Source organism: Patiria miniata, unplaced genomic scaffold, assembly GCF_015706575.1.
Source record: "Patiria miniata isolate m_02_andy unplaced genomic scaffold, ASM1570657v1 HiC_scaffold_7, whole genome shotgun sequence".
Lineage (NCBI taxonomy): Eukaryota > Metazoa > Echinodermata > Asteroidea > Valvatida > Asterinidae > Patiria > Patiria miniata.
In genome coordinates, this window is record NW_024037074.1 from 31,932,586 (window position 1) to 31,991,181 (window position 58,596).

At 39.8% G+C, this 58,596-nt stretch overlaps 1 protein-coding gene across 1 annotated transcript; it reads left to right on the forward strand.

Annotated features, from left to right (window-relative positions):
* Positions 1-2,828: 2,828 nt before the first annotated feature.
* Positions 2,829-30,212, forward strand: LOC119745770 (peroxisomal multifunctional enzyme type 2-like). Its single transcript, XM_038222370.1, has 22 exons — positions 2,829-3,008; positions 7,136-7,189; positions 8,780-8,887; positions 9,350-9,409; positions 9,564-9,632; positions 11,779-11,928; positions 12,479-12,601; positions 13,565-13,681; positions 14,666-14,731; positions 15,312-15,374; positions 16,539-16,642; positions 18,008-18,086; positions 19,692-19,852; positions 21,016-21,139; positions 21,873-21,979; positions 23,014-23,149; positions 24,692-24,798; positions 25,294-25,380; positions 26,325-26,405; positions 26,896-27,040; positions 28,528-28,658; positions 29,766-30,212. Exons 1-22 carry the CDS (start codon positions 2,954-2,956, stop codon positions 29,853-29,855), a joined length of 2,217 nt encoding a protein of 738 aa, XP_038078298.1. The 5' UTR covers positions 2,829-2,953; the 3' UTR covers positions 29,856-30,212.
* The last annotated feature ends 28,384 nt before the right edge of the window (positions 30,213-58,596 follow it).

Consider the following 58,596-nt stretch of genomic DNA (forward strand, 5'->3'; position numbering starts at 1 on the left):
TAACTCATTCGTTTAGAATGCTCATAGTCAATCAAAGAATATTTCACACATAGGGGCCTAAATTATATTTTTTTTTTATTTAATAGAGACGCATTGATCGTGCTATCATATACCATTTTATTATTATTGCGAATTACTGTATTGTTTGGAATGCTCACAATTAAAGACACGTTATTTGAAAGATGTATAAATAATATTAATAAACAATGTACATCTTTATTCTTTCCCGGTATAATTTATGGCGTTTCTTACGTCAATTGGCAATCGCGTCATTATATAATGATAGTCAAATTGATCAAACGAAACTCCGTTTTGATTACAGTCAATTATAAAATATTCATTGATTTATGACATACACCTTTGTTTAAATTTTGATACTACCCGTAGACCTGCCGAGCAGCTGTAGATATCAAACTAAACCAAAGTATAAAAGATAGAGGGTAAAAAAAAAATCAAAAAGTTATGTGCTAGTCAAGCTTTCAGGGATCGGTCTGAGCCATAACAATGCCCCAGCCGATCCCTTAGTTCTCTTCCGGGGTCTCGGCGTCCCCGACCAATACACACTTCCTTCCCTATCCATCCATATAACCCCGGAGGGCCAGGCACCATGTAAAAGCAAAGAGCTAAGGGAGGAACAGGGCGGCCCCTAAGCCCTGATCCTCCGAGTGGACCACATGCCCTGAACCTGTACGAAGGCGCCAACCTGGAACTCGCGGACAGTACCAGCAGCAGTGCTTACCGATTAAGCTAAGGTACTGTTGGTACTTTACGACGGGAAATTAAATCTCTTATAGTGAATAATTGAACTCATACTTTAAAAACCAAATAGACACCAGCGGGATTCGAACCCGGGACCCCGTTAACCGTGGACGACGAATCGTAACCACTCGGCCATTTCGTTACCTTAGAATTTTCCTTAAACTGAGAAAAGTTGTCTTTATAGGTGAGCAAACGCGCCAGGAAGATTACTGGGTCCATTTGCTTTACCTTAATGGGTAAAAACAAGTCGATATAATGAGCCCAGTGTGTTTGGTTTGTTAGGAAGCTGCATAACACAGCCTAATGTGCAAAACAGTCGTGTGCTAGGCGGATCATTACGCAACAATGAACACCGCAATTGTGTATTTTCAAAAGGCAGACGCGTAGATTTCTACTCTTTGTATCTGGGCACATATAGATTCTCACCTTCCTCTTCAGCTATTTTGACTTTCTTAAAAAGAAAAATAGAGACTGTCAGCGAATCTCCGGGAGTTAAAATAAGGATCGTCCCCTCGATAGACCTCAGACTCAGTAAAGTTTAACATTGGGCTCTTTTTCAACAGCTGTTTTTGCGGAAACTTTACATCTGGATTTTTTAGAAGCATCTGATTTTGCCCAATTTTAGTAAAATATGCTCCAAATTTTTCTAAAAAAGCAAGATTAACCCCTTACCATTTTAGATTTTCATACAAATCTGATTTTGTAAAATTTTACTAAATATACAAGGTACACCTCTTACAATTAAAAAATTTTCATAAACATTTCTTTTTGCCCAATTTTGCTAGAAATACAAGGTTAAGCCCTAACAATCTGCAATTTTCCAGAATCATCTGATTGTGTCCTAATTTGCTAAAAAAAAATGCAAGGTTAACCCCTTACAATTTGATTTTTCATAAACATCTAATTTTGCCCAATTTTACATCAGCTTATGCTAATAAATTATCAGGTAACTGGATCATTAAACGGGACAGGTGCACATCGGCCTTGGAGCTCAGACCATCTGTCATTCACTCCTTAATGCATAGATGATGCATATTAACACTATGGGTATAGTACAGGCACAGCTGGGGGTACTGCCCAAACAATGATGAATGCATTGCGTATGCTTAAAGAATTACCCACAACTCCGGTTTTTACCGTTTAGGTCTGGCTCTAATCACTTTACGCGATCCCCTGACGTCTCATACACTGACTTTAGGCAAAATAGTCAGACTTTCGCGGTCTAGTAACCAGACTTTGACTCTTAACGAAACATCGAATGAAAAGGGAAACATCAAATGCATATTGCAAAAGATCGAATGCAAACATACCGATGAAACATCGAATACAAATAGCTCGAAATGTCAAACATATGTGTAAAACATTGCTAACATATTTGAGAATATCGCAAATATATTGTAAAACAACACACACAATTGTATCGAAAAACATCGCACATTTAATGCAAAAAATCGAACATAATATTGAAAACATCGCACATATATATCGTCAAAAACATCGCACATATAAATTGAAAATCGCATATAAATGTAAAACATCGCACACATATATTGAACATCGCACATATATTGTAAAACATCGCACAAATATATTAAACATCGCGCAAATAATGAAAAACATCGCATACTTGTTGTCAAAACGTTCGATCATCCACTTTTCTGTTTTTCTGAAAGGAGAAAAGCAGATGGCCACTTTTCGTCCACCTGAGTAAAATTTTCTTTTCAGGTGGCAGAAAAGCAGAAAAATGCATTGTCACAAAACGTTAATCTGTTTTCTGCTTTTAGTGATAGCGAAAAAAAGCAGATGGCCACTTTTCTTCCGCCGGCCGGAAAAGCTAGGAGGAAAAGTAAAATCTGCTTTTCTGGTAGCAGAAGAGCACAAAAGTAGAAAAATGCAAATCTACAAAAAAGTTCAATTAGTTTTTCAAGTAGCAGAAAAGTCGAAAAGTCGAAAAATGAATTGTTTAAAAACGTAGGCCTATCTGCTGTTCTGCTTTTCTGATAGCGGAAAAGCAGATGGCAACTTTTTGTCCTAGGTTCAGCCCACTGCACTATTAAAGATCGCTACGACTCAACAGAGGGCGCTGTGTTTTCATGCCAGGTCATCTCGCTGCCCTTGAAGTTGAACTGAGCAAACTTTTTAGCTGGAACTGCCGGCCGTTCGCGTCAAGAGCTGAAGAAAGTGACTCCGTGAAATGGCTAAGCTCAGATTTGATGGGCGTGTTGCACTCATCACCGGTGCAGGTGGAGGTAAATTAATATTAAAGGTGGTTTTTTTTACTCGACAGGGCCAGTGTAGTTGGAACATGTGGATGTGGTAAATTACGTTACGTTTTCAATTCACCAGTTGCGGTATGGAATGTCGGTCAACCAACTTGCTCCTCCCCCTAGCCCCACAAATGTGGCCAATTTACTGGACTACCTCTGTCAATAAAGGCCACACTTGGCCATGTACCTGAACATGTAGGACTTTGTCAAGCCTTTATTTTCACACTTAGACTTTATTTGTAAAAATTAGACCGATTTTACACTGTAGAAGAAGCACACTCACCCTTGAGCGATAAAACTTTTGGTAATCCTTACTTTTAGGACCCCGTTCCTATATAGTAAGGGAAAGACTCACCAAAACAGTTGACTAAATGACACTCAAAATTGACATTCTGATACTTCTTGGCACATCTGAACAATTGGCAATGACACCTTCTTGACTTCTAAAGACTGCTTTAGCCTGCAAAAGTCACTTTGGTACTGGACAGACATCTGCAAAAGTCAGTTTTGAACAGAACTCGTAAAAAATAGAGGTGTCCTAAAAGTAAAAACTTACGAAAAAAAATTGCAACCTGACACTATTGTCAAAACAGAAAAAAATAATTTTTTTGTGCTTGTAGGCCTACCTCAGAGAGTTTACTTTCATGTGAGAACTGTAAGGAATATGTTGACAAAGTCTTTAAGAGAGATTTGTAGGCGAATGTTGCCAGCTCAGTGAATTTTTACCTGTCGGGCCAATAAAAATAATAGTTCTGCTTCCAGTTTCCCTACCTACCCTATTCTGACAGCCCCTACCCTCATTTTTTTATTGGAAAAATGAGGAAAAACACCCAAAACCATAAATTTCTACCTTTTACCCTTACATGATGTAACTACCCGCAGACGCCTCCATATGATTGTACACACACAAAAATGGGCAAAAAAATTTATTTCCCTACCTAGGGCCTACCTACCCTATTTTCAAATGCCATGTAATCGGAAGCAGAACTATTTTTTTTTGGCCTCACTGCATGTTTCCACTGCATCGGTTGAGGGCCTCCTCTACATCAACATGCAGTGACATGTAAAAATTCACTAAGTTGGCCACACATTCGCCAACAAATCTCTCTTAAAGACTTCCTCAACATATTCCTTACAGTTCTCACATGAAAGTATACCCTCTGAGATACAAGATAAACAAAAAAAGGCTTTTTTTCCGATAGAAAATTAGTCCCCCCTTTTTCAGACGTCTGTATTTCGTGTAATTTCTAGGTTCATTATGCACACTTTATAGCATATCTAAATTCTAACACGAAATTACATGTTGTACGCGAAAAATACACTTCTGAAAAAGGAGGGACTAATTTTCTACCGCTTTAAAGAGGGTGAGTGTGCTTCTAAAGCATAAATAAACTACAAACAAAGTCTAAATGTGAAAATAAAAACTTGACAAAGTTCTACATTTTCGGGTACATGTTCCAAGCATGGCCTTTATTTACGGAGGTAGTCCAGTAAACATGGTAAACTGGCCACATTTATGGGGCTAGTTTTGTAGAAAAAAACTGAGTGGAAGAAACATTGGGAAAAATGTTGCAACCTGACAACACTTTTTCTTCATGTATCATCACAATGAAGATCAGTCATTGCAAAAATGATGATCAGACATGAATCTGGGACTGAGAAACATTTCTGGTTTTATTAGGAAATACTTTCTTGACTCTTCATTGTCTTTGTACACAACCACTGAAGTGGCGTCAGATTGCAAATTTTTTTCCGAAACATTTTAGGTTAATACAAGTTTGGATTTTGTCGGATACTGCAAACCAAACAAAACTGGATTCAAATCATTTAAATTTTTTGAGACACTGAAATGTATAAGTTTAGGCCTAATGCAGAGCAAAGTGTGATTATTTTGCATACAAAAAGGAGTGCAGAATTACAGCAGAAATATGATTGAAATGCTCAAAACCCAAATTTTCTCAAAATGTTTTTTTTTTATTCATGCTTATTTCAATAAAGATATATGGCAGACAGCAATCATAATTTCAAAAAATATGATAGTTAAATAAATTTGGGACTCTCAATACTGTGTATGACCGAGGGAGTCCCAAAACTTATGGTATTGAAAACATGTAAAAAATACAAGAAAATAGACTGACACATGAAACAACCAGTCCAACACGGCTTCAGTACCTCATCAATCAACTGTGCCAAAAGAAACATGTGGCACGAACCAGGAACTAGTCTCTATTTACTACACATTTCTCCATAGCCAGCCACCAAACTTAAGACAGTGAATAATGAAGGGGTCAGTCTTTTCAAATAGTTAGACCATGGTTGGACATGTACCAGTCTAGTCTTTAGCCTCATTTTGAAATCACTTAACTTTTCTCTCATGTGCAACATATTGAAGAAATGTCTCCGTTAAAAATTGAATTGAGTCTGAAAACGTGGTCTGGTGGCTGACTATGGAGAAATGTGTAGTAATAGAGACTAGTTCCCAGTTCGTCATGTTCATGCCACATGTTTCCTTTGGCACAGTTGATTGATGTAGTACTGAAGCAGTGTTGGACTGGTTGCTACAAGTGTCAGTCTATTTTCTTGTATTGCATGTTTTCAATACCTTAACTTTTGGGACTCTCATACACAGTATTGAGAGTCCCAAATTTTCGGACTAGGACAGGCCTTTGATTATGTAGGTGTAAGTGCATGGAACGCACCATTTTTATCATGTTTATCAGGAGAAGTGCCCGGTTATCAGAGATGAATGGTCAAGTACAAAGGTTGCTCTTTATATCGCAGTGGGTCTGGCCTTGTATGGTAGTTGACTTTTATAATGCTATGTACATGTTACTTACATCAAAAAAGTAAATGTGCCAGCCATGCACTAAGGCCAACTTGGCCTGAAATGTTTCATTGGGGCATCAATTAATCAACCCTTCCCCTTCCAAAAAAGTTAGTCATTTTGTGGACTGAAATGTTCTGAACAATTAGGGGGAGGGTGATAAACACTATCATGTTGTAGCTTGTGCACTCAGCTTTTGATGTGATGTTATAGTAGTCCCAAACAGTGTGTAAGAGAGCTAGGATATAGATAATCCTTTGTGTTATAGATCCCTTTTTCCACATTTTCTTATTTCCACTTTTTTTACCACCATGTGGAGAGGGAGAATCTTTCCACTTTTTTGTCATTTATCGAACTATATTTTTGGTGCTTTATTTCTCCTTTTTATGCATTTTTTTTTCTTCACAAACTACATGTACAGTAGATTCAGTCTTAAAAAAATCAAATGCCTTAAGTAAAAAGAGTTCTCTTCTGAAAGATTCCCTAATTTCTTTTGTTCTTGCCTTAAACCTGAAATGGTTGTACAGACAATTTCTTTCTTGAATGCACTGTTTATTACTTCTACCAATGACAAGTTTGTATTCTTTTCCCATTTTCCATTATGTATCTTATTGTAATAATATAATGTTTATACAAAGTGTGCAAAAAAAGTGCAATGTTGACAACTATACAGTATTTGTTTTCTGAATGTTGCACTTTTGTTGGTACACTCTGCAGTGTTTCCCCTGCCCATTCAAACGTGAGGTGGCCCACCTCGCTACTTTCAGTGACCACCTCGCTCAATTTTTGCCAATATCACCACCTCGCTGTGAAGATTGGCAAAAAAGGAAATATCAATTGAAAAATTTTCATTTGTGTAATATATGAGCGTTTTCCTTTACCTCCATGTATCAAGAACTCACAATTTTGATGTGTTTTTGGAATCATCGCGCATTTTTGTGAGCGCTGCATTCTTTTCAGTTTGCAGACTGCATAAATTTTGTTTCAATCATCAACTTGAATTGTTACCACCTCGCTCAGTTCATTAGCCAGGGGAAACACTGACACTCTGTATCACCTATTGTTGGTGGGACCAAGTTTACCCTGCAAATAATTAGAAATTTGTAAAGTAATGCTTCCATTTGTAAACATGGGCCAATTTTACTTACTTTGGTATTATCACCAAAAAGAAAGCAATTTAAAAACAAACTCTGTTTTCCGGTTTAGACTCAAAAATAGGATCTGAGACGGTCTTGATTATAAAATGTGAAGGTGTAATACTTGTACTCCAAACTTTTCATTGCAGGCCTTGGAAGGGAATATGCCTTGATGTTTGCTGCTCGAGGTGCTTCAGTAGTTGGTAAGAAGTTAAAAGATTCATTTGCTGTGGTTCTACATAAATCCAGTTATTTGATGTATAGTTAAATTACATGTAGAAGGGGATTGTCAATGAACCCATTTTTTTCCAGAAAATGTGCACTGTTCTTTCTCAAATTATGCAGTGCATACATGTAGCTGCAGATAGTGGTGTGCATAAATTATGAGTAGCACAGGAACTACAGGTACCTTATTGAAGTAAAACATGGATATCTGGGTACCCATAAAACCCCACCAAAAATTCAAATCCCAGGAGTTGTCTGAAGGGCTCTTTAGCTTTGCGGTTTCAACTACAGCTTTCATGAGCGTCATCTGTCGTGCCTTAAAAAGCACATGAACATGTAACCTGTATTGGTTTTCCATGTAGCCTGGTTTTCATATTGAAAATTCCCCACAAATGGCATTCAAAATCTCTCTTTTGCTTTGTCTTAGAAGTTGCTAAGTAATTTGTCAAGTTGGTTACGGGTACTCGATTCCATAATCTGGAACCGGTTCCTGACATCAGCGGTCGGGTACTCGGGTACCGGGTTCCAGTGCACACCCCTAGTTGTAGAGCATTGTATTTTACTCTCTTTTTTTGGTGTCGACATATTCTCCCAAAAAGTTCAAATAACAGATAACAGATTGATTCGCTGTGCAGTGTATTCTTTGTCATGTCTGTGTGTCTTCTTTTCGTAGCAACAACTAGATAATTTTTAATCTTTAGCACTACAAAAAATAAACAGAAAGACACACAACAAAGGAATGCATCTTTAGATTTGCACTGTGGTTTCCAGTGACAATTTCTTTTTTCACAGAATACCGAAACTAGTCATCACAGAACCCTTGATTGCTATTTCCCAGGTTTGCAGCATTGCTAAATGTTGCTAGTCATATGAGTTTGGGTCTGAACCCTGGCTACATGGAATGGTTTATACGTTCTGACTAGCACCCCTTGTTCGCAGACATTGACATAACGGGGAACTGCCAACATAGGGCTGGATAGCTCAGTTGGTCGGTAATCCTGAGGTTGCAGGTTCAAACCCCACTCCAGTCCATTTCTTTGTTCAATGTTTAAAAGTGCTACAGTTTTGAATGATGTATTTCCACTCTTATTGTGCTTTAAGACTTAAAAACCCTTCAAATAGTTTCATTTTAACAGACTTAGAAAGAGCATTTACTTTGTTCCAAACTTCATGATGTTGTCTTGTCACATCAGCATATTTTTTGTTTTCCCAGAAAGTCATTTTATATAAATAGTTTGATTGTCAAGCGTCAGGGAGCATTTTTAAATGGATTCGGCACTATAGAAATTTCCATTATTATTATTATTATTATTATTATTTTTGAATTTCTCACTCTGGCAAAAATGCTATTGACAATGTACATGTACTTCTTTCAAACTGGTTTTATGATTGTACTTCAAGCAGTGTTAATTTCCCCCTCTAACCCTGGTCACATTTGGTCAATAAGTCATTATCATTTTCTCTCTAGCAATTAATGCACACTGCACACAACTAGTACATGTAAGTTTACATAACATTTGGAGAAGGCATGTGTAATTCATTTGCCTTTGTTTACTCTTGTTGCCTAGTGAATGACCTCGGAGTGGACAGGCAAGGTAAAGGGACGGGCACCAAGATGGCCGACAAGGTCGTGGAGGAGATCCGGGCTAAAGGAGGCAAAGCAGTGGCCAACTACGGTCAGTCATCTCAGTTTTTGTAAACTTTCCCCTCAATTCCCACCTTAGGGCTGTGCCTAATATACCAAATATTTGAATAGTCGAGCAGTTTTCCGATTCGAATATTCGAAGAAAACGTTAGCATCATTTTAATCATATACATTGAGTGGTTTTATTGTTTGACAAATGTTCCATTTTGATCGACAGCTGAATTGGCTTAGAGCCTCTGTGTGGACTGTTAGCTCTAATTGCATCGCTTCTTGACAACTTCTCCATAACCACCTGATGGGCAACCAATTTCGCGAGGACTGATTATAGTTTACATTTTGTACATGTGGTCTGGTGCTCCTTGAAAGTTAAAATACAAAGAATACATAACAACAGTTTCCTCCACATTGGAGAATTTTGGGAGATTGGAAGATTGGATCTGACAAGTAAATTCTTCTTTAAAGTAATTATCACACTGTTTCTCCCTTTCTTTAGATTCTGTTGAAGATGGAGAAAAACTTGTTCAGACTGCACTGGACAACTTTGGCCGAATTGGTAATTTGACTCACCCTGTAATTAAAGCATGATCCATCGTTAGAGATCATTAGTATATAATACAAGTTAATGGATGTAGTGGGAAAAACTTACAATTTATGCAGCGCTTCTTTAGTCTTGTTACTGTAATATTGTCTCCGTTTCTTGCTATCAGATATTGTCGTCAACAATGCTGGCATCATTAGGGATCGCTCCTTTGCCAGAATCAGCGATACGGACTGGGGTAAGTGCACAGCTTACGACGCCTTTAATCTTCAAAACAAGATGAAATTCTCTTAAACAGACCTACCAAGTCTCACGCATCCGGCGTATGTCACTTGCCTCAGAGTCAATTCATACACTCACACGCCGGACAATCGTAATCACACGCCTCACTTTAAGTTGTTCTAAAAATACATTTTGGAGGTTGTTTTTGTGCGAGGGCTTACTGTCACATTATATGCGCTCCCATAGGAGACCTTACGGTGACCAATTTTTTTTTCATAGATTTAACAATCGCAGCGAGGACGCAAGAAAATGACAATTTTCTGTCTCAAAGAAGCTCAAGCTACGCTCATACTGTGCTCTTCGCGCGCTTACGATGCGTTCAACTCGCTCTCTATGCGCCCCTGTCAAGCCCAATTGCTCGATCTAGTCGCTGCCGCTGCGCTGTCACTGCGCCCACACTACGCTCTGCTCGCTGTTGAAGCGTCCTAGTAGCTCTCATCGCGCTCTCTATTCGACTAAAATACGCTCATGTGGCGTCACTTGGGCTGTATAAATACCACGACAAAACGGTCAATACACAGTCCAGTTTCAAAAAATTTTCTACAAGTTCATCGCAGTCGAGTTACTTTCTCATGGAGCCTACGTCGACTGCCTTGCGCCTAAGCTGCCTCAATGCAACTTCAATGTCGCACGATTCACGCTCGCACAGCGCCCGAGTTGCGTCATTACGGCACCCTGGCCAGAGCGCAGAGGTGTTGCGATTGTTTTGAGCATGTTCAAAGACCTTTGCACTCATCGGAGACCATTAAGACCCTCTGGCGCCCATCAGGCGACCTATGTAGTTGTCGCTGCGATCTAGTAGTTGTTGTTGCGCCCCAGCTATTTTTCAAGGACGCAGTGAGAGCGCATATAAGATCGCAGACAGTGTGACAGGGCCTTTAGCGTTTTGGTGACTTTGGTTCTGATCAAAGATCGTACAGCGCCGTACAGTGTGGTTCTACGTGAATGACAGTTGTGGTTCAATCAATGTGTTTCTGTTTATGGTCGCAAAAACAACCCCAACGTCATTGACCCAAAGAGACACCCTCATCCCCGGGGCCAGCCATGATGGCCTTTGCCGCTCGCACTGTCCTCCTTCCAGCTTTTGGGTGAGCTTGGCATAACCGAACCCCGCCCCCACACTATACAGGGATGCCAGTTTTCGGCTATGGGCTCCGTGCGCCAACGAAAGAGGGCGCTTTTTACCTAGCAACGACGTCCCACGGGCGGGACATTTTGCTGGTTGACGCGCACCATTCCTTGTGTGTGACGCACGTACACCAGGGGATTCAATTGTACCATGTACATGCAGTGCTAGTGGTGGCCGCGCATCGTGGCAAAATTGCAGTCGGGCAAGATGGCATCGGTCGGTCACCCCCAACTGTATTTTCTTTGTCGGTGAGGGGGTACTTGTGAACGGAGTGGATAGCTGGAACTCCAGCTTTTTCATGTTTTGGAAAAAACTCTGACATTCAATCTCTTCCTAGGCCAGAAACAAAATCCTTGTGCTACAGGCACGGAGAAAGCAAAATGTATTAATAAAACCAACTCAGCTACATGTCATCTCTTTCACGTTGTTTGATCATCGCTCGTGAGTGTTACACACTACGTGTCACCAGCATGCTAGACTCGAACTGAGTGCGCTTGAATATACAAAACTTGTTCTCTTTTGAGTTGGCTCATGTTTAGTAATTGTATTTGTATAAGATTTGAGGCTTTGCATGGTGGAGTATCGATATCGCTTTGGTTTGCGGTAACACCATGTGGTTGTGTCTACTTTCGCTCATTAGATTTAGTTACGATAAGTGCTGTCCTGCTAGTTCAAAAAAGGAACTTCCCCTGCTTATTATCTTCTTTCGCTAAGTACAAACTTATCTCAATCAGCCTCAGTGAAGAAAATTGTAAGAAGTCCCACTTCCTTCCAATGAACTTAACGAGAGTAGATAATAAGCAGGACAAGCTCCTTTTTTGAACTACATCTACTGAGCGAAAGTAGACACAACCACATGGTGTTACCGCCAACCGAAGTTATATTGCATAATTACTGTACACTTTTGAATATTGGTTGCCAGACAATAATTCCCCAAATTTTCCTGTTTCATCCCCTGTCCCCCTAATTCTAGATCTGATTCACAAGGTGCACCTTCGAGGGTCCTTCCTGGTGACTCGTGCCGCCTGGCCCCACATGAAGAAGCAGAAATACGGCCGCATCATCATGACATCATCAGCATCTGGATTGTACGGCAACTTTGGCCAGGCCAACTACAGTGCTGGTGACTACTTAAGTTTTTTTGCCCATCAACACTAAGGCCGAAAATCCAAGTGTCCGTCACACATTCAGTGCGTAGTGCATAATAATCAGCTGTTTGAAAAGCACCGTGCTTACGTCCATGTATCCATATTGCGTATTGCGTCCTGCGTATTGCATTATCCATGGAAATTTTATACACTTAAGGTAGTGATCAAAAAGGATAATTCACTATGAGATTTTTGTGTGTTCAACTTTAAGAAACAATGTATTGGTAGGTCGAAATGACGACAAATTATAATTGACCCAAAAAGGAAGAAGTTAAAAAAGTAAGACGTCAGAAGGCAGGAGGTCGTGGGTTCGAGTCCCACCCGAGTGATTATTTTCCACCTTTCACTCGGGAGGTAAAACACCGAGTATACAGTGCTTATACGGTATGTCAGTAAAGGGCAAAAACCTAATATTAATTCATAATCAATAGAATTCCATTCGCAAGCTTGTTGATATTATTTTTGCAATTCTGCATTTTGAAATTTCAAACTTTTTTTTCCTTTTTTTTTTTTCTCTCATTACAGCCAAAATGGGTCTTGTCGGGTTGTCCAGCACTGTGTCAATAGAGGGCGCCAAATACAACATCACCTGCAACACCATTGCACCCATAGCCGCCTCCAGGCTCACTGAAGACATCATGCCTGAAGGTGAGGTCAAAGGTTAAACGGTTATTAAAATCTTAGGATGGAATGCTAGGCCGTGTACAAATTACTTGGCTACGGCTTGAAATTAATCGCGTCAACGCAGCTTGTGGAGTATTGTCCAAGTACATGAAATACAAATGGACGCGGAACGCGCAAAATCTTAGACAAACAAAACTTAGTGTACAAAAACTCCATAGGGTTGTCTAAGGGGCGTGGCTAATTCGCAAACGGCGATAGGTCAATTACACATGAGTCTATGGGAAGTGGCTGCAGCCACTACCATAGGCACGTGTGTGGGGGGGGGGGGGTGGCATGACCCCCACATATTCCCAGTGCCCTTCCAGGTGCGCCCCACCAAAAACCCAAATTTGACAATTCACTTCCGTTAACCCTACGGCTTTATAACGTGAACAATTGGTTAAAATAAAGCTTGCCTGGCCAGTCGTTCCCCTAGAAATTTTGGGAATATTTTGTTATTATAAGATGGAATTTTGCGTCGGGGTGATATAAATCAAATAAGGTTTTGCCCTTCACCGACGTTTTTAAACACTGTATACTCAGTGTGTTAACTCCCGAGTGAAAGTGTCGGTGAAGGGCAAAACCTAATTTGATTCATATCACCCCGACGCAAAATTCCATCTTATAATAGTTTATGCGGTACCCGCTGCTATGTACATCAGATTCGAACCGGCCAACCGATCCCGTTAGCTCGGTGGTCGAGTGGTAAGACATCTGCACTAGAAAGCAGGAGGTCGTGGGTTCGAGTCCCACCCGAGTGATTTTTTCCAACTTTCACTCAGGAGGTAACACACTGAGTATACAGTGTTTAAAACGTCGGTGAAGGCAAAACCTAATTTGATGAATATTTTGTTGTTGGTTGCTAGTGCCCCCCTCGCTATGCCACTGCTTAGTGCTGCACTTGATGATATGAGTGTTCTTTTTTGTACTTTCCATTGTGTTTTGCAGAGATTTTCAACCTGATGAAGCCAGAGTACATTGCTCCCGTCGTGCTTTACCTGTGCCATGAGGACTGCACGGAGACCCACGGCATATTTGAAGCTGGGGCAGGCTGGGTTGGACAAGGTATCTAATCATGTGAAGTCATTCTTAATGGTACTCAAACTGGTAAATTACAAAGCACCAAAGTAACAGTGACAGGAAAATGTCACACTTAAGACTCAGCAGTTTATAGAACAGACCAGAATTCAATAGCAGTGTAACTGAATCCGATTTCAAAAGGCCTCATGACTTCATAACGCATCGTTTATTGTGTTGTCTCAGTACGCCTCACAGCTTCGCCATTTGTTCTGATGGCATTGTCAAGTAATCCGAGCATCATTCATTGTTTAATGGAGCCCACAAGCTCCGCAACAACAACTGATATATCTAAGCATGCATATTTTATGCTACCCTGTGCCCCATCCAATCGGAGTCGACTTTAGAAACTGTGACATCATTTTTAGCGAAAAATTTGGCCTAAGCTGTTGATTGGGCAATTCGGGCGATTCACAATGCAGTGCGCCACCAAGAGTTTGCCATGGAGAGTTCATTTTTCAAGTTTGAGGTCGACAAAACATGTCCCATTTGAACGAGTGTCAGTAGAAAACTTGAGCTAATTTGTTATAGATTGGGGCATAGCGTTCTGCCGCCTTACAAAAAACTCCATATTGATCAAAAGAAAAAAAAGGCAAACATTATATTCAAATCATACTTTTACAAACTTTCTGGCCGGAAAAACTAACAATTTCAAATGTCCCGCGCTGTGAATTTGTTGACCATTGCACTGGGAAAAATGAACTCTCCGTGGCAAACTCTTGGTGGCGCACTGCATTGTGAATCGCCCGAATTGGCTGACATGTTTTTGTAACATAACAACAGGTTAAGAAAGATTTGATATAGAAGGTGCCCACAGAATGGTCAGAATCTGGAGCTGAAGACACTGTCTTGCTTTGCATAATTAATCAAATCATGCATTGCTTAGACACAGCTATTCCAAGCGACTTTTCATAGACTATTGTCCAGAGGCCATGTCAAATTTTGTTTCCTTATTTCATTGTTTTATTCCAGTCAAGATCCAGAGAGGGAAGGGTGTAGTTTGCTCGACTGAAGCGGAAATGCTCACGCCAGAAGCAGGTATGCTCTCAAATTTCGTCATGTCATTGAAAAAACGTTGTCACTGCCAAATTTGTCTAAATTCAGGTTTGCGTATTTTTATCAGTTAATGTTATGTTATGTTTTATTCCACAAATAGGAACAAACCCCATGACCCTGGGGAAGGGTTACAAAAGTGAAATTAAACATTGAATTATTTGGCAGGTGGGTTAACAAAGAATATGCTTTGAAATTACGTCATGCTTTGCCTCTCTTTAAGATTTGTACATTGAAAAATAAATTTAGCCACACATATAATAGTGTGTTAATATACTGAAAGGACTTGTGAAATGACTTGTCAAAAGACTTGTGATGATGGACTCGACTCCAGAATATATGCCATGCAGCCAGGGATCACGCACAAATTCACGATGCTAGCAACATTAGCAATGCTGCAGACCTGGGAAATGGCAGACAGGGATCACTCAGAGAGGATACGGCAATAGCTATCCAAAATGACATTTTAATTGTAATCAGATTAAAGTACTTTTCCAAAAGTCATAATGGAATAAAAAATCACATGATTTCTTTTTCGTCTTTTTGTTTTCTTTTCTGTCCTTAGTTCGAGACAACTGGGCTTCTGTCTGTGATGTGAGTGAGTGTGACTACCCAAACGCAGCCGGAGGTAACTACATTGTATATTGTCATCAGTGCTTTTCTTTCTACACAGTTATTCCATAAATATGCCAACAATGCAGGTGCCATCAGTGATATAAGATTTTAAAGGTTTGCATGGTGAATGTAACAATAAGATAAAGATTTAGTGACAAATCTCTTCCGTGAGTTTGTGAGGTTTTGAAAAGAACCAGAGGAAACTCAACATTTCGAACAGCATGCTCTGCCCGTCATCAGGAGACTGAAGGGATTCCAACGGTGAAGGGAGGTTTTATGGTGTGACTGGAAGCAGTGAAGCAAGGACAACTTAGTTCCCCCACCCTAGTCAGCCTGTGGGTCCCCTTTTGGCTCCGGGTGCCAACAATAGAGGGAGCTTTTTACCACTTTTGAGAGCTCGGGGATGTGACTCAGGGTGTGCATGCTGAACTGGTTCTCGCGCGAAGTATGCACGACTTCCTGAATGGGCCAAAGCTATTAGCCACGGCGTCTTCGCGCGAGTGTCAGGCGTCATCGGCGTGCGAATACCTTCAATTTTAACTTGCAATGGTCTCCTAGGCTAATGCCCGCCCCAATAACTTTGAATCATTCCAAATATGCAGTGGATGGACCGGGAACCAGTCTAGTTCTCCCCCAACATTGTCCTTTTCTGGCCGTTGAAGGAGTACTTGTGCACAGAGCCCATACCCTTGGCATCCTTCCCCTCCACTCCCTTCCTCCGCACTGATACATCTCGCATGTATCGATCTTCTTGCATCCCCCGGCTTCTGCATGGACTCCATACCGACATGCCTCACTGATCAGCCAACATCCCCTGCTCAACTTGCTTGCTTACAGTCACACTATAACTTCCTCCACCATCAGCGGTAACCTCCCTTCAGTCTCCTGATGATGGGCTGAGCATACTGTCCGAAATGTTGAGTTTGCCCCTCGCAGAACCTCACAAACTCACAAAAGAGATTTGTCACATGGTGCTACCATAAATCTTTATCTTACAGGCATGCAACTTTTCCTCGGATCAGCTGATTTCCTCTTTTTTGACCTCCCATGTGTGTCATTGAAAATAGAAAAACACTGTACAAAGTCTGGGAAAGATTTGAATTTCCTCTTTTTTGGGGGTGACTTTCCAGTTGCATGCCTAATCTTATCAGTGATACATATATTGTTTTACTTTCAGAGAGTACTTTTTTGGTTGTACAATCCCATGAGGAGACCAAGAATCAGCCTGCAAAACGCCGCATTGTCAGGTCCAGCACAGCAGCCGATGGTGGATTCAATCCGGTATGTGATTCAAACAAAGACTAGACAGGCCTAGTAAAGCTGGTCCAAGACCTTTTTGGTCTCACAGGTCTAGGTAGTCATCTAAATCAAATGTTTTGGGCAAGGTGAGGATTATGCGAGTCTAAGTCACAAGTGACGGTTAGTCAGCCAGTGAGATGGGTACAAAGTAGGACTGTAGCCCGGCTCTCTGGGACCAGCAGCAAGACAAGGCAAGCCCAGTTAAGCCCAAGTTCCCTCCTCCAACTATCCTCCTCCCCGCTCGAGTCCTTTGCCCCTCCCTAGTCTTGGGGAAAGACGATTTAGTAGTTGTCCATAACCCGCCGCCGCGATAACCCTCCGCTGCAAGAGGGTGTTATCACAACAAACCGCTATCACCCGCGAACCGCCAGCAAAAACATCTTGGGAATCTTGTAATATCTTCCCCCTGAAAAATGGGGGATAAGCGTGCGCATGCTGCGCTACTTCTGCAGGCAAATGCAGTCCATTTTTAGTCCCACGCGTACTACATATGGTAAAAGAGCTGCTATAAAGTTGTACAAAAGTCCTGCTGCATCTTGTATGAAACTTGAAGACATTTGAGAGTTTGGTTCGGAACTAATACGAAAGGTTTTGAATGCGCTCTGCTTTTACTGTATTAGGCATTCAAGTGCTACCCTCCCAGAAAATGTGCCTCCTATGTGCCCCCTGCAAAATGGACCCCGGTTACGCCGCTTAGCAAGGAGTCTATAGACCATTTTGAGCACGCTGTCACAGTACATTCACAGAGCCCCCCTTCAATGGTGACACAATTGTGCTAGCTATTATACAAAGCAACTTCCCCATGGCGCGTTATCTGAACAACAGCTAGCACAATGGTTGAGGCCTGAAAGGGGCCTCCGAGATTGTACAGTAGTAGAGTGCTTGGATTGTTCTATTAACCCTTACCCTACTAGACCCTCCAACGCATGCCAATATGTGCCTCAAGAAAATCTCCTATGTTTTTTGCATGGCCCTCCAATATCTGCCATGTCATTTCAAGGGTAACTGGACAGGCACTCCAATACATGCCACAGAGAACAATGAGAGTCCTCTGATAACAAAGTGAGTGCCCCCAGCTGGTCAGTATCAGGCACCCTCCAGGGCCTCCAACTCCTGCCAATTGGAGCCTTCACTGTTAAGACAAACTATCTGCCAATAAACTGCAGCTGGAGGGCATTGGCATAACCAACTGACATGTAGTAAACTACCCTCAGAGAGTAAGGGTTAAGTAGAACATTGCCATTTCCTTAAACTTCAGCCCGTAAGTTGTCGCAAAGTGTCATGTGAAATGTGCTTTCTTTTTGTTCGCACAAGTTGATAAAATTTGCAGTTTCTTTTTGTTCATAGGACCTTGCCATAGGTCAGAAGTTTCCGTCTAGCCACGTCACTGTCTCTCCAAATGATGTCATCCTGTATGCTTTAGGAGGTAAACATATCTAACGCTTACCTCTCCCAACCCTTCCAAATCCAATTCTTTGATTCCGTTGGAGTGAGTACTGCACTAGTAAACTGAGCTTGCTCTACATGGGGTCAGGCATATCACCATAACCAGAGTCCAACACCTTGGGTGTATGCATTATCGTATGGTTTTCAAATTTGCAATAGTGAGGAAGGTTCCTTGTAAATCACTCATGGGTGTTAGGTTAAAGGGAATATACATCATTTGCTTTTGCTGTAATTTTCAGAAATGGATGGAATTGGGGGGTTGGAAATATATAGCAAATATAGTTACACTGACTTTTTTGAGGTTTTGGGTTCGAAAATGCTATAAAAACCAAGAAAAACAATCATTTTCCTGTAGTCTGGTTCCCTGACTCCATTTAAGAAGAAACAGAGCAGTTTACATATATTGGGGAATTGTAAGGTCAGGGAACCAGTCTAGCTGGCTTGTACCCGTTCATAGGTGTGTAATCGATTGCAAACAAGTGCGATGGTCAACTGGGGCCAGTATTTGAAAAAAAGCCAGTTTTCGTTGGAAATTGATACAAAAATACCACTTTTCTTGAAAATGACAGTATACCAGGTGCCATGATTTTACAGGATGCTTTACACTGTCATTCACTAACAGTCCAGCAAGGTATTTCAAAATGATTTGGTAGTTTTATTTTTTGATGTTTGCAAATGTTGTATTTTCCCTTTAAAGACTTCAAAGGTTTTTTTTAGGGGGGGGATTTACTATATCACAGTGCAACACCAGTAGCTCCAAAGTTCTACTGGGCTTAATGTCAGTTTAATTGACCAGTGCCAAAATAAATTTTAAAAATACATATACAATCTGCAATGAATTGTAGGATGAAGAATTTCTACGACAGAATTGTAAAAAACAAGTAAAATCTAACACCAGCCTATTAGCCCACCAGGCCGGCATTTATGTCCAGTTTCCTTGTCATAAAACAAACGAGAATATTTCTATTTCTCCTGGATGGAATGCCAGTCCATCATAGGTTATATACTTCCCAGCTAACGCTGATACCATTTATACTCCTTTGCGGAGAGAGTCCAGTGGGGTGAAGTGGCTTGCCCAAGGACACAATATACAGCCTGTCTCAAAAAAAATGGTACAATCAGAAAAAAAATTGGTTAACTATGAAATTTCAAAATAAGTCATTCTTACTTGGCATAATATTAAAGAACAAAGACTGGGCTTTCCAATAGTGTTTGTTTGATTTTATTTGCTTTTGTCAATTCAGAGATATAATCAATTTAGTGCGATACACCAAAATCGATTTTTGTGCCACTTTTATGCATGGGCAGAGTTGTTTCGAGTACGGTGGCACAAACTCGATGTGTTCCGCAGTAAACTGGAGTTATCTCTGGATTGACAAAAGCAAATGAGATGAAACAAAAAGTATTGGAAAGCCTGGTCTTTTTTCTTTAATGTGATGCTCAAAACGACTTACTTACATGTATGTTGAGATTTAATATTGAAAAAAAAAAATCAATTTCGATTGTACCATTTTTTTGGAGACAGGCTGTATGACAGAATTGACCAGTAGTTCATGATATTGTTCTCTTTTCTTGGTGCAACTAGTGGGTGCATCCACAGTTCAGCCCGATCACCTCAAGTTCCTTTTTGAGCTGAGTGAGGATTTCAGCACCCTGCCTTCCTACGGCGTGATCCTGGGACAGAAGGGAATGGCTAATCTCTTCATGGGGAGCGTCCCCGGTCTGCAAGATATAGACATCACTAAGGTTAGCTCAAATAAACCAGAGACAAAACAGGTTTACTTTGAATTTGCAGCTTACCTTGGAAACGTACATGCATCCCACAAATTGCACAGAAACTCCGTAACAGTTTGAAAAGCCTAGTTCATAAAACTAGCGATGCGATTGTCATTTTATAAAGAGGTCTGAAAATTGGATAAAAAATCTGAAAGATGCTATTAGTTTATACAGAGAATATCTATCTCTCAGAATCCGAAAGCTGATTTGATACAAAAAAGTCTGAAAAATCTTATGTAAGGCCAAAAAAAAAAAAATTCGGTCTCTGGTCAGACCAAAGTTCCGGAATTGACGCGGCGACGCGGCTTTTTTTTTTTTTTTTTTTTTCTTCAAGCTTGGATTGTACAGACAAGGTGGGGTACTATTTTGCTATTTTGGTGTCCTCATGTACATTGGTGTCCTTCATAATTTGCCTTGGTGCTCTCGATCATTTGCCGTGGTGCAATTTCCCATTCTTTGTTTAAAAAAAAAATGAGGAGGTGCGGCAATAGAGGGCGCTGTTGGAGCTACCGCGGAACATTTTGGAGAAAAAAAGATTGACGCGCATGATTAAAATCGACGCGCGCGCTGACCAGAGACTGACTTATTTTTTTTTTGGCCTAAAAGCTAAATTTACTGGCTTGTAACACAGTAACAAGTAAAACTGTTTGACAGCTTTTCCCTGTCTTATTTTGAAGTGCACAGTGAGCATAGTGAGTGTATTAAAAAGCCGTATCCTCTCTGAGTGATCCCCATTTGCCATTTCCGAAGTTTGCAACATTGCTAATTTTGCCAACAGCGTGTCTGTTGAGCGTGATCCCTGGCTACATGGCATATATGGGTTTACGGCTTCTGAACAAGGATATTGATAAATTGGGGAATCACCAACATAGGGCTCAGGGCTGGATAGCTCAGTTGGTAGAGCGCCAGAACAGCAGTCCGGAGGTTGCAGGTTCAAACCCCCTTCAGTCAATACCTTTGTTCAACTTTGAACAAATTTTGAGCGAATTTCGTTTAGGAAAAAAAAAAGTTTAGTGTGCCATGTAAGATAACTCCTAAGATACTCCTAAATGATTGTGTCGTGATGTTTTGTTATCACCATTTGTTATGAATTGGTGTTATTACAGTAACTTTTTAATTATTACTTCCCTCAGATTCTTCACGGGGAGCAGTTCCTAGAAGTCTATAAGCCTATCCCTACGTCTGGTACCTTGTCTAGTCAATGTGAAGTCGCTGATATCCTGGATAAGGGATCTGGTGCTCTCATCCTGATAGATGGTAAAGCCACTTCCCAATTACATGGCTATGGCTGGAAAATTACACATAGGCCTATAGAAGCGGCTGCAGCCATTTCCCATAGACTTGTGTGTTTTAATACTGACAGCCGTAGCCAAGTTATTTGGATGTGGCCTATGGCTGTGTCTATTTCAAGTACTTTGTGGCTACTGCTGTGGTTTTTGCCATTGGACTATTATGGCGTGTATCCATAGCCATCTAAATGTTGTGGTTTTGGGCTAAGGCTTTGAGTCTTATAATTGATATAAATATGTGGATATCCCTCATATTTTTCTCAGTTTTACTTTTGTTGACATGTCGATGAATGCAAAATTTAAACAACCATAACTTGTCAACAGAATGTCCAATTGAAGTGCAACAAACAGTATTGTGAGGAGAATTTTATTCTCTTTCTTGATATCTGCAAACCCTCATTTCGAGGTCTGCCCAGTTCAGTCTCATTTTGCCAGAACTCCTCACAAATATGCTTTGATGAAACCAGAGACACAGAAGGACAATTGGGCTATTGCGTCATTTATATATTTTAAAAACTTCTAGTGCGAAACATAAACAAAATTACGATGTTAAAAATTGACCAACTTCGAATGGGATTTTCTCAAAAGTCGGTTTTGCTGGAGTTTGGGCAGATTTGTCAAATCGTCAAACCAGTGACAGTATGACTGTGTACGGTTTCCAAGTTTTTCCAAGCAAGTACATGTATGTCTTTGCTTTGCAGCTAAGGTCTACGACGAGAACAAAGAGCTTGTGTGTTCCAGCCAGGCGTCCATTTTCCTCGTTGGAGCGGGCGGCTACGGTGGAAAGAAGACATCCAACAAAGTCAAGGTATGGTGGACTTACTGAGGTTTTATAAATACGAGACCTCGCCTTGCTCGCTTTGCGGGGGAAATGTTGCCCACTCTGCAAGCTTGAGTGGTGATATGACCAAGAAAAATATGTGGGGGGGGGGGGGGATTTTGTGACTCGTAACATGTCTCAAACCCTCCTTGATTCTGCAAAATCAACCGGGCGGTCTTTGAGGATTTTGGAGGATTGAGGCTGTATGCCATTTTGGTGCTGGTTGATTTTTGGAGGATGCACTGTGTCAAGGTCTTAAGCTGCTCCGTTGTGTTGTTTATGCTTAGCCGTGCATAATTATGCCTAGATTATACAAGATATCATCTGCACTACTTTTGGATATCATCGGCAATTCCTCATTGTATTAGAATGATTGTTGGAGGATTTTGAAAGATTGAGGCAGTGGTCACCCTCCGCTGAACAAATACAAAAAAATATCAGATGATTTCGGAGGATTGAGGCTGTAACCAAATTTGTACATGGTGACAATTGGAGGATTTTGCAGGACTGAATATGGTTCTTAGCCAAAAGGGCCTAGGGGGTTAGGATTTAAGTTTCAAACCATAGTTTTTACCTATGAAACTGATCTTGTGTAGTTATACGTAAAGATGTACATGTGTCAGTTCAAGAAATGCACATCTCTTGGCTGTCTCGATAAGAAAGTCTCTGACATAAATCTTTTCCAACAGTATAATTTGTCAAGGAATCTTTTTTCCAACAGTATAATTTGTCAAAGAAAGTCTGCTTTCAGAAATTAAGATATTATAAAGAGATCTGTATTTAATAGCATATGAAAATCCTATGTTTGTCCAGCTGTCCACAAAAGTCTGTTTTTGACCAAACGCGTCACAAATTCATACCGTGCATTCCTATACCCCAGGCACAAGTGAGACTATTGTTACCGTTCACCTCCCCCAGATACTCAAAAGAAGTCCTGAGATTCTGGGAACACGAGCCTCAATCACATATTTTGCTTCGAATGTAAAAAATTGTTTATCGTGTGTTTTTGTTTTTTGCTTTAGGCAACCGTTAAGCCCCCAACACGTGCTCCCGATGCCTCCATAAAGGAAACGACCACTAAGGATCAGGCCGCCGTCTATCGCTTGACCGGGGACGCCAACCCACTCCACATTGACCCATCATTTGCTGCCATGGGAGGTAGGTTCAGAAAGTTGTGTCTCTAACTTTGTCCTTACCACGAGCAACTTTAGTCAACAAGACACTTAATAATAATAATAATAATAACACGATTTATAGCGCGCATTTTCGCAAGTAACAATGCGCGACTAAGGACAACTCCAGAAGACAATTTACAGATTATGTGGAGAAAACAGATCAGTTTTCAGTCTGCCCTTAAAGTTGTCAAGAGAACTGATGTTGCGGATGTTGTGTGACAAGGAATTCCAGCATCGGGGACCAGACACTGAGAAGGCCCTGTCCCCTGCCTTTTTGAATGGGTGTGGAACTCTAAGGTTGTTACTGGAGCGGAGGCCACTACGGCTGGGTGCATTAAGGTTGAGTGATCCCATTATGTACTGCGGCATTGTGTTATGAAGTGCTTTGTGCATGAAAACTGCTGTTTTGAAGTTAATGCGTTGTCTAACTGGTAACCAATGTAATTGTTTAAGGAGTGGAGAGGCATGTGTGTATTTGGGTTGAGATAATGAGATACAAGCGGCATTGTTTTGAAGCCGTTGGAGTCGATCAACCTCATACTGATTAATACCATTGAGAAGAGAGTTGCAGTAATCGAGTCGGGATGGTACAAGTGCTCGGACAGCGGCGTGGCATGTGTTTGTGTCTATGTACATGTATTTACGAATCTTGGATATGTTCCTGTTGTGGTAGTTGATAGATTTGCATATGTTTGTTATGTGTTTGCTCATTGTCATGGAACTGTCGAAAACAACACCCAAGTTTCGGACTGTCTGAGATAGTTTGATTGCTGTGTTACCTATCTGCAGAGTTATGTCGGTTAAGTGTTTCTGGTGATGATGAGAAGATGCGGCAATGAAAAATTCAGTTTTATCCTCATTTAACTTGAGTTTGTTTGTTATCATCCAATTCTGCACATCGGTGATGCAATTTGACAATCTGAAAAGGGCACAAGCTGCGTCGTTCGGTTTGGATGGATTGAAATCGAGATAAATCTGGATGTCGTCTGCATATATGTGGTATTTCACATCATGTCGGTGAAGGACATCACCAAGAGGACTCAGGTACATGGTGAAAGCGAGTGGGCCAAGGACTGACCCTTGAGGGACGCCAGAATGGATATGGCTCTCATCTGAGTCGACTCCTACAACGGTGACATAACTCCTTCTATTTTTGAAGTAGGAGGCACACCACTTGAGAGCAGTACATGTATGTGTTATGCCAAACTGGTTTTGGAGGCGACGCAGCATAATGCCATGATCAAGAGTGTCAAATGCAGCAGACAAATCAAGCACTTCCCCCTACTGCATACCATGGTGACTTTAGTTGACATGGAAACAACACACACACACCCATATACAAACAGATATATTCAGTGTTTTGGAAGAGGCTGGAATGTTAGTATGTTCTGCTGCCCATACATGTTCATTAACCATATGCCCACTGAAAGAGTATTTTCCGTGATGACATTTGACCATAGACAGTGGATCACTCCAGTTGTACGTGTGATAATTTGCTTTTCAAACCCTGTATGTTCTGGGACAGGTTTTGCTCAGCCCATCTTGCACGGTCTCTGCTCCTTCGGTTTTTCTTGTCGCCACGTCCTGAAGCAGTACGCCGACAACGACGTCACCAAATTTAAGTCTGTTAAGGTCAGTTACTCTACCGACAATCGTTTGCACATTCTTTAGGTTGCATATACCGTCCTATTTCAGGTATCACCCCGAAAAATAGGTTTGTTATTTGAAGTGCTGCTCTCCTAGTAATCTGAAAGTGTTTTAACTTTGAATGAGACATCGAATGGAAAACTCTACTGATGTTTGGTTACTGAACAATTTACCGACCAAGTTTAAGATATTTGCAGTACTGCAGTTATACGGCTCGCAGGGCGGGTTCGTTTGTGTGCAAAATGGGGCCCTTTTTTACAGGGTTGCAGATTCCCCAAATTGTAGTAAAGTAGGGTTTTTTGTTGTTGAAACAAAACATACAAATTGAGAATTTGTTGGAGATTTTTTTTTTTTCAAGAACCGTGGTTTTTTTCAAGGGGTATGCAACTTTGAATATGTTACACTTTCATTGCGTTGACAAGAAAATACACTCTGAAGTGAAAGTTTCTATGTCGATTTTGTTGTTTTCTCTGTATCTAGTGCCGCTTTGCTAAGCCTGTTCTGCCGGGTCAGACCATTCAAACTGACATGTGGAGAGAAGGCAACCGCATCCATTTCCAAACTAAGGTATGCCAGAGATTCTGCAAAAAAAACCAGGAATACTGTGCTGTGGTTGTGAGGTCACTCAGATTCCACACAGTGCAACCATAGTTATATTTTCTCACGCATTGCATATTGCTATGGCAGTTGTAAACCCAAGTTTTATAATTGGCTTGTATCTCATCTTGAAAGTGAACATAAGGGCAACTGTGGTTTTAAGTGGTGTGGTGGCAATCTGCTGCAAAGAAGAGTGAACCATTTTCAAGTACTAATCTGTGAAAATGTTCTATAAAAGTAGGATGTAGACTACTGTCTATGATCGTGTGTTAAAACTACCTGGAATTTGTCATCAAAGTATGAGCCTGACCTGGGAGAAGGTGACATCACACGCCAGCAGCATATAAAGGGATTTTCCTTTTAATGATTTTTTTTCAGACAAAGCCTTTCAAAATGTCTTGGTATTTCTAAATTCCAGAATGATCTGGAAAAGCCAGAATGCAAATGAGAAATAAGTTATGGTACAAGCTCAAGTGGAACACAGAATGTTGTAGTGCGTCTGTGCCCCACAAAACCGAAGGCCGAGTGGTATGTGAGATACAGACACGCTACATTTTCCCTGTTCCACATGCGCGAGTGGGATAACAAATTTATCTTCCAACAAACTTATGTACAGTAAAGGTGGAACACACACACTGTACATAAACTTTTCAGCAGTTATCCTATTGCACGTGCTTGCAGCATGAACGGCCCGCACATCTGGCATAGCGCAATATGCGGAGTGCAATATGGACCATGTCATATGGGATAATGTAGCACAGATTGTTGCCATGGATCCAACAATCAGAATAGAGGATTCAAGTTTGCTTGAATTGTAAATAGTGTTTTCAGGCAATCTAGATGCAATGGTTATTATCAAACCATATGAAAAGAGCCAAACATTTATTCTGCATTTGTGTCCACCTTGTTCCCAGGTTGCTGAGACAGGAACTGTGGTGATCTCAGGGGCTTATGTGGACATGATCAACCTTGCTCCCCAGCCTGCAGCTACAGAGGTCAGTATTTTTTTACTTTAACGTGAATGCATATTCATGAGTTCTGTAATCACAGGCTTGTGAGGTCCCTAACGCACTCACGTTTTGCTTTGTCACAATACACGTGCCTTGCACGTTTTAACTTGCATTCTCCCGACCAAAAAGACTGTTACTATATCACATGATTCGGGGCAAGCCTTTTGCTAGCAACCTCTGGCATGGTCTGGTGTCTTTGTGCCATTCTCACCCATTGTGAACAGTGTATTGGTGCTGAGCGTCTCTTACATAACTATGCAAGAGCTTGCCCCGAATCATGTGATTAGCAACAGTGTCTTTGGTCTGGAGAATTTAAAGTTAAAATGTGTTAAGCATTCTGAGCGAGTTGGTGTACCAGATGTTTTCAAATTTAAATCCCGAAGGGTGTAGGTCACTCGCAAATGGCTAAATTTTAATGCACGTACGTTATCTGCAGTGGAGTTTATGATATTTTTTGTCTGCTTTGTTTTGGCAGCCATCATCGGCCGGAGGCCTGCAGTCTGATCTGCTCTTCCAGGAGATGAGCCGTCAGCTTCCCAACAACCCTGACGTAGCCAAGAAAGCTAAGGGGGTGTTCTTGTACAACCTCTCCAAGGGAGGCAAACAGGCAGGCCAGTGGAGTAAGTCAAGTCTCACTGAACATAGGAGTCATCTCGTTAAAGGGAAAATACAACATTTGCTTTTGCTGGAATTTTTCAGAAATGGATGGATTAGGGGGTTTAGTATGTTATAGCAAATATTGTTACACTGATTTGTTTGAAGATTTTTGTTCGTAGATGCTGGAAAAACCAAGAAAAACAATCATTTTCTTGTAGTCCTGACCCCACTTAAATTGAAATGGGGCAATTTATAGACATCGGAAATTGCATGGTTAGGGAACCAGTCTAGCTGGTTTGTACCCATTCATAGGTGTGAAATCAATTGCGAACAAAATGCAGACTAACTAAATATGAAATATTGGGGGCAGTATTTGAAGGAAAAAAAACCCCGTTTTTTTCCAATGCTTGTCGGCCGACCAGTGTTGGAAATTGATACAAAAATGCTTTTTTTCTTGAAAATGTCGGCACACCAGGTGTCATGATTTTACAGGATGCTTGAGACTGTCATTCACTAATGGTCGGGTAAGATATTTCATAATAATTTGGTTGTTTTGTTTTTGGTATTTGCAAATGTTGTATATTCCCTTTAACTATCCGGCATAAGTTGCGGACATGTTCCTCAGTATAGGCTAATTTCATCAGGTATTAGTCAATGTTGTAGTCGACTCACCTGAGTCGAGTCTGAGTCTACAGTCACTTGGGTCGAGTTGGAGTCCGAGTCTTGATGAGTCATTTGGTTCAAGTCTGAGTTAGAATCCTAAGTCAGTGGATTCAAGTCCAAATCAGAGACACACAAGTATGAAATGGATTTGCTTCATAGAGCTATATTAAATTACCAGTGTGCCGACTTGATGTACAAAGTGATGCCTGATGGAAAAACTTGAAATTGTGTACGACTTTTGTACGGCTGTTGTATATCTGCAGTTGTATTTTATGTCAAACAGCAAGATTTGAACCCCTGACTCTCTGATCATGAGTCATGATCTCTTATCACTAAGCCACACTCCCACAAACCTGTTTACAACAACAAATTTACAACAAATTTACAACAACAAATACTCCTGGGTGGACAGAGGCAGGAGGGTGAAATAGCTTGCCCGAGGACCCAACATATGTGATGCGATCAAGCTAAATGAGTCGTTTGTCGACCCTGGTAAAAAAAAAATTTATTACAGATTTGAAAAGAGCACAATCTCAGCATTACTGCTGTGAAAACCGCATGCTGATACCATCTTTAGTTCAAAAATTATGGAAGTCGGAACACCAATAGATGTAATGGAGTGATGTGATGAAGTGGCCCTATTTTGGCCTGTATCTTCAAATGAAAATTCCCGACAAACGACTCATTTAGCTTGATCGCATCACATATATGTCCAGCAGCAGGATTCGAACCCCTAACCCTCTGTTCATGAGTCATGAACCCTAACCACTAGGCCACACTCCCTCACCTTTGTAATACTGTTTGTGCCTAAATGGGGATCTGATAACCAAACTTTGCATCTTTCCAGCTGTTGATATGAAGACTCCAGGCGGTGCTGTGTACAAAGGTACGCCCAAGAACGGCAAACCTGACGTCACTGTAAACATGTCAGACGAAGACTTTGTGGCCATAGCCGCTGGCAAACTCAACCCTCAGCAGGTTGGTTTCCGTTTGACATCATTTTTTTTCCATCTTCAGATTTTTTTGAGTAATGCAGCCTTGAGATTGTTACCATGCGTGGTAGTAATGCTTCCAGGGTTTTTTTAACATCCGGAGGAGGGTGTATCTGAAATAATTTGTAGAACTTGTTCTTCAAATTTGTTGTTAAAGGAACAATATTTAACGTAAATCAATATTAGGTTTTGCCCTTTACTGACGTATAAACACTGTATACACAGTGTGTAATCTCCCAAGTGAAAGATAAAAAAAAAATCACTCGGGTGGGACTTGAACCCTCAACATCCTGCTTTCTAGTGCAGACGTCTTACCACTCGACCACTGAGCTCGCGGGATCGGTTGGCTGTTCGAATCTTATGTACATAGAAGCGGGTACCGCATATAACTTTATGAACAATATTTAACGTAGATATACTAAAAAAACGATGTTAATGAAAAAGGAGAAAACTTTCCTTAGGGCCTAATGATCTACCTGTTCCTCCCTGCTTGAAGCACCAGTTCGCGCTCGTGTTGCACCAAGTACGCACCATTCTTTGTATTCTGAATGTGCACAACCTGTAGCGTTTGTGTTTTTCGCATTAGACTCGGGTGTCGTAGGCAATGCGTTTGATTGTCCCTCCCAGTGGTCTCCCCCCAGCTTGCCCTTTCTAACCATTGAGGGGGTACTTATGCACAGAGTCTATAGGCTTGGGGCCTTTTAAATTTACTCCTATCCCCAAACTTGTGAAGTTTATAAATACATAATGAATACATTAATTACCAATAAATTGTAATTACATGTAATAGTGTTTTCCATCGTATCAACAATCTCAAAGCACTTTACAATTATTCCCCTATTCATCAGGCCATGAGACCACTCAGCAGCCAATATAAGTGCACATTCGGTCCTCTACCCTCACAGGTACCCATTCATACTCCTGGGTGGAGAGAGGCAATTGTAGTAAAGTGTCTTGCCCAAGGGCACAAACGCCATGTTCTTGGCAGGGTTCGAACCCACGATTTATTGGCATAAGTCAAACACTGTAACAACTCGACCATGGCATTCTAAGTTTATCGTTGTAATTTCCCCTCTTTTATAATTCAAAACAGGCTTTCATGTCGGGTCGCCTCAAGGTCAAAGGTAACATCATGTTGCTGCAGAAGATGACCCAACTGCTGATGACCAACGCTAAGCTGTAGACAACCCAAGCCAAAGTCCAGAACACCCCAGCCAAGATCTAGGTTGCCCTAGCCGAGCAAGGCTGGGGTGTGTGGGACGATAGCCACCTGACACTTAACAAATCTACCTGAATACAGGTGGTATAATTATCGTTAAAGCCCTAAGGATCATTTGCAATTAGCCGGAATAGTACCTACCGATATAACAACTCAAACCTTGCTACAAGTGACTATAGGACTAGTACCAACTGCCCATTATTATTCCACCTGAAATGGTGATGTTTGGAAGGAAACTATAATTGAAGGTGGTTTCAATAAGGCCAACAAAAATAAGTCTCCAGTTTCTGGTATGCGCACCCGTCGCCGTAGCCATGCGCGTCGGCAAAATGAAAAAGTTTTTTTTTCAATGTAAGATGATGGCTCAAAACCGCCAAACTCACTGGTTTGACTGGAATCCTGCTGCTGCACAATTTTAACGTGTTTTTAGATGGTGTTATGATCGAGTATAAGCTTTAGTGGCCTTTCTGGGCTCCAATACATTTTGCACTAAATTTAGTTGGGCACCATTTGCAGGCATCATTTGAAGGGAAAAAAGTCACCAAAAAAAGCCGCGTCGCCGCACCACTTTTGGGGCAAGCTCCATACCAGAAACCAGAGACTTTTTTGTTTGGCCTTAGCAATAGGAATCCAGTTACAAGTCCCCCAAAATTTACGCATATGTTTTCTCTGGTTTTTTCAAAACCTATAGTAGCCACTGAGCTTAAACTTGAACGGGTTAGTTGTTATGCACACATCTTAAGATTTTGAGCAATTTTGTTGTTTCAAACAGAAAAAAATTCATAAAAGCAACTTATCCTGCATACTTAAAGAAGATTGGTTTTGTGAGTCAGAGATTCATGGATTCATTGTAGCAAGACTAGACAAACCTAGAATAACTGGTCCCATTGCATACACAATTCTATTCAATGTTTGTTTTATTTCATAAATTTGGTCGAATGGGCTTGATTTTACATTCCTTGGCATTATGGGGTAATCCTATATGATAGCACTGCCTGTTAATCAGCTTGTTAGGCTGGGACCAGCACAAACTATGCCGTTTTAGTTGTAGATAAGTCCTTACAAATCAATCGCAAGTCTGTCACAAGTTAATCATGAGTCAATCACAAGTCAATCACAAGTCCATCGCAAGTCAATCACAAGTCAGTCACAAGTCAATCGCAAGTCAATCGCAAGTCCATCGCAAGTCAATCACAAGTCAATCACAAGTCAATCGCAAGTCCATCGCAAGTCAATCACCAGTCAATCACAAGTCCATCACAAGTCAATCACAAGTCAATCACAAGTCAATCTCAAGTCAATCACAAGTCAATCACAAGTCAATCAAGAGTCAATCACAAGTCAATCACAAGTCACTCACAAGTCAACCACAAGTCAAATTACAAGTCAGTCACAAGTCAGTCACAATTCAATCACACGTCAATCACAAGTCAATCACAAGTCAATCACAAGTCAATCACAAGTCAATCACAAGTCAATCACAAGTCAATCACAAGTCAATCACAAGTCACAAGTGAATTGACAAGCTATTCAAATACACTTGACAAAAATGCATTCCTTTGTTGACAGTTAAAATAAAATACATTTCCAGTCGTGATATTTGCAAAATCAAGTTTAAAATATGCCATACAATCACCTTTGAACGTTAAATTAAAACAGTAATTTTAAAAGAATCAGCTTCGAAACTGTAAAATCCAAGTCCTTATAACTTCTGACCCATTTTATTAAATGATCTTAAGTTAGCAAAATATATTATAAAAAATCCAGAAAGAAAAAAAAATATTTTACGACTTTAGCAGAAAATGTTTTGTACTTGATCTGTTTTTATTGTCCATGTATTCCAGAATGCAAGAATTGTTTAAGCAGAATGCATGAATGATTTCATGGGAATAATTCCAAAATAATGATTGTTCTGCTGATTTTTGCATTGTATACTGTATTATGTTTGAATAAAGTTGAGAAGATGTTTGTGAAAAACGATGACGGTGAGGAAAATTTAATGAGGAAAATGTAACTACAAGAAATGTTGAGCAATCGTTTTTGAAAAGTGTTATATGAAATTGCATTTGTGGAGAATCTGTTGTATGATTTGGAAGTTAGTCACTAAGACCGGAATCTGATATTCGTGATTTAAAATCATTGGATATCAAATCAAACTTGGATATCAACACATGAATTATGATTTCATTATGATTTATTCATAGTTTGGCAAGACTTATAGTTGTTTAATGATTTTATATGCTTTGTAGTCATTTGTGGATTCCTACAAGAAATGTAATTTCTTTTTTTACATCGTTGCTCATTCATTCAAATGATTACCTGCGACTTACAATATTGCTATGGGCATTAATAGTCATGGAAGAGAAATTAAAATAAATTTCCATATGAATTATTGTTTAGTAGTTTTCATATGTTTATGATTATTTTCAGTTGCAATTGTTCACATGCAAAGTAGGATCAGTTACCAGATATTAATAAATGTATGAATTAATGATTTGTATTTGGATTTGAAAATAAAGCATTTTCACAAAATCCCCCGGGAAAAAAAACTTGTACTGATCAAAATGTCTCAAATTTCAGCCATTTTATTTAACACTCACACGCAATTTAGTTTTTGAGGCATCATTAACACATGTTTCAGTGTTTTTTACTTTAAAAGTGGAAAAATATGGGAAAACGGGCAACAATAAATTAGAGCCACGTGGTTAAAAAAAAACAGACACCAGAAATGAACAAAGATTTGTTTCGAACAAAAAGTGAAACTCCTTTTCTTAAAGTATGATGTATTTTGGCCTGAATGCAATTTTCTTTTTGGGACATCCTTCCGAAAAAAAGCAGAAGAGCCCAACCATAACAAGGCCTTTCCGCAATTTCAAAAATAGCACTGACTCGACTTGTATTAGTGATCATAGCTGGTTTCCGCAGGCCCACGCAATGTCACCGCGCGATGACCTTCGTCACAAAGGGTTGTTCTTTTGGAACACATTGACTTCACCATTGTTGCGGATACAAAGGCATCAAAGGACACCATTTTTGTTTGTGATATACATCATGAGTCCATTGATCACCCCTAGAGATACCACCTCTGGGGGCGACCGTTGTTGGGCGATCGTTATAGATCGCCCCCAGCGGTACATCCTCTAGAGGCGACTGTTATAGATCGCCCCCGGCGGTACAGCCTCTAGAGGCGACCGTTATTAGTCGCCCCCAGCGGTACATCCTCTAGAGGCGACCATTGTTAGTCGCCCCCAGCGGAACAGCCTCTAGGGGCGACCACTATAGATCGCCCCCAGCGGTACAGCCTCTAGGGGCGACCAATAATTGTCGCCCCTAGCGGTATACAAAAACGCGCGTACCGCTAGGGGCGACAATTATTGGTCGCCCCTAGCGGAAGTTCCTTTAGGGGCGACCAATAATTGTCGCCCCTAGCGGTATACAAAAACGCGCGTACCGCTAGGGGCGACAATTATTGGTCGCCCCTAGCGGAAGTTCCTTTAGGGGCGACCAATAATTGTCGCCCCTAGCGGTATTCAAAAACGCACGTACCGCTAGGGGCGACAATTGTAGGTCGCCCCTAGCGGACGTTCCTCTAGAGGCGACAATGATTGGTCGCCCCTAGCGGAAGTTCCTTTAGGGGCGACTAATAATTGTCGCCCCTAGCGGTATACAAAAACGCACGTACCGCTAGGGGCGACAATTATTGGTCGCTCATAAAGGTATTTCAGCTAGGGGCGACAATAAACCGTCGCCTTTATATGAATTTCTTTGTATTGATCTACTGCCCCTTATTCGAGTTGGAATGTGTTCGAGGGTCCCTAAGGAGTCTTTCCAGGAAGTTTCGCGCAATTTCATTTTTTGGCCAAAATTGACAAAAAATGCAAGGGGTTAGCCTTACATTTTGTATGAAATTTGGCCAAAATATGAATTTCTTTGTATTGATATATCTGTCCCTAAATCGAGTTGGAATATATTCGAGGGTCCCTTAGGAGTCTTTCCAGGAAGTTTCGCGCAATTTCATTTTTTGGCCAAAATTGACAAAAATTTGCAAGGGGAAAGCCTTACATTTTGTATGAAATTTGGCCAAAATATGAATTTCTTTGTATTGATATATCTGTCCCTAAATCGAGTTGGAATGTGTTCGAGGGTCCCTTAGGAGTCTTTCCAGGAAGTTTCGCGCAATTTCATTTTTTGGCCAAAATTGACAAAAAATGCAAGGGGTTAGCCTTACATTTTGTATGAAATTTGGCCAAAATATGAATTTCTTTGTATTGATATATCTGTCCCTAAATAGAGTTGGAATGTGTTCGAGGGTCCCTTAGGAGTCTTTCCATGAAGTTTCGCGCAATTTTATTTTTTGGCCAAAATCGACAAAAAATGCAAGGGGTTAGCCTTACATTTTGTATGAAATTTGGCCAAAATATGAATTTCTTTGTATTGATATATCTGCCCCTAAATCGAGTTGAAATATATTCGAGGGTCCTTTAGGAGTCTTTCCAGGAAGTTTCGCGCAATTTCATTTTTTGGCCAAAATTGACAAAAAATGCAAGGGGTTAGCCTTACATTTTGTATGAAATTTGGCCAAAATATGAATTTCTTTGTATTGATATATCTGTCCCTAAATCAAAGTTGGAATGTGTTCGAGGGTCCCTTAGGAGTCTTTCTAGGAAGTTTCGCGCAATTTCATTTTTTGGCCAAAATTGACAAAAGTTGCAAGGGGTAAGCCTTACATTTTTTATGAAATTTCGCCAAAATATGAATTTCTTTCTATTGATATATCTCTGCCCCTCAATCGAGTTGGAATATATTCGAGGGTCCCTTAGGAGTCTTTCCAGGAAGTTTCGCGCAATTTCATTTTTTGGCCAAAATTGACAAAAATTTGCAAGGGGAAAGCCTTACATTTTGTATGAAATTTGGCCAAAATATGAATTTCTTTGTATTGATATATCTGTCCCTAAATCGAGTTGGAATGTGTTCGAGGGTCCCTTAGGAGTCTTTCCAGGAAGTTTCGCGCAATTTCATTTTTTGGCCAAAATTGACAAAAAATGCAAGGGGTTAGCCTTACATTTTGTATGAAATTTGGCCAAAATATGAATTTCTTTGTATTGATATATCTGTCCCTAAATAGAGTTGGAATGTGTTTGAGGGTTCCTTAGGAGTCTTTCCAGGAAGTTTCGCGCAATTTTATTTTTTGGCCAAAATTGACAAAAAATGCAAGGGGTTAGCCTTACATTTTGTATGAAATTTGGCCAAAATATGAATTTCTTTGTATTGATATATCTGCCCCTAAATCGAGTTGAAATATATTCGAGGGTCCTTTAGGAGTCTTTCCAGGAAGTTTCGCGCAATTTCATTTTTTGGCCAAAATTGACAAAAGTTGCAAGGGGTAAGCCTTACATTTTGTATGAAATTTGGCCAAAATATGAATTTCTTTGTATTGATATATCTCTGCCCCTCAATCGAGTTGGAATATATTCGAGGGTCCCTTAGGAGTCTTTCCAGGAAGTTTCGCGCAATTTCATTTTTTGGCCAAAATTGACAAAAATTTGCAAGGGGAAAGCCTTACATTTTGTATGAAATTTGGCCAAAATATGAATTTCTTTGTATTGATATATCTGTCCCTAAATAGAGTTGGAATGTGTTCGAGGGTCCCTTAGGAGTCTTTCCATGAAGTTTCGCGCAATTTTATTTTTTGGCCAAAATTGACAAAAAATGCAAGGGGTTAGCCTTACATTTTGTATGAAATTTGGCCAAAATATGAATTTCTTTGTATTGATATATCTGCCCCTAAATCGAGTTGAAATATATTCGAGGGTCCTTTAGGAGTCTTTCCAGGAAGTTTCGCGCAATTTCATTTTTTGGCCAAAATTGACAAAAAATGCAAGGGGTTAGCTTTACATTTTGTATGAAATTTGGCCAAAATATGAATTTTTTTGTATTGATATATCTGTCCCTAAATCGAGTTGGAATGTGTTCGAGGGTCCCTTAGGAGTCTTTCTAGGAAGTTTCGCGCAATTTCATTTTTTGGCCAAAATTGACAAAAATTTGCAAGGGGAAAGCCTTACATTTTGTATGAAATTTGGCCAAAATATGAATTTCTTTGTATTGATATATCTGTCCCTAAATCGAGTTGGAATGTGTTCGAGGGTCCCTTAGGAGTCTTTCCAGGAAGTTTCGCGCAATTTCATTTTTTGGCCAAAATTGACAAAAAATGCAAGGGGTTAGCCTTACATTTTGTATGAAATTTGGCCAAAATATGAATTTCTTTGTATTGATATATCTGTCCCTAAATAGAGTTGGAATGTGTTTGAGGGTTCCTTAGGAGTCTTTCCAGGAAGTTTCGCGCAATTTTATTTTTTGGCCAAAATTGACAAAAAATGCAAGGGGTTAGCCTTACATTTTGTATGAAATTTGGCCAAAATATGAATTTCTTTGTATTGATATATCTGCCCCTAAATCGAGTTGAAATATATTCGAGGGTCCTTTAGGAGTCTTTCCAGGAAGTTTCGCGCAATTTCATTTTTTGGCCAAAATTGACAAAAGTTGCAAGGGGTAAGCCTTACATTTTGTATGAAATTTGGCCAAAATATGAATTTCTTTGTATTGATATATCTCTGCCCCTCAATCGAGTTGGAATATATTCGAGGGTCCCTTAGGAGTCTTTCCAGGAAGTTTCGCGCAATTTCATTTTTTGGCCAAAATTGACAAAAATTTGCAAGGGGAAAGCCTTACATTTTGTATGAAATTTGGCCAAAATATGAATTTCTTTGTATTGATATATCTGTCCCTAAATAGAGTTGGAATGTGTTCGAGGGTCCCTTAGGAGTCTTTCCATGAAGTTTCGCGCAATTTTATTTTTTGGCCAAAATTGACAAAAAATGCAAGGGGTTAGCCTTACATTTTGTATGAAATTTGGCCAAAATATGAATTTCTTTGTATTGATATATCTGCCCCTAAATCGAGTTGAAATATATTCGAGGGTCCTTTAGGAGTCTTTCCAGGAAGTTTCGCGCAATTTCATTTTTTGGCCAAAATTGACAAAAAATGCAAGGGGTTAGCCTTACATTTTGTATGAAATTTGGCCAAAATATGAATTTTTTTGTATTGATATATCTGTCCCTAAATCGAGTTGGAATGTGTTCGAGGGTCCCTTAGGAGTCTTTCTAGGAAGTTTCGCGCAATTTCATTTTTTGGCCAAAATTGACAAAAATTTGCAAGGGGAAAGCCTTACATTTTGTATGAAATTTGGCCAAAATATGAATTTCTTTGTATTGATATATCTGTCCCTAAATCGAGTTGGAATGTGTTCGAGGGTCCCTTAGGAGTCTTTCCAGGAAGTTTCGCGCAATTTCATTTTTTGGCCAAAATTGACAAAAAATGCAAGGGGTTAGCCTTACATTTTGTATGAAATTTGGCCAAAATATGAATTTCTTTGTATTGATATATCTGTCCCTAAATAGAGTTGGAATGTGTTTGAGGGTTCCTTAGGAGTCTTTCCAGGAAGTTTCGCGCAATTTTATTTTTTGGCCAAAATTGACAAAAAATGCAAGGGGTTAGCCTTACATTTTGTATGAAATTTGGCCAAAATATGAATTTCTTTGTATTGATATATCTGCCCCTAAATCGAGTTGAAATATATTCGAGGGTCCTTTAGGAGTCTTTCCAGGAAGTTTCGCGCAATTTCATTTTTTGGCCAAAATTGACAAAAGTTGCAAGGGGTAAGCCTTACATTTTGTATGAAATTTGGCCAAAATATGAATTTCTTTGTATTGATATATCTCTGCCCCTCAATCGAGTTGGAATATATTCGAGGGTCCCTTAGGAGTCTTTCCAGGAAGTTTCGCGCAATTTCATTTTTTGGCCAAAATTGACAAAAATTTGCAAGGGGAAAGCCTTACATTTTGTATGAAATTTGGCCAAAATATGAATTTCTTTGTATTGATATATCTGTCCCTAAATAGAGTTGGAATGTGTTCGAGGGTCCCTTAGGAGTCTTTCCATGAAGTTTCGCGCAATTTTATTTTTTGGCCAAAATTGACAAAAAATGCAAGGGGTTAGCCTTACATTTTGTATGAAATTTGGCCAAAATATGAATTTCTTTGTATTGATATATCTGCCCCTAAATCGAGTTGAAATATATTCGAGGGTCCTTTAGGAGTCTTTCCAGGAAGTTTCGCGCAATTTCATTTTTTGGCCAAAATTGACAAAAAATGCAAGGGGTTAGCCTTACATTTTGTATGAAATTTGGCCAAAATATGAATTTTTTTGTATTGATATATCTGTCCCTAAATCGAGTTGGAATGTGTTCGAGGGTCCCTTAGGAGTCTTTCTAGGAAGTTTCGCGCAATTTCATTTTTGGCCAAAATTGACAAAAGTTGCAAGGGGTAAGCCTTACATTTTGTATGAAATTTGGCCAAAATATGAATTTCTTTCTATTGATATATCTCTGCCCCTAAATCGAGTTGGAATGTGTTCGAGGGTCCCTTAGGAGTCTTTCCAGGAAGTTTCGCGCAATTTCATTTTTTGGCCAAAATTGACAAAAAATGCAAGGGGTTAGCCTTACATTTTGTATGAAATTTGGCCAAAATATGAATTTCTTTGTATTGATATATCTGTCCCTAAATAGAGTTGGAATGTGTTTGAGGGTCCCTTAGGAGTCTTTCCAGGAAGTTTCGCGCAATTTTATTTTTTGGCCAAAATTGACAAAAAATGCAAGGGGTTAGCCTTACATTTTGTATGAAATTTGGCCAAAATATGAATTTCTTTGTATTGATATATCTGCCCCTAAATCGAGTTGAAATATATTCGAGGGTCCTTTAGGAGTCTTTCCAGGAAGTTTCGCGCAATTTCATTTTTTGGCCAAAATTGACAAAAATTGCAAGGGGAAAGCCTTACATTTTGTATGAAATTTGGCCAAAATATGAATTTCTTTGTATTGATATATCTCTGCCCCTCAATCGAGTTGGAATATATTCGAGGGTCCCTTAGGAGTCTTTCAAGGAAGTTTCGCGCAATTTCATTTTTTGGCCAAAATTGACAAAAATTTGCAAGGGGAAAGCCTTACATTTTGTATGAAATTTGGCCAAAATATGAATTTCTTTGTATTGATATATCTGTCCCTAAATCGAGTTGGAATGTGTTCGAGGGTCCCTTAGGAGTCTTTCCAGGAAGTTTCGCGCAATTTCATTTTTTGGCCAAAATTGACAAAAAATGCAAGGGGTTAGCCTTACATTTTGTATGAAATTTGGCCAAAATATGAATTTCTTTGTATTGATATATCTGTCCCTAAATCGAGTTGGAATGTGTTCGAGGGTCCCTTAGGAGTCTTTCCATGAAGTTTCGCGCAATTTTATTTTTTGGCCAAAATTGACAAAAAATGCAAGGGGTTAGCCTTACATTTTGTATGAAATTTGGCCAAAATATGAATTTCTTTGTATTGATATATCTGCCCCTAAATCGAGTTGAAATATATTCGAGGGTCCTTTAGGAGTCTTTCCAGGAAGTTTCGCGCAATTTCATTTTTTGGCCAAAATTGACAAAAAATGCAAGGGGTTAGCCTTACATTTTGTATGAAATTTGGCCAAAATATGAATTTTTTTGTATTGATATATCTGTCCCTAAATCGAGTTGGAATGTGTTCGAGGGTCCCTTAGGAGTCTTTCTAGGAAGTTTCGCGCAATTTCATTTTTTGGCCAAAATTGACAAAAGTTGCAAGGGGTAAGCCTTACATTTTTTATGAAATTTGGCCAAAATATGAATTTCTTTCTATTGATATATCTCTGCCCCTCAATCGAGTTGGAATATATTCGAGGGTCCCTTAAGAGTCTTTCCAGGAAGTTTCGCGCAATTTCATTTTTTGGCCAAAATTGACAAAAATTTGCAAGGGGAAAGCCTTACATTTTGTATGAAATTTGGCCAAAATATGAATTTCTTTGTATTGATATATCTCTGCCCCTCAATCGAGTTGGAATGTGTTCGAGGGTCCCTTAGGAGTCTTTCCAGGAAGTTTCGGGCAATTTCATTTTTTGGCCAAAATTGACAAAAAATGCAAGGGGTTAGCCTTACATTTTGTATGAAATTTGGCCAAAATATGAATTTCTTTGTATTGATATATCTGTCCCTAAATAGGGTTGGAATGTGTTTGAGGGTCCCTTAGGAGTCTTTCCAGGAAGTTTCGCGCAATTTTATTTTTTGGCCAAAATTGACAAAAAATGCAAGGGGTTAGCCTTACATTTTGTATGAAATTTGGCCAAAATATGAATTTCTTTGTATTGATATATCTGCCCCTAAATCGAGTTGAAATATATTCGAGGGTCCTTTAGGAGTCTTTCCAGGAAGTTTCGCGCAATTTCATTTTTTGGCCAAAACTGACAAAAATTGCAAGGGGAAAGCCTTACATTTTGTATGAAATTTGGCCAAAATATGAATTTCTTTGTATTGATATATCTGTCCCTAAATCGAGTTGTAATGTGTTCGAGGGTCCCTTTAATAGGAGTCTTTCCAGGAAGTTTCGCGCAATTTCATTTTTTGGCCAAAATTGACAAAAATTGCAAGGGGTAAGCCTTACATTTTGTATCAAAATTTGGCCAAAATATGAATTTCTTTGTATTGATATGTCTGCCCCTCAATCGAGTTGGAATATATTCGAGGGTCCCTTAGGAGTCTTTCCAGGAAGTTTCGCGCAATTTCATTTTTTGGCCAAAATTGACAAAAATTGCAAGGGGAAAGCCTTACATTTTGTATGAAATTTGGCCAAAATATGAATTTCTTTGTATTGATATATCTGTCCCTAAATCGAGTTGTAATGTGTTCGAGGGTCCCTTAGGAGTCTTTCCAGGAAGTTTCGCGCAATTTCATTTTTTGGCCAAAATTGACAAAAAATGCAAGGGGTTAGCCTTACATTTTGTATGAAATTTGGCCAAAATATGAATTTCTTTGTATTGATATATCTGCCCCTAAATCGAGTTGAAATATATTCGAGGGTCCTTTAGGAGTCTTTCCAGGAAGTTTCGCGCAATTTCATTTTTTGGCCAAAATTGACAAAAGTTGCAAGGGGTAAGCCTTACATTTTGTATGAAATTTGGCCAAAATATGAATTTCTTTGTATTGATATATCTCTGCCCCTCAATCGAGTTGGAATATATTCGAGGGTCCCTTAGGAGTCTTTCCAGGAAGTTTCGCGCAATTTCATTTTTTGGCCAAAATTGACAAAAATTTGCAAGGGGAAAGCCTTACATTTTGTATGAAATTTGGCCAAAATATGAATTTCTTTGTATTGATATATCTGTCCCTAAATAGAGTTGGAATGTGTTCGAGGGTCCCTTAGGAGTCTTTCCATGAAGTTTCGCGCAATTTTATTTTTTGGCCAAAATTGACAAAAAATGCAAGGGGTTAGCCTTACATTTTGTATGAAATTTGGCCAAAATATGAATTTCTTTGTATTGATATATCTGCCCCTAAATCGAGTTGAAATATATTCGAGGGTCCTTTAGGAGTCTTTCCAGGAAGTTTCGCGCAATTTCATTTTTTGGCCAAAATTGACAAAAAATGCAAGGGGTTAGCCTTACATTTTGTATGAAATTTGGCCAAAATATGAATTTTTTTGTATTGATATATCTGTCCCTAAATCGAGTTGGAATGTGTTCGAGGGTCCCTTAGGAGTCTTTCTAGGAAGTTTCGCGCAATTTCATTTTTTGGCCAAAATTGACAAAAGTTGCAAGGGGTAAGCCTTACATTTTTTATGAAATTTGGCCAAAATATGAATTTCTTTCTATTGATATATCTCTGCCCCTCAATCGAGTTGGAATATATTCGAGGGTCCCTTAGGAGTCTTTCCAGGAAGTTTCGCGCAATTTCATTTTTTGGCCAAAATTGACAAAAATTTGCAAGGGGAAAGCCTTACATTTTGTATGAAATTTGGCCAAAATATGAATTTCTTTGTATTGATATATCTGTCCCTAAATCGAGTTGGAATGTGTTCGAGGGTCCCTTAGGAGTCTTTCCAGGAAGTTTCGCGCAATTTCATTTTTTGGCCAAAATTGACAAAAAATGCAAGGGGTTAGCCTTACATTTTGTATGAAATTTGGCCAAAATATGAATTTCTTTGTATTGATATATCTGTCCCTAAATCGAGTTGGAATGTGTTTGAGGGTCCCTTAGGAGTCTTTCCAGGAAGTTTCGCGCAATTTTATTTTTTGGCCAAAATTGACAAAAAATGCAAGGGGTTAGCCTTACATTTTGTATGAAATTTGGCCAAAATATGAATTTCTTTGTATTGATATATCTGCCCCTAAATCGAGTTGAAATATATTCGAGGGTCCTTTAGGAGTCTTTCCAGGAAGTTTCGCGCAATTTCATTTTTTGGCCAAAATTGACAAAAATTGCAAGGGGAAAGCCTTACATTTTGTATGAAATTTGGCCAAAATATGAATTTCTTTGTATTGATATATCTCTGCCCCTCAATCGAGTTGGAATATATTCGAGGGTCCCTTAGGAGTCTTTCCAGGAAGTTTCGCGCAATTTCATTTTTTGGCCAAAATTGACAAAAATTTGCAAGGGGAAAGCCTTACATTTTGTATGAAATTTGGCCAAAATATGAATTTCTTTGTATTGATATATCTGTCCCTAAATCGAGTTGGAATGTGTTCGAGGGTCCCTTAGGAGTCTTTCCAGGAAGTTTCGCGCAATTTCATTTTTTGGCCAAAATTGACAAAAATTGCAAGGGGAAAGCCTTACATTTTGTATGAAATTTGGCCAAAATATGAATTTCTTTGTATTGATATATCTGTCCCTAAATAGGGTTGGAATGTGTTTGAGGGTCCCTTAGGAGTCTTTCCAGGAAGTTTCGCGCAATTTTATTTTTTGGCCAAAATTGACAAAAAATGCAAGGGGTTAGCCTTACATTTTGTATGAAATTTGGCCAAAATATGAATTTCTTTGTATTGATATATCTGCCCCTAAATCGAGTTGAAATATATTCGAGGGTCCTTTAGGAGTCTTTCCAGGAAGTTTCGCGCAATTTCATTTTTTGGCCAAAACTGACAAAAATTGCAAGGGGAAAGCCTTACATTTTGTATGAAATTTGGCCAAAATATGAATTTCTTTGTATTGATATATCTGTCCCTAAATCGAGTTGTAATGTGTTCGAGGGTCCCTTTAATAGGAGTCTTTCCAGGAAGTTTCGCGCAATTTCATTTTTTGGCCAAAATTGACAAAAATTGCAAGGGGTAAGCCTTACATTTTGTATCAAAATTTGGCCAAAATATGAATTTCTTTGTATTGATATGTCTGCCCCTCAATCGAGTTGGAATATATTCGAGGGTCCCTTAGGAGTCTTTCCAGGAAGTTTCGCGCAATTTCATTTTTTGGCCAAAATTGACAAAAATTGCAAGGGGAAAGCCTTACATTTTGTATGAAATTTGGCCAAAATATGAATTTCTTTGTATTGATATATCTGTCCCTAAATCGAGTTGTAATGTGTTCGAGGGTCCCTTAGGAGTCTTTCCAGGAAGTTTCGCGCAATTTCATTTTTTGGCCAAAATTGACAAAAAATGCAAGGGGTTAGCCTTACATTTTGTATGAAATTTGGCCAAAATATGAATTTCTTTGTATTGATATATCTGCCCCTAAATCGAGTTGAAATATATTCGAGGGTCCTTTAGGAGTCTTTCCAGGAAGTTTCGCGCAATTTCATTTTTTGGCCAAAATTGACAAAAGTTGCAAGGGGTAAGCCTTACATTTTGTATGAAATTTGGCCAAAATATGAATTTCTTTGTATTGATATATCTCTGCCCCTCAATCGAGTTGGAATATATTCGAGGGTCCCTTAGGAGTCTTTCCAGGAAGTTTCGCGCAATTTCATTTTTTGGCCAAAATTGACAAAAATTTGCAAGGGGAAAGCCTTACATTTTGTATGAAATTTGGCCAAAATATGAATTTCTTTGTATTGATATATCTGTCCCTAAATAGAGTTGGAATGTGTTCGAGGGTCCCTTAGGAGTCTTTCCATGAAGTTTCGCGCAATTTTATTTTTTGGCCAAAATTGACAAAAAATGCAAGGGGTTAGCCTTACATTTTGTATGAAATTTGGCCAAAATATGAATTTCTTTGTATTGATATATCTGCCCCTAAATCGAGTTGAAATATATTCGAGGGTCCTTTAGGAGTCTTTCCAGGAAGTTTCGCGCAATTTCATTTTTTGGCCAAAATTGACAAAAAATGCAAGGGGTTAGCCTTACATTTTGTATGAAATTTGGCCAAAATATGAATTTTTTTGTATTGATATATCTGTCCCTAAATCGAGTTGGAATGTGTTCGAGGGTCCCTTAGGAGTCTTTCTAGGAAGTTTCGCGCAATTTCATTTTTTGGCCAAAATTGACAAAAGTTGCAAGGGGTAAGCCTTACATTTTTTATGAAATTTGGCCAAAATATGAATTTCTTTCTATTGATATATCTCTGCCCCTCAATCGAGTTGGAATATATTCGAGGGTCCCTTAGGAGTCTTTCCAGGAAGTTTCGCGCAATTTCATTTTTTGGCCAAAATTGACAAAAATTTGCAAGGGGAAAGCCTTACATTTTGTATGAAATTTGGCCAAAATATGAATTTCTTTGTATTGATATATCTGTCCCTAAATCGAGTTGGAATGTGTTCGAGGGTCCCTTAGGAGTCTTTCCAGGAAGTTTCGCGCAATTTCATTTTTTGGCCAAAATTGACAAAAAATGCAAGGGGTTAGCCTTACATTTTGTATGAAATTTGGCCAAAATATGAATTTCTTTGTATTGATATATCTGTCCCTAAATCGAGTTGGAATGTGTTTGAGGGTCCCTTAGGAGTCTTTCCAGGAAGTTTCGCGCAATTTTATTTTTTGGCCAAAATTGACAAAAAATGCAAGGGGTTAGCCTTACATTTTGTATGAAATTTGGCCAAAATATGAATTTCTTTGTATTGATATATCTGCCCCTAAATCGAGTTGAAATATATTCGAGGGTCCTTTAGGAGTCTTTCCAGGAAGTTTCGCGCAATTTCATTTTTTGGCCAAAATTGACAAAAATTGCAAGGGGAAAGCCTTACATTTTGTATGAAATTTGGCCAAAATATGAATTTCTTTGTATTGATATATCTCTGCCCCTCAATCGAGTTGGAATATATTCGAGGGTCCCTTAGGAGTCTTTCCAGGAAGTTTCGCGCAATTTCATTTTTTGGCCAAAATTGACAAAAATTTGCAAGGGGAAAGCCTTACATTTTGTATGAAATTTGGCCAAAATATGAATTTCTTTGTATTGATATATCTGTCCCTAAATCGAGTTGGAATGTGTTCGAGGGTCCCTTAGGAGTCTTTCCAGGAAGTTTCGCGCAATTTCATTTTTTGGCCAAAATTGACAAAAAATGCAAGGGGTTAGCCTTACATTTTGTATGAAATTTGGCCAAAATATGAATTTCTTTGTATTGATATATCTGTCCCTAAATAGAGTTGGAATGTGTTCGAGGGTCCCTTAGGAGTCTTTCCATGAAGTTTCGCGCAATTTTATTTTTTGGCCAAAATTGACAAAAAATGCAAGGGGTTAGCCTTACATTTTGTATGAAATTTGGCCAAAATATGAATTTCTTTGTATTGATATATCTGCCCCTAAATCGAGTTGAAATATATTCGAGGGTCCTTTAGGAGTCTTTCCAGGAAGTTTCGCGCAATTTCATTTTTTGGCCAAAATTGACAAAAAATGCAAGGGGTTAGCCTTACATTTTGTATGAAATTTGGCCAAAATATGAATTTTTTTGTATTGATATATCTGTCCCTAAATCGAGTTGGAATGTGTTCGAGGGTCCCTTAGGAGTCTTTCTAGGAAGTTTCGCGCAATTTCATTTTTTGGCCAAAATTGACAAAAGTTGCAAGGGGTAAGCCTTACATTTTGTATGAAATTTGGCCAAAATATGAATTTCTTTCTATTGATATATCTCTGCCCCTCAATCGAGTTGGAATATATTCGAGGGTCCCTTAGGAGTCTTTCCAGGAAGTTTCGCGCAATTTCATTTTTTGGCCAAAATTGACAAAAATTTGCAAGGGGAAAGCCTTACATTTTGTATGAAATTTGGCCAAAATATGAATTTCTTTGTATTGATATATCTCTGCCCCTCAATCGAGTTGGAATGTGTTCGAGGGTCCCTTAGGAGTCTTTCCAGGAAGTTTCGCGCAATTTCATTTTTTGGCCAAAATTGACAAAAAATGCAAGGGGTTAGCCTTACATTTTGTATGAAATTTGGCCAAAATATGAATTTCTTTGTATTGATATATCTGTCCCTAAATCGAGTTGGAATGTGTTCGAGGGTCCCTTAGGAGTCTTTCCAGGAAGTTTCGCGCAATTTTATTTTTTGGCCAAAATTGACAAAAAATGCAAGGGGTTAGCCTTACATTTTGTATGAAATTTGGCCAAAATATGAATTTCTTTGTATTGATATATCTGCCCCTAAATCGAGTTGAAATATATTCGAGGGTCCTTTAGGAGTCTTTCCAGGAAGTTTCGCGCAATTTCATTTTTTGGCCAAAATTGACAAAAATTGCAAGGGGAAAGCCTTACATTTTGTATGAAATTTGGCCAAAATATGAATTTCTTTGTATTGATATATCTGTCCCTAAATCGAGTTGTAATGTGTTCGAGGGTCCCTTTAATAGGATTCTTTCCAGGAAGTTTCGCGCAATTTCATTTTTTGGCCAAAATTGACAAAAAATTGCAAGGGGTAAGCCTTACATTTTGTATGAAATTTGGCCAAAATATGAATTTCTTTGTACTGATATATCTGTCCCTAAATCGAGTTGGAATGTGTTCGAGGGTCCCTTAGGAGTCTTTCTTGGAAGTTTCGCGCAATTTCATTTTTTGGCCAAAATTGACAAAAATTGCAAGGGGTAAGCCTTACATTTTGTATCAAAATTTGGCCAAAATATGAATTTCTTTGTATTGATATGTCTGCCCCTCAATCGAGTTGGAATATATTCGAGGGTCCCTTAGGAGTCTTTCCAGGAAGTTTCGCGCAATTTCATTTTTTGGCCAAAATTGACAAAAATTGCAAGGGGAAAGCCTTACATTTTGTATGAAATTTGGCCAAAATATGAATTTCTTTGTATTGATATATCTGTCCCTAAATCGAGTTGTAATGTGTTCGAGGGTCCCTTAGGAGTCTTTCCAGGAAGTTTCGCGCAATTTCATTTTTTGGCCAAAATTGACAAAAAATGCAAGGGGTTAGCCTTACATTTTGTATGAAATTTGGCCAAAATATGAATTTCTTTGTATTGATATATCTGCCCCTAAATCGAGTTGAAATATATTCGAGGGTCCCTTAGGAGTCTTTCCAGGAAGTTTCGCGCAATTTCATTTTTTGGCCAAAATTGACAAAAATTGCAAGGGGTAAGCCTTACATTTTGTATGAAATTTGGCCAAAATATGAATTTCTTTGTATTGATATATCTGCCCCTAAATCGAGTTGGAATATATTCGAGGGTCCCTTAGGAGTCTTTCCAGGAAGTTTCGCGCAATTTCATTTTTTGGCCAAAATTGACAAAAATTGCAAGGGGAAAGCCTAACATTTTGTATGAAATTTGGCCAAAATATGAATTTCTTTGTATTGATATATCTGTCCCTAAATCGAGTTGGAATGTGTTCGAGGGTCCCTTAGGAGTCTTTCCAGGAAGTTTCGCGCAATTTCATTTTTTGGCAAAAATTGACAAAAAATGCAAGGGTTTAGCCTTACATTTTGTATGAAATTTGGCCAAAATATGAATTTCTTTGTATTGATATATCTGCCCCTAAATCGAGTTGAAATATATTCGAGGGTCCCTTAGGAGTCTTTCCAGGAAGTTTCGCGCAATTTCATTTTTTGGCCAAAATTGACAAAAATTTCAAGGGGTAAGCCTTACATTTTGTATGAAATTTGGCCAAAATATGAATTTCTTTGTATTGATATATCTGCCCCTAAATCGAGTTAAAATATATTCGAGGGTCCCTTAGGAGTCTTTCCAGGAAGTTTCGTGCAATTTCATTTTTTTGCCAAAATTGACAAAAATTGCAAGGGGTAAGCCTTACATTTTTTATGACAATTGGCCGAAATATATATATTTTTTTGTACTGATTTATCTGTAGCGGAAGTTCCTTTAGGGGCGACCGTTATTGTTCGCCCCTAACGGTATACAGAAGCGCTCGTTCATCTATATATCGCCCCTAGCGGTACAGCCTCTAGGGGCGACCGTTATAAGTCGCCCCCAGCGGTACATCCTCTAGAGGCGACCACTATAGATCGCCCCCAGTAGTACAGCCTCTAGAGGCGACCGTTAATTGTCTCCCCTAGCGGAAATTCCTTTAGGGGCGACCAATAATTGTCGCCCCTAGCGGTATTCAAAAACGCGCGTTCCGCTAGGGGCGACAATTGTAGGTCGCCCCTAGCGGACGTTCCTCTAGAGGCGACAATTATTGGTCGCCCCTAGCGGAAGTTCCTTTAGGGGCGACTAATAATTGTCGCCCCTAGCGGTATACAAAAACTCGCGTACCGCTAGGGGCGACAATTATTGGTCGCTCCTAAAGGTATTTCAGCTAGGGGCGACAATTAACCGTCGCCTTTATATGAATTTCTTTGTATTGATCTACTGCCCCTTATTCGAGTTGGAATGTGTTCGAGGGTCCCTTAGGAGTCTTTCCAGGAAGTTTCGCGCAATTTCATTTTTTGGCCAAAATTGACAAAAAAATGCAAGGGGTAAGCCTTACATTTTGTATGAAATTTGGCCAAAATATGAATTTCTTTGTATTGATATATCTGCCCCTAAATCGAGTTGAAATGTGTTCGAGGGTCCCTTAGGAGTCTTTCCAGGAAGTTTCGCGCAATTTCATTTTTTGGCCCAAATTGACAAAAAATGCAAGGGGTTAGCCTTACATTTTGTATGAAATTTGGCCAAAATATGAATTTCTTTGTATTGATATATCTGCCCCTAAATCGAGTTGAAATGTGTTCGAGGGTCCCTTAGGAGTCTTTCCAGGAAGTTTCGTGCCAAAATTGACAAAAAATGCAAGGGGTTAGCCTTACATTTTTTATGACAATTGGCCAAAATATATATATTTTTTTGTACTGATATATCTGTAGCGGAAGTTCCTTTAGGGGCGACCGTTATTGTTCGCCCCTAACGGTATACAGAAGCGCTCGTTCATCTATATATCGCCCCTAGCGGTACAACCTCTAGGGTCGACCGTTATAGGTCGCCCCCAGCGGTACATCCTCTAGAGGCGACCACTATAGATCGCCCCCAGCAGTACAGCCTCTAGAGGCGACCGTTAATTGTCTATATAGCGGAAATTCCTTTAGGGGTGACCAATAATTGTCGCCCCTGGCGGTATTCAAAAACGCGCGTACCGCTAGGGGCGACAATTGTAGGTCGCCTCTAGCGGAATTTCCTCTAGAGGCGACCGTTAATTATCGCCCCTAGCTCTAATTCCTTTAGGGGCGACCAATAATTGTCGCCCCTAGCGGTATACCGCTAGGGGCGACAATTATAGGTCGCCCCTAGCGGAAGTTCCTCTAGGGGCGACCAATAATTGTCGCCCCTAGTGGTATTCAAAAACGCGCGTATTTTTACTATTCCTCTAGGGGCGATCTTAGTGCATTTATGGTCGCCCCTTGAGGTACACGCGTTTCTATCGTCATCTGTACCTTAAGGGGGGGGGGATCTTATAGCATTTAATGTACATACGTATTCTATTGTCATCAATTTCTTCCCAAAGAGGGCGCGCTATATAAACACTGCTCGACTTGAGCCGATTTCTGTCAATTCACGATGTTAACAAAGATTGCAACGACGGAATCCCAAGATAAAACTTTGCATTAAAATAAAACTCGTTCAATACCCTTATGATGATTGAAATAAGAAGATTGAATATTAACAGAAACTGTGCATGAATGACATGAAATAAATTGCAGTGTAATAAGGGCTCTCCGTATTTTATCGCTTCGATTTCTTCCAAAAGAGGTCGCGATATAAACACTGCTCACCGCGTGCCGACTTCTGTCCATTAGGGATGTAAACATACTCATTATAAGGACGGAAACTCAAGAAAAACACATTTGTATTGAAATGTTTCGTCCAATATTTTGACATATTTATTTGAAAAAAAAAAAATCTCGAAAATTAATAGCAACGGCGAAAGAATGAATGTAATATAATTTAAGGGATTAATTGCAGTGTAAAGCCATGTGCAAGTGCACGGTGAATGCGAATGCGAAGCGAATTCAACGTCATGAGACATTCGCCAGAATAAAACTTGCCATGACATCACAAAGTCGTGTTCGCTTTCGCTTTCGCGCAGATTATGAACCGGGCTTAGCGCGAAAAATACAGGGTAAATTTGAGTCAACTTTCACGACACGAAAGCAACACATTGGTTTCCAGAAGATAACTGAAGAAGTGTCTTTTGTATTGAACTGAAATTTTCTATATCAACAAAAAGTAGATAAATAACACAAATCTGTTCAATGTGGAGAGGCATCATGAATCAATAAAAATATTATAACAGAAGCAATGAAATTTCTTATTGTGATCAAACCAGATAGATAACACAAATCTTTTGAATTTGGAGAGGAATCACGAATCAATAAAAAAATATTATAACCAAACCAATGTTAGCGTGTTCAACGCGAAAAATACGCGGCGAATTTGGATCAACCTTCATGGACCCGAAAAAATCTTGTTTTGAAGTTAAATGATATCAAGTGATTGGTTGGCATAGGTTACAAGATGTGTTTAAATTTGAAAAGGACTTATCAAATAATACAAAAAATATATGCAAAACAATGACACATGTTAAGCTCGAAAATTACAAGGCGAATTTGAGTAAGATATCGAGACACGAAAGCAACACACTCGGTTTCCAGGAGATAACTCAAGAAGTGCATGATGTATTGAATTGAAATTTTCTGTATTGATCAAATCAGATGGATAACACACATCTATTGAATTTGGAGAGGAATCATGAATCAATAAAAAATATTACATCCGAAACAATGTAGCGTGTTGAACGCGAAAAATCAAGGCGAATTTGGATCAACCTTCATGGACCAAGAATAACAAACTCGTTGTGGAGACGATAACTCAAAGAATGGTTCTTGTATTGAAGTAAAATTCTATCTAGTGATTGGTTGTCATATGTAACAAGAGGTGTTTGAATTTGAAAAGGACTTATCAAATGATACTAATAATATATGCAATGACACGTGTTAAGCGCGAAAATTACAAGGCAAATTTGAGTAAGATATTAAGACACGAAAGCAACACACTCGGTTTCCAGAAGATAACTCAAAAAGTGTATGCTGTATCGAATTGAAATTTCCTACAGTGATCAAACCAGTTAGATAACACAAATCTATCGAATTTGGAGAGGAATCGTGAATCAATAAACATTTTACAATTAAAACAATGTTAGCGTGTTCAACGCAAAAAATACCCGGCGAATTCGAGTCAACCTTCATGGACCAAGAATAACAAACTCGTTGTGGAGACGATAACTCAGAAAATAGTTCTTGTATTGAAGTCAAATTCTATCTAGTGATTGATTGTCATATGTAACACGAGGTGTTTGAATTTGAAAAGGACTAATCAAATGATACTAATAATATATGTTAATCAATGACACGTGTTAAGCGCGAAAAATACGAGGCGAATTTGAGTAAGATATCAAGACACGAAAGTAACACACTCGGTTTCCAAAAGATAACTCAAGAAGTGTATGTTGTATTGAATTGGAATTTCTTATACATGTAGTGATCAGTGTTCTCCATGTCGCGACACAAGACACCGTTTAGGGAGAGAAAAACAATATTTCGTTTAAATCTTCTGTCTAGTTTGTCTTCTTTTCATGACCAATCATCTGGCCAAAATTCAATTCAATGCTACAATTAATTTTTGAGATAGCGTGTCGTCGTGTACTATCGTTCCTGTGCAAAAGTGAGGCAAATGTTCTGTTTGGACTGCCACTGCAGCCCATCGCCAAGTTGTTCTCCATGTCGCGACACAAGACACTGTTTAGGGAGATAAAAACACTATTTCGGCAAAATGCTCTGTCTAGTTGTCTTCTTTTCATGACCAATCATCTGGCCAAAATTCAATTCAATGCTTCAATTAATTGTTGAGATAGCGTGTCGTCGTGCACTATCATTCCTGTGCAAAAGTGAGGCAAATGTTCTGTTAGGACTGCCACTGCAGCCCATCGCCAAGTTTAGCTATTTGTCGCGACACAAGACACTGTTTAGGGAGAGAAAAACACTATTTCGGCAAAATCCTCTGTCTAGTTTATCTTCTTATCATGACCAATCATCTGGCCACAATGCAATTCAATGCTCCAATTAATTTTTGAGATAGCGTGTCGACGTGGACTATCGTTCCTGTGCAAAAGTGAGGCAAATGTTCTGTTTGGACTGCCACTGCAGCCCATCGCCAAGTTTTGCTACGTGTCGCGACACAAGACACTGTTTAGGGAGATAAAAACAATATTTCGTTTAAATCTTCTTTCTAGTTTGTCTTCTTTTCATGACTAATCATCTGGCCAAAATTCAATTCAATGCTCCAATTAATTTTTGAGATAGCGTGTAGACGTGGATTATCGTTCCTGTGCAAAAGTGACAAAACTTCTGTTTGGACTGCCACTGCAGCCCATCGCCAAGTTGTTCTCCATGTCGCGACACAGGACACTGTTTAGGGAGATAAAAACAATATTTCATGACCAATCTTCTGTCTAGTTGGACTTTTTTTCATGACCAATCATCTGGCCAAAATTCAATTCAATGCTTCAATTAATTCTTGAGATAGCGTGTCGTCGTGCACTATCGTTCCTGTGCAAAAGTGAGGCAAATGTTCTGTTAGGATTGCCACTGCAGCCCATCGCCAAGTTTTGCTACTTGTCGGGACACAAGACACTGTTTAGGGAGAGAAAAACACTATTTCGGCAAAATCTTCTGTCTAGTTTATCTTCTTTTCATGACCAATCATCTGGCCACAATTCAATTCAATGCTCTTGTATTGAAGTAAAATGATATCTAGTCATTGGTTGTCATAGATTACACAAGATGTCTGAATTTAAAGAAAAATCGTTAAACAATAAATACAATACAGCCAAAATTACAAGGCGAGTTTGAGTCAACTTTCGAAGAACAAACACTAGCAGTTTACACAAGTCTAGTCTATAGTATAAAACGCACGACACTGTGACATTATTGATCAATGGTCAAACACCAGACCAGTAAACTTCCGTGATGATTACGCGCAGTTTTCAAAATTACGATGTGTATACGACTTGTTGCAATTTGTTGGAGTTGCAAATTTACGGAAGGAGGGGGGCCGCCAAAATTGGAGGCGAAACCCAAATAAACAAGCGGGGCATATTTTGCTTATGCGAGTGACAATTTATGTCTTTGGGAATACAGAGAATACAGACAAGACGTCCATTCTTTAAACAAAACCTAAAAAACAAACAAACAAACACCCCCCCCGATCCGCTACACATAGCGATACCTTCAGATTACCGGATTTGTGTGTTAGTAAAATGACATCACTTGATGAGTTTTATTCTTTGGTATTTTCTTTGTCATTTCTCCAGTTCGCGGTTGTTTTCTGTCATTTCCTGACCCAACAACCGCGAACTGGCTTATTACCAAAATCTTGTTGTCATCACCAGAATATTTACAACGATATACTGTACTTTTTTAATTACCAGAATACCAGTCAACGTGTGGGTTGTATACCTACCCGCAGGGGATGTTATTCATTGTTCCGCACTGTAGTCTCGAACAGGACACTTTTAGGAAACGATGACTCAATGAAATACCTGCTGTGTGTTACACTGTGACGACGTCAATATTGCGACAATTTTGATTGTTCCTTGGCCATTGAGGCTTGTCCCCTGCACAATTTAAAAGGTTGTTTTTTCTCTGTGTTGTGTTTTGTAAAATTGACATTATTGTTATGTGCCTGTACTGTACGTGTTTATCATTCCTGTGCGGTAATACGCATGACTAATTCCTTCAAAACAACAAATTTTTCATAAAATGCGGGTTAACAAGTTGTGTTATTCTGTAAAATTACGTTGCTTTTTTGCATTAAAAAACAGCTGTAGACCATTTTTGGAATGATTATTAAGTATTGATATGACAAAAGCATGGAAGTTTGATAAACGGAAAACTAGATTCGGAAACGGCCATTATCTAGTATACACGTATACAGTGGATGTGTAGTGCTAAATAGAACAAAATTAATAGGCCTATATTTCATTAAATCTTGCAAAATCTGTAAAAACGATTTAACTATACAATATAGCATTACACACACTTGGCAATTCGCAAATAGCAAATGGGCCAATACTCTAATAATTAGAAACCTGCACCTTTTTTTTTAATTATAGGTCGACAACGAGCATGTTGTTTATGTTCCATTAATGTTGACTTAAATTCGGATCTATTTTCGCGCTAACACCACTCTACTGCTGCTAGTGTATTAAAAAAAACTGTTAGATTTTCCTTTTTGGATTTAAATGGTCTTCATTACAACATTACGACCAATTACTGAATTACATTTCATTTAAAAAACACTTATATTACGACTGATTAGTGAATAAATTTGTATTTTGGGAGTTATCGTGCGACAACGAGCGTGTTGTTTTTGTTCCAATAAAGTTGACTTTAATTCGAAAATATTTTCGCGCTGACACCACTCTACTGCTTAAAGTCTATTAGAAAAACTAATTGATGTTCCCTTTTGATATTTAATGGACTTCGTTACAATATTACGACAAATTACTGAATAACATTTCGTTTAAAAAACACTTATATTACGGCTGATTAGTGCATAAATTTTTACTTGTAAGCATAAATAACATTTCTGAATAATGAAGGAAATCGACCAATCAGAATAGCCGTGCGGCATTTTTCATTGTGCTGCGTGAATGTTTTTTTTTGGGGGGGGGGATATTTCCTCAAATTCCGCCCACTTTCAGAAGAAACATCCGTCCAAGCGGTGTGGATCAGGCAAATTTTGAGAAAATACATCTTGTTTTAAGGGAAAACAATATATTACACAAGGAAATATTAACAGGTAAGATTCTAACGTCCTGCAAACTATACTGTATATCGGCGAAGCATCAACTACCCCGTATAAGGATCATACTTATCTAAACCTTTTAAAGGTTTGGCTTGCTGTGTAAAGATTTGTAATGTTGTTGATGAGAAAATTCATCGTCATGTTTAGACCTATGTGATTTGCGCGTACAAAGTTTGCTCCCCTGCAACTTTTGGTTTTGGGGTATCTCCAACCGTTACGATCCCGGCTGGACTGACGTCAACATCGGCGTACACGATCCTTCGCTCCCGCACTCTGCGAGCATCCTCGCCCTCTGCTATGCGGTAGCCGTTCTTGTCCACTCCCCATCTGATCTTGTTCTTGATCCTCTGGGAGAGCTTCCTGGGCTGGGCGTACAGGGTGGTGTCCGTCGGTACGCGACGGGGCATGGGCGCTGGTTTGCGGCTACCGGCCGAAGGCTGTCTCCGTTTCTTCGGGATGGCGTACTGAGACTCTACCGACGAGCGCACTACGATTTGGTCATCGGGCGTGAGATTCCTCGGGGTACCACGTTTGGGCTTTTTAGGGACTGCGTACAACGGCGTGCCTGTTGCTGCATTCGCGCCGGGCTGGGCTGGAGCTACCGTGCCTGTGGTAGCACCGATGGCCCCGGGGCCTGTGGATGGCATTTGTTGGTAAGTATTGTCTCTCTCAACCAAACTGAACGTGGCATCGGTGGGAGATGAACGCACTTCTTGGTAGGTGTTACCGCGTTGTTCCGCTGGGACATCGGGGTAGGTGGCCGGTACCTCTTGGTATGTGTTACCGCGTTCATCTACCGTGGCTTCATCGGTGGCATTTGGTAGAACATCCTCGTAGTTGGTACCAAGCTCCACCATGGTGTAGCGCGCCGCTACTGTTGGAGATTTCTTTCTCCTCCATACGCAGCAGTAACAGATGAGCACCACTATAACAGCTGTGACAGCCGCAGTCACCAGTACAGCCGAAATAATGACAACGGTTGGGAAAGGTCCATCAATGGGCTGGTTTGTGACGACACGGTGTCGCGCATTTGTCGCTGACGACAGGGTCGTGATAGCGGGCACGGTGGCTCCGTTAACTGGGGCCGTATCAGATGCAGATGGCTGAGTTGGATGAAGAGTCACGGTGGTTTCGATATTTGCGACCGTAGTTAGGGAGTCTTTCTCAGCAGTTGTTGGGGAGTTTTTCTCAGCAGCAGTTGTCAGAGTGGGAGCTTCTGTTTTAATTACCGAAATCTTAGCTGACGAGTTGTTTGATAATCCATTAGGGGTGGTCACGATGCAGGTCGCTGTAATGTCTTCTCTGACCGTCGAAATGGACAGTAAGTGCACGCCTTGGGTAACCGTATCCTGTCCAAGCGGTAGCTCTTCCCCCGTTGCTGTAGCTCTTATCTCCCATCGGTAGCTCGCAATACTAGGTATACCGGAGGCTTCGCATACCAGCGAAACACCAGTGGCTTCGTCGATCGTAAGCACCGGAGGGGTAACCCTAGCTGTTGGGAGGATCTCCAGAGGTCTTACGGAGCAGGATCTCGGTCCGTCCTGCTGAGGCGAGGTCAGAGTGCAGGTGAAATCCACCCCGTTGTCCTCCGGTAGCAACTGTCTCTGGAAGGCCAGCTGATCGGTCGTGGAGCTGGCCAGAGAGATCTCGGAGTCACCCCGGCGATATTCGATCAGAGTCGGTGAGAAGGCACCTCCCGTGACTGCAATGATGCACCGAAGGTTCACCTGGTCCCCGACCGCGACATGAGCGTCTCCTCCCAGGGCAGGCTCCACGATGCACTCCGGCGCAGGTATGTACAGCGTCAATGCGGTAGTCGCAATCTCCTTACTCAGCGCAGCAGGGTACATGTAAAAACACGAGTAGCCCCCTAGGTCAGAAAGCCTGAAGTCTCTTATCCTGAGATTGAACTGCTCTTGGGCCGGATCACCGACGATCTCCAGCCGCTCCGCCAAGGCTTCCGGTAGATCGGTCCGGATGTCCCGGTTGTAACTCAAGATACGTCCTCCTGCCTCGTAGTGGTACCATTGTATCCGGCTGTTGCCGACGTCTCGTAAGTCACAAACGAGCGTGACCGTGTCACTAACATTCACGAATATCTCCCCCGGCGGTCCCTCGTCCAGGGAGATGTAGGCCGTCGCAAGGTGAAAACCGACGGCCAGTAGAGCTATCTTCGCCACGGTGAACGTACCCATCCCGGAGATGCACATAACATCCAAACTTCATAGATTGCGGTCCTTTTTAGTGATGCTCACTCAACGGAGTTCTTGAACTAAATAACCCACTGTAGTTCATCGGTTGCGGGTATTCTGTCCACTAAGCGAGTTCCGGTAGGATTGTGACCTTCTGTTCTTTGCGTAGGTAGTGACATAACTTGGATCAGTTTCGGTTCTATTGTGAATACTGGGCTATAACCTACACACTAGCGTCACGGCTGAACGCTATTAATTTGTGACTTTTGTCACATTACCGGCGAACCAAGTCATACACGATTATTTGTCATTTTTGTAATGTCCATTGATTTTAATTGCTGAATCCTTCGTTCCTTGTTTGTAATGTTTGTAACTGTTTAATGTGAACCATATTGTACATGTATAAGCCTTTACTTCTTAATTTGGCGGTTAATTTGGACACAACTATAGGCAAGCAAATTCAAGGCATAGGCCTATACATGTATAGGATCATTTTCGTTTCATGCATTTTTTTCCCGTTTACAATAAACCACCGCTTCAAAGCTAGAGCAGATTGTTCAAAACCTCACCTTTTCAGCTCTGTGGACATTACACTTTTGGAGAAAACAGTGAAAAAACATGTACAACCATTTGCTTTTGGTCACGAAACAACGTCAATTTCGTCAATTGCACTCCTTAGTCTTTCAAATAAAAAATAAAATATCAGTCAATTTACTGATCGTTGGAAATCATGATTGCTTCGAAATGACGGCAAGCCAGACGGAATAATTTCACGGGGTGTTGAGGACCAGTAGGATCTTTAATCAAAGTCATCAAAAAGGTATATAAGTATATATATAAGTATCAAAAAGGTATATATATATATATATATATATATAAAACTGGTCCCTGACCAGTTGTCTTAAGGTTCTAGGTTCTTAGAGGTTCTTAGGGGGACTAGTAAGGGTGTGGGGTCCCACCCCAAGGGACGTTTTGAGGCAGGGTAGGGCTTAAGCGGTCAGTCTGTCAATGAGATAGGTGCAAAAAGGACACCGGGCTGGCCTAAAAGTAAAACCGACAATGAGGTAAAATCTATTCGGAACTGACGAGGACAATTCCATCAAAATAGGCTATGCATTGTGTTCCCTGCTTTGTCTAGGTCAATGACCCACACGATCTCGAGGTTACGGTGTCATATGAAGTTTAGACTCCTGAGAACTCTGGTCTCTTTCTATTATATATGGACTGTTTCTTGCCCTGCACGTGACCTGTCACTGTCCGAAGTATCTTTACTCAGACATGCGCAATATATCCAATATGAGTCGTTATTTTAGAGAGTCCGGAAATGCATCCGGGTTGGTTTTGTATCATCACAGGAGATTTGCATGACTAACAGTTACCGGAAGTCAAGAATACCAACAC

Coding starts and splice junctions, on each gene's coding strand:
- LOC119745770 (XM_038222370.1), top strand. CDS start 2,954: ATGGCTAAGCTCAGATTTGATGGGCGTGTTGCACTCATCACCGGTGCA. Junction 11,929..12,478: donor CCAGGCCAACTACAGTGCTG/GTGACTACTTAA, acceptor CTCTCATTACAG/CCAAAATGGGTCTTGTCGGG. Junction 12,602..13,564: donor TGAAGACATCATGCCTGAAG/GTGAGGTCAAAG, acceptor TGTGTTTTGCAG/AGATTTTCAACCTGATGAAG.